A 72,089-nucleotide genomic window follows, 5' to 3' on the forward strand; every position below is an offset into this window, starting at 1 on the left:
TGAAAAGCTCTGTATGCTTCTAAGAAAAGTTGACATCTGTCTGAGATATCGTGTAAGACCGTGTCTGGGACACAGGCATCGTATCTGATTTCGTGTAAGACCTTGTCTAGGACAGAGGCATCGATATTGAATTATATGTAAGACCACATCAGGTACGTCGGCATTGTACTTGATTATGAGCATCTGTATCGTTTCTGAATCGTCTGATGGTAGCATACGAAATATGAGTATATGAAATGTATAACCTATGCAGGTACGTTTGTATCGTACTAAATTTTCGAATATGAAAAAGTCTGTCTCCATGAAATATGTATAGGATTGGAAATGAAGCATGACATATATGCAAACAAAGGTGCATGGTTAAGTTGAATTATTCTATGAAATGGTTATGAATCTTAATGGTTAAATTGTACTTATATGCTTTAGTAGTTAGACCAATTGTATTTGGCTTGCTAAGCTTTTTGTAACATACTCTGTATGATTACTGTCTATTTTACAGTTATTGTAGCTACTGTAGGCTCGGGGATAGTCGAGGATCATCACCACACTATCGAACTCATTTTGGTACTTTTAAAAGTGTACATATTTTAAAGTATGGCATGTATAGTCTAGAAGGTCTATGTATTAAGTTTTGATGTATATATATTATGCCATGAGAGTTGGCTAGCAAATGAAATGTTGTATATAGTTTTAGTATTTTGTTGATGGTGCCAAATGATGTATGGTTGTATTGTTTTATGAGCTAATATGTTTTTGTTATAATGAATCATGTTTTGAGCATGAAATTGGTTGAAAATTGTTGTATGAATGTTGTTTAATATGGCTTGTAAGGATGACCTCTAAAAGGGGTAGCAAATTGGCTTAAATCAAGCCTGCTTGGTGCCACACGGTCAGGGGACACGGGCGTGTCATATGGCCGTGGGCTAAAGTCAGTAGCTAGCTAAGTATCACACGGCCATAGCACAGGGTGTGCCTAATGGCCGTGGGTGAAAGTCAGTATGGTTACTTTGATTTGGCACAGCTGGTTCACATTGGTGTGTCTGATGCCCATGTGAGGCACACGGCCTGGACGCACTAGTGTGTGACCTCAATAGAATTGGAAAAATTTTCTATGTTCTAAATTTTATGAATGTGTTCGGTTTAGCTCTAACCGTTCTTAAACGTATGTTTTAGGTCTCGTAGGACATATTTAGAGATGGTTGATTATGAAATGATGTTAAATAATACCTGTGATTCTGAATTGGTCCAAAATGTTCTGTCTGTCTGGTAATGCCTTGTAACCCTAATCTGATGTCGGTTACGGGTTAGGGGTGTTACAAAAACTATCATTATTTCTTTAATTGTAACTAATGTAGTATTTCAACTTCGCTTTTCCATTGATTAGTGTTCAAGTTAAAAGCACATTCCAAGATTTCATGCCTTGGTGTCATAGATCATCCGTTCCTTTGACCCAAATAGTACGATGTCATACGACACTATGATTATTTTTAATCATGATCAACCTTTCATATGTTCTTTTTTGTCAACTATTTTAGTTTCCATTGATGCCTTGTCATAAAGGTCTCTCGCTTGGTTTGACCTTACAAAACTGTTCACATCCAATTGTTTAGCTTAAAGAAAAACACTCATTCTCGTCACATGTTTGGCACATATACTCGCAAAAGGTCTCAAACAACATCTCCATCAATGATTTTGTGTACTAATCATCATGATCCAAGATGCAAGCTCCTAGGATCAAGGCTTGGTGGAACCCAACACCAAGTCCACATTCACTTGACGCTTCTCATGTATCGGAACCCAACAACACTACTCGATTTTTGGTCATTTACAAACTAAGGGTCATTTCTAGCTCATCACATTACTCATAAGAGTCACTCCGACACCAAAGGTTGTTTGCCCCACTCAAGGCTAATCTCAAGCATGATAGACACCCAACATCATGCACTCAATGCAAGACTCATCCTAGGTAATTGTCCCAACTATGAGGCACGAGACTGAATCGTTATCTCTACATTCCCACAAGACTAGTAGTTGGTCCACCTACTAGTTAACTCGATTCACTATCGCGTCTTGATGCCACTCCTACAAAACATTGTCTCATGATCCCAAAGGTAGTCCAATGAACTTTAGGTGGAGAACCTCATGAGCCTTAGAGAAAATATAAGGTCTAACCCCAACTTTCCATCCATAGCGTGATACGAAGCCCATTGGCCCCGAACCATTATTGAGTTTCCTCCCGAATAGACATCGAACATCCACTTGCCCAATGACCACACACCATAATAATGAAGAGTAAAATGAGTATTATATTTCTAATAGGCCCATAACATAAATATGTTAAGGTTATAATTACACGAACAATCTTGATGAGATCTACTTATGTGAGTGAAACGTAACTGCTTTTAGAAACTCAATGAATTGGCTTTAACAACACTAATAAAAAGAAGTTATCAACATAGCCATAATAGTATCTTGATACTTTACATCAACTAGTATTTAAATTATTATGTGAAATGTGTTCAAATAATAAGATAAAATAGTTGGCTCAAACTATAGTCTACCGTGCAATTTTGATTATTCAATAAGTGAAACTCAATAGCAAGACAATTTCATTTATATAATTTATTCAAATTATCAAAATCTAAAATATTTTAAAAAATAGAGAAAATTTGTTTCAATATTTCCAAAATAGGCTAAAATAACTAAATATGTTGTTTTCTTATTTGGCCTTTTAGGTCGTTTTTTTAATTTAGGGAAATAGGCATTTTTGGAGAAAGAAAGGGAAAACACGTCTAGCTAGGTGCACTTTCCCTTTCTCTCTCTCAGGGTTAAGTTTTTTAATTTTGTTAAGTTTAAGGTTTAAGGGTAAAACCATAAAAGTTCATAAGTAGATTTAAAGGGTCATGGATGTGATGGCAAGATAGGACCATTACCTTAGAAACCCATCCTAGAGAAGTCATGTTTTGGGATGACAATGCTTGATACGATCACGGGGCAAAGTCTAGATTGAGGTCCCAATCGGTGGCTGTGATGCAGTCATGGATTTAAGTATAATAGGGGGTCAGTTGACGGTCGTTATGTGGTCACGAGTTCAAGTTTTTTGGATACCTACAAATGATGTCTTATATATACCATATATAAGATTGAAGCCATAATCATAAGGAAAACAAAGGGATCTTCGATGTAATCAACGTAATTTTTTCCTCTATTTCTAGGCAGTCGGTATCTTTAACCTTTCATTTTTATCTGAAGGCTGACACTGAGCTGAATACAAGAGGGTTCTCAAGTGACGAGTAAATGATCCCGCACAGTAGAAGTTAAACTAGAATCGACGTGGCAGCAATTGTAGTTATTAATTAGTTGTTTAATAACAGAAATCATTGTCACCCTGAAAGGATCATTGCCTTTACTGCACCATAACAGCCACTCCTCGCCTAAGAGTCTTCTTGCGTCCACGGCAGTGCCAGCCTTCGAATAAAAAGGAATGTTAAAGGCGTCTACTGCCTAGAAATGTAGAAAAAATTGCATCAATTATAGCGAGAAGCCCACAATTTTTACACATGATTATGCACTCAAACTTTTGTATTGTTTTTATAAGGCAACATTTCTAGGTATCTGAAAAGTTTGAGCTCGCGGCCGCGTAACGGTCGCCAATTGGCTTCCCCATTATACGTCAATCCATGACCACATAATGGTTGTTGATTGAGACCTCTATGTAGACTTCCATCTATAACCGTACAAAGCAAAATCCCTCAGAACTCGACCTCCCTAAGATAGGCTTTGAAGGTAATGTTTCTATCTCAGCATGATATATTAAATGTGTACGTCTCTCATAGTGATATTGTATCATCAATGACTCAATAGTATCTCAAACAATCCCAATTTTATTAGCAACCAAAATTTTTAACACTGAGAAATGTTGTATAGCAGAGGGATGGAGAGGCTGAGGGAGAAGATCTTTGAGGGATGATGAAGTATAGAGTTTGAGACCCCTTTTATATGCACGAGGTAGGGTGGGATTGCAAAGTAGAAAATTCCCGTGGTTGAAAATGTGCCACAAGACAAGTGTCTTCGACGAATATATTCAAGTTGTGACTGAAATCTGTTGAAAAATTCATGAGGTTAGGTACATTTACTTTTTAGACAAGAAAAATGTTTGAGAAGTCTAGTCAAGCTAGATGAGCTTCCCTGTTGACATGGCAAGAAAGCGCACCTAGCTGGACGAGCTTTCTCTAACATTTTCTTAACTAAAAAATAAAAGTACCTAAACCTGAATTTTTCAACAGATTTAAAGAACGTTATGCAAAGAATACCTTGAGAAGTACGTTTCTAATGAAATTATATGACTTCTGAAACATTTTTTTGAGTAATACTTTGCATTTCATTATCATTGTTCGACAAAAGTATGTATTCAGAAAAAAATTTATCAGCACGCATTCATTCTCTCCTTGTTCTATTTTCCTATTAAAGTAACACAATTTTCATAACTTAGGCACGCATCAAAATCATATCAAACATTAAATAGTTGAGTTGCAAGAGTCATGTGTATTTCTTTGGACAATCATCAACTAATTTTTTTGCTTCTGCTCATCCAATTCGTAATCTATAATGAAATGAGTAAACAAGTGAAATTTGTTATTTACTACGACGATCAAATCTGTAATAAAGAATTCACGATGGTATTTGCAGGAGCTCAGTTTGTGGAATTGGAATTCAATCGTTCCATCTAATTGCATGAGCTACGGACTAGAATTAGGAGGAAAGTCAGGAGTTCAACCTGAGAAAGAATTTTAAGGTTGCAATGTAGATATCTTGCTTTCGTTCACCCCTATAGGTATGAGCTATTTGATGTGAAAGGTGAGCTCGAGGCGGTCATATAATCTTACCTCTCAAGTGAAAATACTATAATGGAGTTATATGTCGAGTTTGCGAATGATGATGGGCCTGGCTAATCTTCGACCACTATTGAAGCTAATGTTGGAACCGCAGTTGAAGCTTGTTACAAAAGCTCCTGCTACGATGTCCTTGAAACATCTATGGGTAGACATTCATTGATTTTCGGAATGAATTTAAACTTCAATGGCCCTTACCATTTGGGGTATGAGCAAAACCTGAACTTCAACATTCGGGCTTGACATTCAATCAATGTATTTGATTTCAACTTTGATGGATCATTGTTCTGGGGTGGAAGTAACTATATCAGGGGCATCGACATACATCGGACACCAATCTGGTGCAGATTTTAGCGGGCACATGGGTTATAAAAGAACTGATGACTTACTCCTTTTGGTTGGGCCAGCGAGGGTACGTACCAGGTTTTGTAACCAATTTGGAAACGCACCCAGTGTACTTTTGTGATCATATGTCCCTAGGAAAAGAGTATTCCATCCATTATTTTAGATCTTCAGCCAATGTAGAGAAGCTTTATGGCGTCTTTTGTGCAAATTGACGACACTTGGCTATATGGGAGGTATCAACATCAGTTGTTGATTGTTGTTACCCGTGACGGTAATTGGAGGATTTTTTTGGTTGTGTTTGCAATAACTCTCAGAGAAAAGACAAATGATTGAGATTTCTTCCTAAGTAGATTGTGCTGATGCGTTTGCCCGTAGTCTAACATATGTGTCATATCAAACATGGGAACAAAAATTTTTTCCGCTATTGTGCGGCAAGGTAGCCTTTGGGATCACACCCATCATAGGTACTTCATACAACATGTTGGATCTAACTACCACTCAAAATGACCTTCGAAAAGTGAGCTAGATCAAGTCATTGACATAGGTATGTAGTTGTCACTATTTGCATAGTCATGTTATACCATATTTCGTTCATTCTTTGCATTCATAGGTTTTCCTTTCTCGAAGGGTACGAGCTAGTCCAACATCGATTCCATAAAATGTTGGACAACTCATACGCCACCAACAACTACGGTGTGGTGTACCTAGCCAACATACCATTTGAAAAGTGGACACAATCATACGACAGGGGTCTACGGTACGGGCACATGATGTCAAACTTAGCTGAGTGCATCAATTCCATATTAAAGGGGATGTGTCATTTGTTGATAACCTTAGTTGTCAAATAAACGTACTTTCACCTGGCTACCTTATTTCAAAAACGGACGGCGAAGTATGTTGGATATATAGTGAGTGACCGTATTTTGTGCGAGGATGTCATAAAAGAAATTAGACGAAATACAGAGAGAGTGAACAATATGTACGTAGTGTGCCACTCGCGTCGAACCTCATTATTAGGTTATGGAGCACACTAGGCTCGACCAGGACATGTCAGGGGCATCATATCGTGTTGATCTAACATGAGGGACTTGCGATTGTAGGAGGTTCCAAGCACTTCAATTCCTATGCGCATATATAATTGTCGTATGTGGGAACCTATGAATTGAGTACACGTCTTACATCAACGATGTGTACAGACAAGAAACGCACGCACAATGTATAGAGTCTTGAATTTCCACTTGTCCTAGATGAAAGTATGTAGCCGCCAGTGTCCATGTAACATCCCGATTTAGGGCCTAGTTGGAACAGTAGTTTCGGGACCACAAATCTGACACAGTAAAATTTTTTTATTATATTTTTATGGTCTACAATTTCACGGGATGATTTTGTGAAAATTTCGTTCAAAAATTTTGACGTTTGGGCACTCAATTTGGTCAAAAGGACTAAATTGTAAAAAGTGCAAAAGTTTAATTCTACATGTTAGAAGTGTCTAATTATTATGAAATTTTAAATTGAAGGCTCATAAATGGTAATTATACCATTGGATAATTTTTTGGACAAAAATATACATGAAATGAGTGAAATAGAATATTTTTAAGTTAGGGGCATTTTGGTAATCTATAATTAAAATGAATTAAAAACAAAATTAAAAGCCAATTTTTGTCCATCTTCTACCCCATGGATGAAAATTGCATCGAGAAGAAATAGCTAGGGTTTTTCAAGCTTCCAAGCTCGATTGTAAGTCCATTCTAGCCCCGTTTTTAATGATTTTTACGTTTTTTAAATCTTAGTAACAAGATCTACTCATTTCTACCCATATTTTGAGCTAGGATTTGTGTTTAAAAATTTACTCATGGATGACATGCATGTGTTTTGATGTCTAATGGTAGAAAATGAATGCTCGGTGTGTAATAAACGACTTTTACTAAGTGATTTTCGGTGAAATTGTCAAAAAGGACTGTTTTACAAAAGTTACAAAATTTGTCATAAAAGTGTGATTTAGTGGAAATTAGAGGCTGTTATAGTTATGAAAACGATTCGGCTAAGCTTAAAATGCAAGGAAATTGGATAAAAATCATCTTACGAGCCTTGGGAAAAAAGTGCAAATATGTGAAAGTTTAGGGGTCAAAATGTAAATTTCTAAAAATATGATTTTAGGACCCATATGAATAATGTGACTAATTAGTAAGCTAAATGTGATATTATAGATCAAATAAAATGAGATTCGGGTATAGATTGGAAATGAATGAGATTATGGACTAAATCGAAATATATAGCTGTGCTCGCATTCGAGGTAAGTTTGTGTGTCAATAATATTGCAATGCTATGTTTGAATTGAAAATTCTATATTATTATTGCACGAATGGCCTGATTTAATATATTGAAAAGTGATGAAAGAATGGTATATAAAAATTATAAGAACAATGATATATGACTGGTAGCACATGAAATGTTGGATGGTTCAATTATTGATGGCTTGCTATATAATAGCTGAATATATTGAGAATTTGATATAACGTGATGTTTTATTAGGTTGGATAACTTGTAAAAGAATGAAAAGGAAGGTAAGTTTGTATGTAAATAATATATCAATTCTTTTCTATGTTATTATATTTTGTTATTATATGAGATGTATCTGCCTATAGAATGATCATTTGATGTAAATTATGAATCGAAATTGACTAAGAATGAATTAGTAAAATGTTGAAAAATGAAGAATTTCCAGATTAGGCCTTCGGAACAGAAAAGATACAAATGATCCGTTGTGAGAATACATGTGTAGTACTAAGTGCAGGCTACTACGTGTACCAGATTGTTAGGTCACATGTGTAGTACTAAGTGCAGGCTACTATGTGTACCTGATAGCTTCGATCACATGTGTAGTACTAAGTGCAGGCTACTACGTGCACCAGATTGTTAGGTCGCATGTGTAGTACTAAGTGCAGGCTACTATGCGTACCAGAGAGCTTCAGTTATAAGGGTGGTAATATGTACAGGCCACCTTCCAATAAGTTCAACAAGAAATTTACTAAGTGAAAATACATATGAACATGACTATGTGATGAATAAGTGAAGGTTCGTGTGTGTAAACTTATGAGCAATGTGCTCGATATGTGATCTAAATTTGGCAAGATTGATATGGAGTAAGTGATACAATGAAAGTTACTACAAAGAAAACATGAAAGAGTGAAATTTAGTAATAAAACAGTTTTGGACAGCAGCAGTTGTGTGACTTTGAAAAATCACCAAAAATGATGAAAATTGAATTATAAGTTGAATAAGACATAAAATAATAGCTTATTGAATCTATTTTCATATAAAGGAAACATTGTAAGCAAAAGAATTTCATATTATGAGATATTTGAATTCTTGTGAGACAGAGTCAGAATGAGTTCGGAATCCCCTATTCCAAATTGGGAAAATCACTAGAAATTGTACAAAAATAATCATGGGTTATAAATTATATGCTTGAAATCCTTAATGAGTATATTTTCAAAGGAAATAGACAGGAGCATCATCCAAGTCCCGTACTATGAGATAATTAATTTGTAGTGAAGAGAAGTTGGAACTGTCAGACAGAAAAAAAAGGGGTAACTTTAAAGAATAAACTGTACTTATTGGCCAAACTAAAACTTCTGAAAATTTTATGATAAAAAGATATGTGAGTCTAGTTTCTAGGAAAATTTGTGGTTCTCAATTTGGAGTCCCATAGCTCCAGATATAAATAATTTAGTGATAGAGACTCGAGAAAACAACTTAACTAGACTTTGAATAAATAGAGAGGAATTGAAAAATAGCATGTTAATACATTGCTTATTATTTTTCATGCGAGCTTACTAAGCGTAAAGATTACTCCCTCCTTTCCATTTCTTTTAGTGTTCTTAGGTCGGCTCGGTGTTGGAGATCGTCAGATGCAGCATCACACTATCAAGCCAACACATTTGGAGTATTGATACGTATGTTAGAAATATCAAGTGAGTGGCATGTATAGGGACCTAGTTCTATGACATGTGTTATTATGATTTGGCTAAATGTATGAGCCTATATCAATCTATTGTATATGACCATAAGAGGTGGCTCATATTGATTATCGTTTGCAAGTCTAGCTAATCATGTTACGTTTTAATGCATATGATATGATGATATGAATATGTTTGTTTGCCATGCATGGTTGGTAATATGTCATGTGTGTTGAATGCATGTTTTATAACCAATCGAGGTGGTCATGACCATGAATTAAACGTGTAATATGGTAATAAGATGATAATGCCTTGAACATGGATGTTTGATGTATAAGTTAGTAACCATAGTTTAATGGTATAAGTGACTTGTAACACCCCTATCCCGTAACCGTCGCCGGAATAAGTAAGGGGCATTACCGGACTTGTAACTCATGACAGAACGGTAAAACTTTTTTTTTAGATCATTCATTTGGATAAACACTAAACACAGCCAGGGATAAAATGTAAACTTCTATAAGTAAACATTCAAAAGATGCCATTTTCATATGGCTTATATACAATAGTCAAAATATCATTCTACCATATTATCTATCCTATACATGCCATAAGCTAAGTCTAATTACATAGTTGCCGTAATGGTAAATAGTGTGACGAAGTGTTGATGATCCCCGAACTGGTAGTCAGAATCCACAACCTATAAACCAAAACATGATCGAACAGAGTAAGCTTTTGTAAGCTTAGTAAGTTTTAAGCAAAACAAAGTGTTCTCATTCACTATTATTGGTCATTCATTTCAACTGTTCAATGAAGTTAATCTAGAGCTTCATCTCGAACTATAATATCAATAAACGCATCACTTGGCTGTCACATATATACTTTTGAATAATAATGACCTAGATGGTCAAATATTTCCAAAGCACATTCTTCATCAATTTTCAACTTTCAATAATCCTTTCCACTTGTTCATAATCACATCCATATTTTTAAGTATTTCAACATGACAAGTACTAAATTACCGTAGGCACATAAAGAACCAAACATATTCCTTATCACATATACGTAAGCTTACAAAACATAATCCTTACCTTGTACTGGCACATCTAGCTGAACCCAACCCATACTCAAATCATAAGGCTTTGGGGCAGAATATGCACAATACATAAGAATATTTCATCACATACTTCATTATACAAGCATACCATTACCAATTATATCATTCTCCTGTTTGGAGTTATAATATTAATCACATTTACCTACCTCTTTGATACTGATAATTCACCTCGAAATCACTCCACCGATGAGTAAGTAATACGTACCTGAACATCTTAAATACATAATACTTATTTGATGGTAACTCATTACAGATACTCAATATCAAAGTCTTACTTGAATCCTAGCATTTAGCCGTCGGGTCTTTAAAGCTCGGATATAGTACGAGCACGAAGCCTACGGACATTAATCAGGATAATATTCTCGCATAAAGCCTGTGGGGTTTTAACCCGGATATAGTACTGACACAAATGCCCTTCGGGACTTATCACATTTATACACTTTCACATCCATCACATTGGCCATTCGGCCTTATCACATATATACACCTTCACATCCATCACATCGGCCATTAGGTCTTATCTCATATATACACTTTCACATTCATCACATTGGCCATTCGGCCTTATCACATATATACACTTTCACATTCATCACGTTGGCCACTCGGCCTTATCACATATATACACTTTCACATTCATCACATTGGCCATTCGGCCTTATCACATATATACACTTTCACATTCATCACATTGGCCATTAGGCCTTATCACATATACACACTTTCACATTCATCACGTTGGCCACCCGGCCTTATCACATATATACACTTTCACATTCATCACATTGGCCATTCGGCCTTATCACATATATACACTTTCACATTATCACATTGGCCACTCGGCCTTATCACATATATACACTTTCACATTCATCACATCGGCCATTAGGCCTTATCACATATACACACTTTCACATTCATCACGTTGGCCATTTGGCCTTATCACATATATACACTTTCACATTCATCACATTGGCCATTCGGCCTTATCACATATACATATCTTGTACATCAATTTCATCATAACAAAATTGACTAGGTATACTAGTCATTTACGGCTTACAGCTTCACTTTAATACGGATTTGGTACTTTGATTACCAATATTTAATCGATAGCTTATAAGCAACTCAAATAGTTTTATTAAGGTTTACAACATAATCACAAATTCAGCACAAGCTGTTTTTCCTGAGCAATAGTCATTAAATTATTCGTAAATGGAGCTACAAAACTCCAAATGAAGTGCCGTTAATTTTATCTGAAAATAGACTCATACATATTTTATCAAAAAAAATTTCAGAATTTTTGGTTAGGCCAATCAATGCCAGATTTTTCTTAAAGTTTCCCCTATTTCACCGTTTGACTATGCTGACCACTCTTCACTACGAATCAAATTTCTCATTGTAAAAAATTCAAAATATGTTCTAGTTTATTTCATTTGAAACTAGACTCACTAAGGCATCTATAATATAAATTTTGTCTTTTAAAAATTTTTGTACAATTTATAATGATTTTCTAAAAACAGAACAGAGGATTACAGTGTCATTCTACACTGTCTCACACAACTTTAAATATCTCATTATCGGAAATTCCTTTGCTTACACAGTTTCTTTTATAAGAAACTAGACTCATTAAGCTTTAATTTCATGTTTCATTCAGCCTCTAATTGAAGTCCATAAATTTATGGTGATTTTCTAAAGTCATGTTACTGCTACTGTCCTAAGCAAACTATTTCAATTTACACTTAAATTCCCAAGCTCAAACACTTAAGAACTTACCATTTGAGCTTAGAACATATCATGGCCACATCATATCTTATTAAATCAACTCATCATGTCCTATTATGATTGAATTTACTCAACGTTTAATCACTTAAAACTTACCTCGGAAGTGGTCGACGACTAGATATCCACGGCTATTCGTTTACTTTCTCTTTATCCAAAATTGCCCCTGTATGCTCTTGAGCTTAATTAACAAAATTTAAACTATTTTAATCACCTTGTTATATCATTAAAAACAACAAGGTAAATCTTCTCAATGAAACTCATACATAAGGCAACACCTCGATACATCTGCACACATTTGGTATTTCATAAAAACCATCCCAAATACATTTACCTAGGTATCACCATGTCGCCTTATATACATATACTAGTTATGTGGTCAATTTTTCCGATGACCTATGCATATAACTAATTACACCTTTAATAATATTCACAAAGCCGATTATCCACATGACTACCTTAGCATATTATTAGTTAGCTTCTTATCCAAATTTGCCATAAAGAAAATTAACTCATATCCCCTCAAGTGCATAAGCAATTGCATCCAAAGGACACTTTAAATGCATGTTATGAAAGTAACCGAATGCACATATATTTATACCAAGACATCATATACTTCAAAACCAACTATCAAGGCATAAAGCCGAACCTTCAAAATCAATTATCAATACACGTTCAAACATGCCCTCCTACAAATATACAAGTTCTCCCTTGGTTAAACTAAATCATGCTTTAAGGTTTAATGTTCATCTTTAACACAATTACAACACTTCAAACTAAATTTTCAGCTTCATATATCCCACACCAGATTTTTTTTTTCCATGCTCAATTTCCATGGCCGAATGAAATTATGCCCTAATTCATGAACTTAAACAACATTGGCCAACTTTCCAAGCTCATTTGAGCCATCAAGCACATTTAGTTTGTTCATACTCAACTAGAATCAATTATCCTCCCAAAATCATCAAACATACAAAATATACCCCATTAAGCTCATGACCGATTGCTACATGCTTCATGAACACAAAAATTTTCACATGGGTCTTGTTGCAAGCTTCAAAACCAACCAAAATTCACAACTTTTCAAAGAAAATAACATGAACCTTACCTTATTTGAAGCCTTCTTTTGCCAAATGCCCTAAGCTCAAAGGTTTCTATTTTCTTTCTCAACTCACGGCAAGAAGAAGAAGAAAAATGGCCTTGTTATTTTCACCTCAAGCATGTTTTATTCATTTATTTCATTAACTTTTATTATTTCTATTTTATGAAACCATTTTCTTTAATATAAACAAATATATTATTAACATTATTTACTAACATACAAAGCACAAAATGCCAAAATGTGTCATTCATGCCCATCATTGTCGTCCACTACCAAGAAAAAGGAATGTTTGACATGCAAGTCCCTCATGCTTCAAACCATGCAATTTTTAGCCACTTCCAATTAACCTATGACATTTTCAAGATTTCTCACATAAGCCCCTTTTTATTTATTTCACATCCATATGACAAAATTTAAAGCATGAAATTTTCACACATACTTATTCATAAATATTAAGCATAGAATATAACAATCAATTATTTTTGTGACTCAGTTTTTGTGGTCCCGAAACCACTTTCCGACTAGGGTCAAATTAGGGGTGTCACATGACTAATGAGATGACAAGGTCAAATGAATGTGTAATAATGTGGCTAGACTAGTTTATCATGAGTAGGTGAAATATATGTATAATGACGAGCTAATGTTGAATGTGTCTTATAAAGGTGTTTAATCACTAAAATGATGCCATGAGTTGTGAGTTTGATGTGTACAAGGTTGTAAGGGTTTATGGAAACCATGAAGGCTTGGAAAATAGCCTAAGTACTAGTCACACGAGTAGAGACACGGCCATGTGTCTCAATCGTGTGGAGGACACGGCCTAGCACAGGAGCATGTGGCTTGGCCGTGTAGTTCAATTTGTTTTGCTGATGTGATAAACAGAGAGTTACATGGCCTGAGGACACGGGCATGTTGGAGACACACGGGCGTGTCCCTGTGTCTACACGGACGTGTGACCCTGTTTCAGGAAATTTTTTCTAAGTTTCCTCAAAATTTTTTAAAGTTCTTGATTTAATCCCAGATCGCCTTTAATGCATGTTTAGAGCCTCGGTAGCTCGTGTAAGGGACATTACGCATGTGATTGAATGTTTTAATTTAAATGAAATTTTATGGCCCGATTTTGCATGTTTGTGAATGTTTAAGTCTGATAACGCTTCAAACCCTGTCCTAATGTCGGATACGGGTAAGGGGTGTTACTGTCCAGGGTGCCATACGAGTTGGCACCAAACATGAACCTATATCGCATCCCAAAAGGTCACATGAATACGCACCAATATGGATATTTGGGAGAGGGATAGTTAAAAAACGTTATGCGGGTACCATAGAAACTCAGGGCATACGAAGGTAACATGTTCTGCGCTGAGGGGGTTGGGGCCTCAACGTCGCTAACATTCTTTTTTTTCGAGGATATAAAATTGATTACAATGCTTCCATTATTTTGGTGTCGCAAATTTGTTCTTTCTTTTTAACTTACGTATAACTTACGTTAAAATGTAACAAAGACAAATATGAGTTACAACCAAAATTTATCATTTCTTTATTGATGTTATCTAGATTTATATTGAAATAGATAAATAAAAAATACATCATCGGCTTCGTCAAGTTGAATGTGTATTGCAGGGCGGTGGCATACAGGTGTGAGCAGGATTTCTGTGTAGAACTAGTACTACCAGCTCATCCATTTGATCGTCACCGTCATCTTCATCTTCTTCGTCTTCACCTCCACTCTTGTGCTCATTTTCGTCTCCACCATTGTATTTGTCTTCATCTCCATCTCCATCTTCTTCCTTAGTGCTCAAGTGCAGTGCTGTCCTAGCCTCCATTATGTATCCTCCACTCCATGATAATATGGTTGCATCGATGACTGACCTCGATAAACTAATGATGCGGTAGGTGTTTGTGACACTATCAATGTATAAGTGTATGGTGTCACAAAACTTGGATACATCGATATTGACCTGGGCATCAACACTGGCATCGATGACTAGACTAGTGCTGACATTGGTGACGGTACATGTATCGGCATCTAGCTCAACATTTGTGTCGGCATCAATGTCAGCATGAGAGTGTAGAATGTGAGGGACATTGGTGCCTCAAAATATGTACCTGCGGGAGGGGTAGAAAAAGGGATATGTTGTGGTGTGTAGTGTGGTAATTGTAGAAAAAACACAAGGTTAGTAAAATGAACATGAATAAGTGGAGTGAATTGATCGGGATATGGCGTAGACATAGGCGACGCTTGTTCAGTCGGAATCGATGACAAACCTATCGTGCGATTACGTCCAGACCTAAGCTACTATGGCAGTCTTCGTTGCCTCTTTTGATGAAGTTACCTACTCTTCGCTACCACCGATAATAGATACATCTTGTTGGCGACTCTAAACCACATCATGTACTCCAAAAAATTGTCGTATCCAATGAGAAAAATTGTTCGCAAATGGGTAAGAATTTCACCCTACGATCTCAAACATCAATGTACTTCTTGTGAATGTCTCACTAATTCTCGTCATTCTTCCCCCGCAAGTCCAATTGTGTAGTGCTTCCGTGTCCTACATACTCTGATTGGCCAAATATTTCAATAGGACGCATTCTATGATATGGGGTTTGATGAATGACATCCATTCAAACTGCAATGCACAATTGTAAATTCCATTATGCACGAAATTTTATTTTACAAATCATTGCATAATCATTGTAGGTTAGAAAGAATAACTAACTAACCTCGGCTTCCGAGCATTGATTTGAGAACAACTTGATATCTTTGAGCTGTTCGGGTAGTCCCAGGTAACTCGGCCCATGATTCCACTTGTACAAGCAATATGTTAGTTCGAACATATAATACCTTATCACCAATGGGAACATAAGTGGGTTGTTCACTTAGGGACGTAAAAATGGTAGTCGTCACCAAACCAACCATTGTAGCATGAGTAGGCATGAGTAGGCAACCACTAATTGACATCTTATTTGATTCTGTCGCCCAACACAACTCTCGATACAACATGGCCAACATAGTTAATCCCCAACTCAGTCGCTTGTATTCTCTAAAGTTGGCTAGGTGTAGTAGCCACCTTATGTGTACCAATTTTGAGATTTATCGGACTTTAAAATACTCCCGATTAACCTTAGGATGAATGCTCGGGTGTATTGTTCTTTGACAACGTCGGTCACGTTTGGAGGAAGCTCTTTGAAATTGGTTTCCAATCACTTCATCTCTATCCGACCACCTTGAAACTTGTTCAGGACCTCCCCTAAAAATACCTCGCAAAGGTCCTCTTTACCGAAACAACCGTTGACTTCATGACGGTTGGCCCATCACTGGGTAAATCGAGTTATAAAGCTACGTCCTCGAGTGTGATTGTACACTCATCGCATGAAAGATAAAAAGTGTGTGTTTAGAGCCTTCATCTTTCCACCAACACGCTAATGAGTGTAGGATCGAGTTTGCAGCCCCCGAGCATACGAGACGTATGCAAGAATCTCGCGTCTTGCAAGTAACCACAAATTTCAATGTTTGGGCCCTTTGACAAGTTGTCCCCTCGAAAACACGATCAACTGTCTATTTATATAGAAAAAAATTAATTTAAAATATTTTAAAAAATAAAAAAACTTTAAATTTAACTTAATTAAAAATATCTTACCATTATCGCTTGAGCGGTGAAAATGTGCTTGTCAAAATGAATCAAAGAGGTGGTCATTCGTAAAAATTTAATCGAAACAAATAAAATACGAAATCATTAAAAATAATAATATTTTTAAACAAGCATATAAAAAAGTTTAGAACAAAACTTGAGAAAGTTGAGAGATTAAAAATAGATGGATTTGAGTGAAAAATAAATAAAATTGCATGGTATTTATAGAAAAAAAAGAGATTGAACATTGGGGCTGTTTAAATTTTTTTACCGTTACCCGCCAACATTCAAAAAGTCATTGAAATTAACCATTGGAGGAAAGTGCGCCTAGTTAGACACATTTTTCCTTTCCCTACAAAAATGATTTATTGCTCTAAATTAAAAAAAAACTGACATATTTAATTAATTTACCCTCCAAAATATATCATCCATTGATGTTAAGGTTTAGTAATGAAGGGATTTGACCCACACTCCCGTATTCAAAGGAATGACTTTTACTATGAAATGGATTGTAATTTCATAACGTATAGTTAATAAAATTACATTACATAACATCCCGCCGAAACATAGCGATGAAGAAGATAAATAAAGATACAATGAAAAAAAAAACAATCATTATTTGTGACCAAAAAAAACTATCATTATTTCTTTAACTGTAGCTAATGGGGTATTTCAACTTTGCTTTGCCAATGATCAGTGTTCAAGTTAAAAAGCACATTCCAAGATTTCATTCTATGGCGTCTGCATCTTTTTGAAAATTTTCTAAGCTGCTTTGCCATTTGGTACAGGTCCAATCGGGTTGAGCTCATCCCAGGCTTCAATCCATGTGACCATGGCATCAGCCAGCTTGTCAAAGTAGGGATCAACTTTGCTAAGCTTTTCCTTCACCTGTTTTGCCAGTTCAATATAGCACTTTGGAACAGTGGTGCAATCTTTTGGAAGGACAGCTTGTTGGAAGAATGGGATGATCTCTTCCTGCCAATAAATACCCTTGTACTCTTTCCTTAGGTTTACAAATGGGTTGCTTGCTTTGCTGTGAAAGATGTAAGGTAGACCTGTTTTGACTCCCAATCCCAAATGGTCACATATCACCTAAACAATCATCGAACCAGTGAGGCCATTGAGATTTCTTTCGGATTCTGAAATACATTGTAAGGAGAAGAAAGTAAATTGTGATACAAAAACGTACCTTGGTGCACCAGCCAGCCCACATGTCGTCGTAACGTCCAATTGGCTGCCCATCGCCCATGAGTCCAAAGTACATGGCAGGGCCAATCAGCTCACGGTTGAAAGCCAAATTCATACCACACATGGGGAACAAGGTGCCCTTTGGAATTGTAAGAACCGCATCCACATACCTGATTTATAATGAGCATTATCAATCAATTAATCACTAATGACTAGAAGATAATCTTCGGAACATTTTGACAAAAACAGATCATACATACCTAGTGTTCTTCTCAAGAGGCTTCACCAGTTGGGTTGGAGCATCATAATCCGGGATGTTTAGCCAAAGTCCATGAGAAGCAGCAGTTGGAACGCCCTCGCGAAGACTAAATGGGTATCCACGGACAAAATCTGCACCCTCTCGGAAAGGGTCATACAAGGTGTTGAAGAAGAAGGGAGTGGATGGTGATAGCAGATTCTTGATGTGCTGCTCAAGTGCATTGATCGCTTTGCCAGATGGGTCCTTAGCAACCTGATCATAAACAAAAAAGGATCCATGGTTTGGTCAGGGTTGTCAATATTCTTATATTCTGAAAGAGACAAACGAGCCCCCAATCATACATTGAACCCATATTGTTAAAACTAATAGATGAAGTACAAAAGCGATTCCTCACATAATCATCACTCAGAATATAAATCAACTATACAGATCTGAACCTGTAGATTTAGCAGGAATATACAATAACACAAACAGATACAATCATCCAAGATTTTTGAATCTCATATCTGTAGATTCCAGTCCAACCAATTACTTATCAATTGAAAGGTATATCTCCATGATTAGGCAGGTACAAAGCTGCTAGAGGTGCATAGCATGTGAAAGTAATTTGAATTCTATAACCAACTGCAAAAAATAAATAAATAAAGTAAAAAGAAGCTAATAAAAGAAAAACTGACTCTCCACACTGCAATATAAACAACATAATAATAGGAAAACAAATGCATAAATCATCTCAGACTCTGAAGATCTGGCAAGCATATCAGACAATGCAGAACTCAAATCCAGATTCGGGAAGGAATTGTAATATATAAATTGATTGCGCTATAAATTACTGTAGTATTTGAAATTGAATTTCAACTATGTAGATTGCATGATCTGAAAGGCTTTCAAAGTAAATCTGAAGCAAGCAGAATTCGATTTCTCATTTGCTACGAATATGTCAACATAAATTGAGGGGGAAAGAGGAGATTAAACCAAACTACCAAAGTGTCCAAGTCTCCCATCAAAACAATCAAAGGATTCAACTTTTGACCATAATAACAAAAACCAAGGTACTAAAACATCACAGGAATTCAATTTAAATCAAGAAAAAAAATAAAAGCACGCAAATTTCCAAACAATACAATGTAAAGATCCAAAATTTGACTAAAATAAGGAAACCCCAGATTCTGAAACACCACAATAAAATTGAAAAAACAAAAAGAAACTTACAAAGCAGTCGTCGTCAATGGTGAAGATATACTTCTTCTTGGATACCATGTAACCAAAGCAACGACAAGCAGAGTCCTTGAAGGAAATGCAAGAAGCCTTAGGACCGAGGATCCTGTTAATATCGTTCCTGTTGTAAAGCTCATAGTCAAAGCCCTCAGGGACCTTGATGGTCTTTGAAGGATCACCATCTTGAACAATGATGAGATGGTAAGGCTGAAAGAATGGCCTCCACATCTCAAGAAAGTCCAAGTTCCTTATGGTTGGTATAACAATGTCGAGCTCATCTTTCAGCAGAGCCACTGCTGGTGCTGCTGCTTGTGTTGCTGTTGCAGGCTCTGCCATTTTCACCGCAAAAAGGAGAAACGATAAAAGGAAAAGTGAAAAAAGCAGAGGTTTTTTCTTTCGCAGTTATTTTGAGGATTGATTGAGAGGAAGAGAGCTTGTTTGCGAATATATGGAGAGGGAGACTGAAGAGTCACGTGAGAAACGAGTGAGGCGGCACGATTGGAGGGAGATACAAAGGAGAGAGACGAGGGATCGTGTTTTGATTTTATTTTTTTTATATAGACAGTATTGGGTTAGAATGGGTTATACGATTTGTGCATAAATTATCGCTCGGAATTGATGGACGGTAAAAGAATTTTAAATAAATAAATATGACACATGTCACAACTTAATTGGGTATCTGTTTTTAAATAATGAAAGTTTATAGTTTGAAAAAAATATATTTAAATAGTTAAACAAATAATTTCTTTTAAGAGTTTATCATTCAATTAAACCTTAATTTATTAGTATCATTTTCATATTATTTTTTTTACATAATATTGTATTATGTTTTATTTTTAATATTTTTTGGGTTATAATGATATTTAGAGTCAAAGGTGGATTTGGATGGACGGTGGGGTATGATATAGTGTGTTTAGCTTATTTTTTGTCTCATACTATAATATCTAATTTCACCATTATAGCTATTTTTTACCCTAACTGTAACTAAATCTACAGTCTATCTAAACTTACCCTAAATTTGTAGAGTTCTATATTTTGGTTCAATTCAGATAATCACTTGGGTTCAATGAAAAAGAAAGGTAAATCACATTTAAGGTCATTAACTATAAGTAAGTTTATATTTTAGTTACTCATCTAAAATTTTTATTTAAGTCATTGAATTGTTAATTTTTTTTAAAAAAGGGTCTTATTAGGGAGCTGCAAGCGATGATTTAATGATCAATGCGGTGGATTAGTAACCACCGAGAGTCGAAGGACAAAACTTAGATCTAAGTCAATTTGCCAATTAATATTGAAGATTGGAGAAAAAAGTAATTTTCAGTTTCAGTTTGTAAATTCCTAACATTTAAAGATATTTTATGAAAGAAAAACTAAAATATAAAAGAAAAGGAGAATATGAGCTTTCGGTTAACACAACAATACGACTAGAAAATACCATACAAAATTTAGAATTCGTTTCTTCGAATTTCATAAACTCTAGCGTATTAACTTAAACCGAACATATGAAATTTTTTTTAATCCCACTTGTGTATCCTAATTTTAACATCATAATAGTAAACAGCAATAATTATTTAATTTACTGAAATTGTGTTTAAAATTTAGAATTAAATCTCACCTTGATAAAAATTTTAATAATAAAAAAGGAAAAAAAAAGAGAATGGGTTTAGCTATTTTTTTTTAATTTGATTTAATTATTGAACGATTCACCCATAATAAACTTAATTATTAGATGGAATAAAGAAAGAAATAAATTCCGTTTCAATCAAGTCCTAGATCAAAATTTTCATACATTAGAAAGAAGTGAGTTTTTGTGGAAATGAAAAACTGAAACCGTAAATCAATTTAAATTTAATCAAAAACTTCAAACCATCTAAAATTAACTCGATTTTAAAATCATATAAAAAGACTGAAATATATAAAATCATAACTCATATAGTATGGGTCAGTATTAAAAAGGAGATGGGAAAGTGAGTTTTCATCGTTTTTCTTTTACGCCAACTTAAGCTTTCACATGGATGGCATGATGTCTACTTTCTTTTCCTTTTTATGTTTCCAATTTCTTTTCTATTATTATTATTATTGAGTTATGGATTTGGAATTTTTCAATTGTTAATATTATAAGAAAAATAATAAAGTATATTATTTTTGCCAAAAATTTAAATCTTAACAATAATATTATTAAGAAGGGATAATCATAAATCTCGAATGTGAATTGTAAAATAAATTTGTACATTATAATATTATTTTTTATTAAATAATATCTTTTATTTTAAAATATCACACCCAATAATCTAATAGTTATTAATAATTAAAATTTAAATTTAGAAAAATGAGTAGATTTTGGAAAACAAAAGTAACGTTTTTGCTTTTTACTAATCAAACGTTTTTCATTTTAATTTCACGTGACATTGTTTACAAACCTCAAATGAATAATACTTAGAAAATAAAAACAATATATGCATGTCAACCTACCATACAGATGTAAATTGTTTAATAATTAAAATAACTTATATGAATTTTTGATACTGCAAACTGGGTACACAAACTTTTACTCTATTACCAATTTAGATATCAATTCTTAACTCCTCTAAAAACACATAATATTTTTAATTGAATAAAAATATTTAAAATTAATATTAAATTAAAGATAAAAATATCGTTTCCCTCTTTCCATCTTCATCTTCTTTATAAATACTTTTTTTTACAAAATTTTGAAATAAACTCTTCTTCAAATTTCTTCCATTAAAACAAACCCCTATTTTTAGAATTAAAATAAGACATAATATTAAATTTAACCCTTAAATTTTATATTTTTTTGTCAATTTAGTCATTATTCTTTCTTTTTTTCTTTTTTTTTTGAGTTAAATTTGACATCAACCTTTAAAAAAGAGTCAAATTAATTTTTTAACAAAAATACTAACTAAAACATCAAATTTTTAAACATTTCAACCCACATGATAATCCACATATACTCCATGCTAATTTTTTTGAGTTTTGTAAACTTTTTTTAATTTTTAATTTTTCAATTATTTGTTAATGTGGTATATAAGAAAAATAGTGTCATGTCAGTATAAAGTATACGTGGACTACCACACAAGTTGTCATGTTAACATTGTTAAAAAAAATTAATATTTTAGTCAACGTTTCCGTTTAAAAAAATGATTTTGACTCTTTTTGAAAGATTAATAGCCAAATTTAAATAAAAAAAAGAATAAGGCTAATTATTATCTAACTCTCATCTTCTTTGCCGTTAAAACAAACCTTCTTTTTCAATATTAAGGACAGAAAATAAGAAAAGAAAAAAAAAGAAACAATAATAAAAAAAAAGAGATGAAGAAGAAAAGGGTGGGAGAAGGGAAGAAAAGAGATAAATTTTTTATTTTAATTTAATTCAAATTGTATTTAATGTTAATTTTAAATATTTATATTTAATTAAAAATGCGACATGTCATAATTTGATTAGGTCTTTTTTTTTTAAACTAGAATTAACAGTTGGTACCTAAAGTGGTAATGGAATAAAATTTTAAGTATCTACTTTTAGACACCTAAGTTTGTTTGGTGCTTACAATTTGGACTTGAGCTTCGAAATACATAAAAAATTGATTATGTAACGACCCGATTTTTAGTGGTACCAAAAAAAAAGTTTTAGTGGTACAGAAAAAATGGTTTTAGAACCTCATTTCCATAAACCAAATCAATATTTACGGAGATAATATAAAAATATATTGAGTATTGGTCAAGTAATTTTGTTGAATTAATAGTTAATTAAGGCTCAGGGACTAAATTGTAAAGTTTAATCACTATTGAATTTTGATTGATCAAAGGATTGAGAACTTGAACAGCCATTAACCAAAGGTCCAAAATAGTAATTAAACCAATCCTAAATAAGAGTTGGTGGATAATGAAGCCTTATTCCACAATGAATAAATAATAGTTTATTTAAGTTAATAAAACTAAGTTTAAGATAATTCAACTAGATTAATTATGATTAATTAAAGTATAAAAGAGTGAGTTAGTGGAAAATTCCACCATTTTTCTTCATCAACTCTCCAAGCTTTGAAAACATTCAACCATTGGTTTAGATCAAGATTTGCATCAAAGTGGAACTAATAGGAGAAAAATTAAATTACGAATTAGACTCTGAAGAATCCACTCGTTTTATGTTTTGAATAGGTAAGTTCATATGGAACTTATTACTTAATTTCGGGTGATATGTGTGTGTTTTATTTTGTTTCATCATAATTATGTTTGAACATGACATTGAATGTTGATTAAATTGACATATATGGCTAGATAATGAATAGGACTTGAATGGTATTGCAATGAACCAAGAATTGTTGATCTATATGAATTAGTATAATGTAACAACCCGATTTTGGGCCTAGTCGGAACAATAGTTTCGGAACCACTCACCCGAGGTCGAAGAAAATATTTTTGATATTATTTTATGTGTTATAACATATGATTATATGAGTGCATGAAAATTTTGGTGAATTTATTTTAGCGATTGCATGCTTAATTGTGAAAAAGGACTAAATCGCATAAAGTGCAAAAGTCCCATTTTGATAAAATTTGCCATGAATCATAATGTGGAGGTCTTTAAAGGAAAATTAGGCAAATTTTAGAAGGGTGGCAGGCCATAGGGGACAAGTTGGTCAAAAAGTCAAGAGTCTAGGTGGTTTTGTGACTTAATTGAATAAAATAAAACAAAATGACTTCATCTTTTCATTCTCTTCTTCTACCACCGAAATTTTCAGCCATTAGAGGGGTTTTTGAGCTTCAAATTTTCAGCAACTTTAAACCTTTGCAAGTAAGTGATCTTGATTACTTTTCTTAAATATTTTTGTACTTTTGAGACCCTTGTAGCATGAGCTTTCTAATATAGGGACTATTTTGCAAAATGGTTGAAAATTTAGGGTTTTCCATGAGAGCATTTAGGTTTTTTGCTGAATTTTTATGGAATAAAATGAGTTTTGAATAGGTAATAAACAAATTTTGTGAGAAAGTTTTCATGGAAACCCTAACTAAGGACCATTTTGCATAAGTTGTAAAATATGTGATAAATGTATGAAATAATGAAAATTTCGGACTACTTCTAGTATAAAAAGTATTCGTCTAGGCTTGATTAGTGAGAAAATGTGATTAAAATTGAATTTCGAGTCTAGGGGTAAAATGGTCATTTTGTGAAAGCCTAGGGGCAAAATGGTCATTTTGCCTAATTATAAATTTTTTAGTATCTAGATTTATATGCTGATGAAATGAATGAATTTTATCAATATAGATCAAGAGAACGTGATTCGGGTCTTGATCGGGGTAAGAACAAAGTTTACGAGGATTAAGCTCGTTTCCATCATTTTGTACCGAGGTAAGTACAAATGTAAATAAAGTGTCATGTAGCTTACTTTTAAATGTTTTATTTTTTACCATGTATCATAAATTTTATTCTATGTCATAAAAGTATAAATAATGCGAGGTAAGAGTAACCTACGTTATGAACAAGTGCAACAACGTCAGGTTAGATACAAGATCCCGTTGAACCTCGAAAATAGTATAGGATATAAAAAGGTAAGTCATGAAATTGAGTGGTCTGAACTCATGAGTTGAGTCTGAGTTCATGAGATAAGCGAAATATGTAATGTGGGTCCGGGTACTGACTTTGTATGTATACCCGTGAGTAGCTTAATGAGTGGGCATTACGTAATAGAGCTATAGGGTTCGGGTACTGACTTGGTAAAAAGGCCCGTGAGTAGCTTCAATATACAAGTATTACAAAGTTCGAGGTAGCTTTGGCTACTTGTATGGTACTTAAGAGTAAACTATCCGAATATTTATTGGTATTTCTGAATGTTCAATGGGTAACTTGATGAATGGATTGACGATACTTCCAGTGGGGTATGTCGATAGAGAGAATGAATTGGAGTTATTTTACAGGTAATTGTAGGTATGTATACTAAACTCCCGAATAAAGACCTTAGTATGTGATGAGATGTAGTAAGTATGGAGTAAGATAGTGAGATTAAAATGACATATCATTTAAGTATGATAAACCACAATTTGATGAATGTATTTCTAATTACACTTATTTACATATATGTACTTACTAAGCTCCCATGCTTACCCTATTTCCTTTCCATTTTCTTATAGTGCCACCAAAGTAGTTCGAGAATCGTCGCCCACATCGGAGAAGCTAGCCATACTATCCTTGAAGCACTTGGTATAGCTTGTTTTATCATTTTGATTATAGCATGTATAGGAACTTTTGATTTTATTTTTGTGTCATATTGTTTTAGGGCCAAACGTGTTAGCTTGTTTTAGCATTTGACTTTTTTTTGTATAGGGCCATGAAATTGGCTAATATTGCAAGCCATTATATAAATGCAAGATAGTCTTTTACGAATGTGAAATTTTTGGCTTGGTTGAATTTATGAAATGTATATAGGTCTTAGCTATGGTTGTTGGTTGATAAATCATATTAAGTTAGATTTTGATATGTTGATTGGTATTAAATTGTGTTTTAGGGTGGCATAAGGCTTCGTAAATAGCCTTATATTGTCCACACGGGTAGACACACGGGCATTTGTCTAGGCCATGGGCGTGTTGTCCGGCCTAGTGTGCCCTGCACGTAAAAGTTTCAAGTTAGTATGCATGGTAGTAAACACACGGGCAGAGACATGGCCGTGTGTCTCAACCGTATGGAGGACACGGCCTATGGCCACCGGCGTGTGCCTTGGCCGTGTGCCCCTTATTGGATGTTGACGTTAGAAATAGAATGTCAATGTTTTTGGACACGGGCTAAGACATGGCATGTCATGGCCGTGTGAGGGACATGGCCATAGACATAGGCGTGTGTAAGGCCGTGTGAAAACCCCTATAACTTCAAATTTAGAATTTAATTCACACGGGCATAGGACACTGGCGTGTCCCTTGATGCTTAGGTTGTGTGTGTCACACGAGCCATTAACACGGCCATATCTTAATGACCACACGGGCGTGTGCTCTATTTCAAGGGTTATTTTTCTAAAGTTGGTTAAGGACCCGAGCCGGTCCCAAATGGTTTCCAATGGACGTTTGAGGCCTCGTAGGCAAATGTTATGGAGTTTATATAAAGTTTTAAAATTTATCAAGTCTTAATGATTCGAAAAAGTTGGAATGAACATGTTTAAGTGTGGTAACGCCTCGTATCCTGTCTCAGTGTAGGACTCGGGTGTGGGGCATTACATATAGGATATGAATATGAATGATTACAGAATGAGAAGTTGCAAACAAACCGATTACAGGGATGATAATATGTGTAATTGATACTAGTGTGAACTTAGTAAAGGGTTCGGATACGATTGGCATGCCAATAGGGTCATATGCGTACTTGTACAATATATATGTCTCTACGGAGAACCTAGTATAGAATTGTTCAATTAGAGAATTTGATTAAATAATTTTCTTGAAAAATTAATTTGAAAATTTTAAGTGACTTTTGAGAAAATTAAAGTTGATCAAGTAAAATTAAATTAATCAAATTAATTAAAATTAATATGATATTTTTTAAAATTAATTTTCAAGTCAGACAATTGATCCAATTGATAATTGAACTTGAAAATTGGGCTTGAGATCATAAATTGGGCCCGAGAGCCCAAAATCGAGACCAAGTCCCAAAAATTGGTCAAACCGGGCTTGGTATGTGAAACGAGGCCAACGGTCCAATCGGTGGCTGGACTAGACTAGTCAGGTCATTACTGGTCAGGACTGAACCTGTTCAAGGTGCCGGTGGCTGCGACGATGTCATTCCAGTGGCCGAAAAAATAGTCGGCGATAGTGGATTTTCGATGGTTGAGCAATGGAATAATTACACTCCTACTAGGACTTTACTAGAGAATTTGATTTCAGATTAACTATTCCAAAAATAATATTATTTTAATAGATTTAATATTAAATTTAATTTAATACTTATCTTAATAGTATTTTATTAATTTAATAATAAAGTGATTATCTTAATATTAAATTTAATTTAATGTTTATCTTGTAGATAAAAATTCTATTAAGCTAATAAGATTTAATATTAAATTTAATGTAATATTTACCAAGATAAATATTATATTAAATTTAATATTAAAGTGATTAAGTTTAACTATAATTGAATTCTCCAAACTCTCCCTATTTAAAGAGAGTCTTTGGTCATTATTTTTCACATACGTGAATTCAAGATAAAGTTTTAGAGTGAAAATTCTCTGAAGAAATTATTTCAAAAAATTTCTAGAGATATTTTTCTTATTTTCAACTTGGTCCAAAAGTTTAGAGAAATTGTGAAATTACCCCACTGGTAAATTTTGTGAAAAATTTTCTAATTCGAAGCAAGCCCACACTCGACAGACATGAGCTTAAGGATAGTGGAGAAGACTACTCGGTTGAAGCATTCGGTCGAAGCGTTCGGTCGAAGCGTTCGGTCGAAGCGTTCAGTTGAAGCGTTCATCCTAGACGAATCGAAAACGTACAATTTTTATTAAGTGCTTATTACTTTAGATATCACAATCAAGTTCTTGTTTTGAAAAAAAATAATTTTAAACTATGGTTTTTCTCTAAATTTATTTTTCGTTGCGTTTTTTTCAAACCCAATTTTCCAACATATTAACCCTATGTACATGCCAAAAAATTGGGTTTTAAATGATAGAAAGACTATCGAATCATAAACAAGATAGTGTGAGCTCCATACGATCCGCTTGGCACGTTCCACAAGTTGGAGCTTTATAGAGAAAAGGGAAACAACAGGGTAAGCTATTGAATGCTTAGTAAGTTCACAGGTATTTAAACAAGAACTTACTTGAAATTACATCTTAATTCAGTAAAATACTAACTTTGTGGGTTTGCCTAAACATGACAATCACATATATATTTAAATTATATATTTAAATGATAAATAATAAAATAAACAAACCAAATCCTATTTATTATATTAATTTTATAATTTGAATTTTCAAAATAGGATTTTAGAAATAGAGATAAGGATAGGATTCTTTTTAGAAATAAGGAATAAAGAAATCATGGATAAATCCAAGAGGCTCTTTCTTAAATCCAAGTGATCTTGTTGTAGGCATTTGCCTCTGATCCAATTGGGGGATCGAATTGATTATAGAAACATGAGTTTAATTAGTCGATTTATTAGTAAACAAGGAAAAATATTATCTAGACGAGTAAATAGATTGACCTTAAAACAACAACGATTAATTACTATTGCTATAAAACATGCTCATATTTTATCTTCGTTACCCTCTCTTAATAATGAGAAATAGTTTGAAAGAAGCGAGTCTACCACTAGAACTACTGCTCTTAGAACCAAAAATAAATAGGCTTACCCCTTCAAAAGAATCGGATCCGGTTGGGGAAGAAAAAAATATTTTTTATTGAACGTCTTCGCTCATCTTGTTTTGATGACCTTATCAGAATCAGAATTTTTTATCATATTAATTTTTACTCTACCTTCCCCGAGTTCATTCTCGAGGGAACCCCATTTCATTTAAAATATTTCGTTGGATTCTTTCCGATCTTCAATAACATATATCATATCTTATAATAAATCAAGCATATAACATTCTCAATGACTTATATCCAATTTTTATTTAATTCAATATCAATTTCATAACATTTTCTATCTATTATCAACAATACATCCAATTTCAGTATAAAGTCATTCACTATTTTGTTTCGTTATTCAAATTTATTAGTTCGTCACATTTCCATATCGGCCCTTCGGGCTCGTATAATCGGTTTGTATGATCTATCACATGATATCAATATTCATATATCTCAATGTGTATATAAATTATCAAATCATAATATCAATTCTATTCAAATACCATTTATCCAATTTATATTTTATATCCCAATTAACTTGACTTGGACTTGGACAGATACATGGATCCAACCAATCACATTAGTTTGACACTCAATGTCTCATTGGACAATGTCGAAATAAATAGTTGATGGTCACTAAACTAACTATAAATACGAAAAAGGTAAGCGCACCTATCGAACAATAGTAGAGTTATGGTGAGTAGAGAATATCGTATCCACAAGGACTAAAAGTACTAGTAATTACTGTTTTTCTATTATTTAGTGACAATTTGGGGTGATGTGTTTTAATCTAAATTTACTAAACTAATTCTACTAAGAACACAACAGAGAATGAATCAAAGAAATAATTGAATATTAACTAAGGAGATAGACAATACCCAAGAAAGAATCTATTTAGACTTCACCTATTATTATGAATCTGAATTAAATGATTTATTCACTTGTATCTTGATCCATAGAAATCCCTAAATTATGTTAATATCTCTTTCGAAAGTAAGAACAATTGACTCTAGGTTGATTAATTGAAATATCTTTCTAATTAAAACCCCTATCGTTGCATTAACTCGATCTATGGATTCCCCTATTAGATTTGACTTTAATCCGGTAGATTTATGTCATCCTATTTCTATGAAAACATGCAACTCCACTCAATTATGCTAGATCTACTCTTAAACAGGGACTTTTCCTCCACTGAAATAAGCACATTAAACAAAAATTAATATCCCAGAAATATTAAAATAAGAAATTAAATAAAATGATTCATCATAGGTTTCATCCTCCTTAGGTATCTAGGGAATTAGTTCATAATCTTGAATGAAAACATCTCAAAGTCAGAATAACCACAAGACATAAAGAAACTCAATAAAACTTCAAAAGAAATTAAAAGGAGATATTCGATCTTGATGGAGATCCACTTCTGAGTTGATTCCGATGGTGTTCTTCGAGTGTTTTATTCGATCTTCTCTAATTGCTCCCTTATGTCTTCTTCTAATGGATATTTATAAACTTTAGAATGCTTAGAAAGCCTAAAAATTGGGTTTTTTCCGCTTATTTGGGAAGCAGGGTGCGAAATCGACACGGGCTGGCACATGGAAGAGTCCAGCCCATGTGGCTCACACGGGCGTGCGCCCAGCACTCATCAACTCGTAGTTGAAATAATCCGTACTCGACCTATCCTATTGCATGCCAACTATATTCGACTATGCTCGAACAATTAATAAGGTAACCTTTTATTCAATCGTCATATTGTTCAATTCGCATTTAAACAATTCAATTCATATCTCAAATCATCAGTTTATCACATGGCATATCCTATTTCAAACCAATTCAAGGTCAATTCCATAATTCTATCGAATTAAAATATTTTAAATTCTATTTAGTTTAATCCTCTATCTTGATAATCAGTCAAATTCATACCATTATGATTTGATATGTAATGGCCTAAATTCAAGGTTATCGGAATAGTGGTTTCGTAACCACAAATCCGATTTAAAGATAAATTTATTTCAATATTTTTGCATGAAAATTGATATGATAGGAAAATCGTATAAAAATATTGATAGAAAAATTTTACCGATTTAGTGGTTAGTTAGAAAAACAAATTATTGAAGAAATTAGGTAAAATAAGGTATCAGGACCTCTATCTCGTAAAATCGAGTCAAAAATAATTTTATAAATATCTATGAAATGTTAGTAACGTGGTATTAAAATTTAGTAATGTGGTATTAAAATTTCGTTAGGAAATTTTAATGTTTGGATAGTTAATTAAATAAAAAGGACTAAATTGTAAAATATGTAAAAGTGGATGGGATGATTAAATAGCTTAAGTGTCTAATGAGAGAGGATTTAAAAGGCAATTAGACCCAAAATTTATTTGGGCTGGACGGCAAGGGCATGAAATCAACAGGAAAATTGATAAATTAAGGGCAAAATTGGAATATTGCAAAATTAACTAAATAAACTAGGACTAAATAGGAAATATCTAGATTTCTCTTCATTTCTCTTCAATTCCAGCAGCTAAAAACGCCATAGGAGGGTTCTATAAGCTGGTATTCCCTAATTTTTGCACCAAGTGAGTTAATCCTTGCCTTTTTCTTGTAATTTTTGTGTTTCTAAGACTTTTACAACTACGTCCTACTATTAAATTCATTAGTTTTTGATTTCATGGATGAAATTGAAAGTCACCATGGTTTATTGCTGTAAGTTTATGATGAAATAGAATTAAATTAAAGCTTTAATTTGTTTATGAGATGATTTTATTAGGTAATTTCAATAGAAATTGATTTTTAGGACCTAATTGTGAAAATGTTTTGAATTAAAGTATATTGCTGAAATTTTGATTTCTAAAGGTTGTAAACTAGTTTAAGGTGATAGAATAAAGTGTTAATTGAGAAAAATCAGCTCAATTGAGAGGCTAATTGAGTAGGGACAAAATTGTTATTTATTAAAAGCTTAGGGGAAAATAGTAATAAACAGCTTGCACTAAAACAATATTGGATAGCAGCAGTAGACTAATTTTGAAAAATTACCATAAATTGTAGGAATCAAATTAGAAGATGAACAAAATATGAAATTAAAGCTTATTGAGTCTAGTTTCTCATAGAAGAAATGATGTAAGCAATGGATCTGTAAATCATGAGATATAATGAATTTTGTGAGACAAGGTCAGAATGAATTCGAGTTCCCCTGTTCTGAATTTGAAAAATCATAAAAAATTGAATAAAAATAATTATGGGCTTAAATTTATATGCATAGAATATTTAATGAGTATATTTTCAAGAAAAATAAACAGAAACATCATCCAAATTCTGTATGAAGAGATAATTAATTTTTAATGAAGAAGGGTTAGAACTATCAGACAGCAGAACAGGGGTGACTTTAAAGAATAAACTGTACTTATTAGATAAACCAAAAATTCTGAAAATTTTATGGTAAGAAGATATATGAGTCTAGTTTCAGGTAAAATTAACGGATCTTAATTTGGAGTTCTGTAGCTCGAGTTATAAATAATTTAATGACTATGATTCAAATAGACAGCTTTGAATAAACTATAAATAATAATGAAATTATAGAAATTGTTGCATATGAACATGAAATGTATTAAATTGATAATTAATTTTTTTTATTTAGATCCAGAAGATTCAAATATGAAGCTAGATCGAGGAAAGGAAAAAGTTCAGGATTAGTAGATTTTTGTACACGAACAAGTATCAAGATAAGTTCATGTAACTTGAATTATATTCTTAAATACTTGAAATGCATGTTTTTGACATGAATATGATTTGAATGTTCATTATATGGAAATTTATGAAACATTGATATATTTGATAAAAGATGAAGAAATCCCGGTTGAATGAAAGGAAAATTTGATGGATCTCTGAAAAGGAATTGACGGTAAAAAGGATCAAGCCCGGACGGATGATCCTATCCTGATATAGCCCTCCCAAAGAATATATGAAAAATAGATTTAGCCAGGACGGGTAATCCGAATCAGGGTCTGAATTTAGCCTGGACTGGTAATTCAAATCTAAGCTAATTAGAGTAATTGTCGTTGCAGGGGATTTAGCCTGGACTGGTAATCCCGACAATACTCTATGAGTTTATATTGCAAGGGATTTAGCCTTGGACTGGTAATCCCGCTGCAAGGTTGAGGTTCGCGGGAGTGTGCTCTCTGAAATAGAAATGTGCGCACATGAATATGAATTGACAGACCCAGAATTGTACACCAAAAGTGTACCTCTAAAAATCCATCAAAATTTCGATAAATTCAACGGGATAAATATGAAAAAATAACAAGGAAATGGAAATTATGAGATTGATGAGCTCATCAATCATAGTCTATATTATTGGTACATGAAAATTATTGTACTAACCTGAATGTTGAGTTTGTGCATGTTAGAGTAATAATGCATTGAATGGATATAGGAATGTTTATTGTATTGTATTGAAAATATTAGGTAAGTATAATTCTTATTACATGAGCTTACTAAGCACAAAGTGCTTATCCTGTTTCATTTTCCCCTGTTTTGTAATGTTAAGAGCTCGGAGGTCAGCTTTGGTCGGAGACACATCACACTATCAACATCAGGATTTCGGTATATAAGGATACTTTATTTTGGAAATCAATGGCATGTATAAGCTAATAAAGTAAATGTTAACGTGAAATGAATGTAAAGTTAGCAATTGTATGGTTAACAAACCTGGTTTTGGGTATGTGATGACGTTATCTTATAAATATGCATGAATTTATCTTGAAAATATGTTGAATTGGTTTGGTTGATGTGGATTGGTCTCGATTTAATATTGTAGGGAATGTTAGATATTTATAAAGGGGTTATATTGAATATAAAAAAAATAAAAAAAATCGTAAACTCTGGTAATACCTCGTACCCTATTCTGGCAATGAATACGGGTAGGGGGTATTACATGATAAGTCATCATCAACTATTAATTCGTTAGCATTTCACATCGCAGTTGATCATATTCAATTTATCAATTAATTTATGATTTTCTTCACGATTTAGTCCACCTCTCACATTTTGTACTAAATTGCAAAGAATTCAAATTACTATTAAACATACACAAATTCATAATTTAAATATATATAGTAACTTATATACAATCATACCATATGAAATTACCTGGTCCAAATAGCAACAAACAACTCTCTAAGGACAGATCAACAAATTTTACCATTTCCCCGATTATCTTCGATTTGGTCTAATTTCTGATCTATTCAATAATTCAATTCAATTTATCAATTTCTATCATCTTATTTCATCCTATTATAAGCGCATATTAGCTCAATTTCATTACTCGAATGTCACTAAAATTTTTTATTTTATTCAATTTAATCCCTAAGATCGAAATTGTAATATCTTTCAAATTTGAGCCTCGATTTTGAAATCGATCTCAATTTAATCCTTCTACAGCCCTTTATTTTCTATAATTATAGAAATTTTATACTAATTTCAAAGTATTTACACTTTAGTCTCTATGTTCAAAACTAACAATTTTCACTTTACAAATTACTCATTTTTCATATCTAAGCTTAAAATCTAATCATTTAACACCAAGAAGTTCAAGAAATCAACACTGGAAACTTTTAAAAATTTTAATAATTTTACAATTTGGTACACGAGTTAGCTAAATCAAGCTCCTGAGACCTCAAAAACATAGAAATTACAAGAAAAGTACTAAATTAAACTTACCTAATTAATGCAAAAAGATAAAAAAACTCAACCCTAAATTTTTCTTCTTTAGCTTGTGAGGTTGAAGATGATAGGAGGTGATGTTTTATTTTCTTCTATTATTTTTAACTTTTATAATAAGTTTAACTTATTTAATTATGATTAACTATAGTTAAACATTGATTAATTAATCTTTAAGTATAATTAGCCAAATTAGTGCGTGCTAGCTTATATCCACTGCCGTTTATCATAATTACAAGTTCCAATTGCTTAATTGGTCCTTTAATTAATTAAAAATTCATAGCGATTAATTTTTACCTCTTTAACAATTTAGTCCTTGTACCTTAATTACTCACTAATTCGATAAAATTACTTATTCAAAATTCAATTCACCTCTATAATAAATCTGTAAATAAGCTCAGTTTATGGAAACGAGGTTTCGACACCTCATTTTCAAACACAACTAACTTTAGGGTTTAAACACTTGTACTTTAACTAACTATCTAATTAACAAATTCATCGATCTTAAATTTAATGTAATATTATAATTGACTTGTAAATGTTAATTCATAACATTTATGGACTCAATCATCAGAAAACGGGGTTCTAAAACCACCGTTTCCAACATCACTGACTTTCAAGTAGTTACAATCCTATTTTATCAGTTTACGGAAACAAGGCCCTGATATCTCATTTTCAACACCATTAAATTTAGAGTCAAAACACTTGTACTTTAAATAAATATCCAATTAACAAAATCATCAGACCTATAATTGACTCGTAAATATTAATTAATAACATTTACAAACTCAATAATCAGAGAATAGTGTAACACCCCAAACCCGGCCCAAACGTTATGACCGGATCCGACATGCCACATCGAAGCGTTCAAAACATTTTATATTGTTGATCTAGAAAAACTTACTTAGTGTTTTAAAAGATAATTTCATTATAGGTTAAAGTGAATGGAAGCTGTGCACCAGGTAGGAAACCGAAAAAGAGGTGGTGAATCCATCGGACTACTTAAGTACCAAGCTCCCTTCGGATCCAATCCTAGACATGCATACCGCCATTGCCACACCTTAACGTCATAGATATTTCTAGGAAACCGATTTGATTAAGTCATTTTTAGGAAAAGTGATTAATTTTGGAAAATATCTTCATTGCGGAAGCTTTGTTTGTTTTCGTGTTATTTTGAAATCAATTACTGTTTTTGAAAACGCGCCCTAAAGCTATCCAATTTCAACAGTTAAATATAAATATTACCTATCTTAATAAAACATATAAAAACCATCAAAAATAAATAAGCGGCCTTATTACATTTAAAAGCCCAAAACCTCAAACGTAATTAAAAGGATGTCCAGTTCACCAGAAGAAAATCAAACTTTCAGAACGAGTGGCCACTCCGAATTCCCTCACAGCTCCAAGCCCACTATGGTTGGGGATTACCTGCATGGATGAAAATAAAAGGGGTGAGTTTGGGGAAACTCAGTGTGTAAATTAACCCAACCATAGCCTATGTCAGCTCAAACCACAGAAATAGAATAAGTTGGCCTTAGCCCAGAATAGAATTCAGAATAAAGCCCATAGGCCCATAATAGAACAGAACAAATATTACATGTTTATGCAGAAACCCAACCCAGATTCATCCATAACACCCCCGTACCAGCCTTACACCATGTGGGGAGACTACTCGACCCACCCAACCGCTACACACCACAGAAATCGCTGCGAGGCTGCCAGATATTGTGACGAAGTCACCAGATACAGATATTGTCGCAGAGCCACCAGAACAGATATATGTGGCAGAGCCACTAGATTAGATAATTGTGGCATAGCCACCAGGACGCTTCCTCCATAATATAACCCATGTCCCCATGCAACAGATATATAATCATGGCATACATCATACAGAATCAGATCGTCATGCTTTTCAGTCAAAATTAACCCTAGGGGTATAACGGTAATTTTGCACCTAAGGGTATAATAGTAATTTTCCATACATAGGGGTATTATAGTAATTTAGCTACTTTTAGGGTTTTCATGCATATCCTAACTATTTACGTACTATCAGAACACTTACCGCGCATACTTACCGAATTGGGCCCGTTGGCCCATGAACCCGATCTTTGGCCCATTAAGCCCAAATTATCAAAATGTACGAAATCGCGCGTACTGCAGTTTATTACTTTAGATTACCAAAATTACAAACCCAACTATCTTACGAGCATTCGCACACTCGCAAATTCCCAAAATACTGACTTTTCGGCATTTCGACTTTTCGGCTTTTGCCAATCTAGTCTATGAGAGGGTGTCAGTTACACACCTGTTTGCGACAATATGCTGACGAGATCCACACACGAACTGCCTACAATTGGATTACTAACACGTTAATCTAACTATTCAAATACAAACTACGTATTAACCCCTTACAATATTCGGCCAACCACACCTACAGATCATAGTAAGCTTATAAGAAAACAATAAGCAACTCATTAACAAATTTTTGTCAATGTTTACCACATAATCATAATTTCACTGCAAGTTGTCTTCCTGAGCAATAGTCACTAAATTATTTATAACTGGAGCTACGAAACTCCAAATCAAGTGCCGTTAATTTTGCCTGAAAATAGACTCATATATCTTCTATCCATAAAATTTTCAGAATTTTTGGTATGTCCAATCAATACCAGATTTTTCTTAAAGTTTCCCATGTTTCACTGTTTGACTAATCTGACCACTCTTCATTACGAATCAAATTTTTCATTGTAAAGAATTCAAAATATGTTCTCGTTTATTCCATTTGAAACTAGACTCATTAAGATTTAATGACATAATTTATGCAGCTTCTAACTCATCTCCCACAATTTATGGTGATTTTCCAAAGTCACGTTACTGCTACTGTCCCAAACAGATTTATTACCAAATCACTCTTTCACACCTAACTTGCATGCTTGTTATTTAAACATGTATATCACCAATTAATCATCACATATCTATGATTTTACTTAAGTATAATCTCCATTTCATCATTTTAAAGCACAACATGTTAGCCGATTTTTCCCCTTAGCATCTAAGGCACATGCATGCTCATTTGTTTGGCTCAACTTCATCTATCTTCCATTTTTCATCAAAAGAACATGAAACAACAACCATTTCCTTCATTTTAATTCATGACTAAATGCTCACAACACAACTAAAAACCAAAATATGCTTCAAGAGTTAAGGTAGAATCAAGAAGAACTCATGAACATCAAGATAGAAGCAAACTACCATTAACTTACCTTCAATTTTCTTCCCCAAGTGACCGAACATTCAAGAGCTTTCTCCTCTCCTTTCTCTTCTCTAACTTTAGGCTATGATGAACAAAGATGGACAAAACTTTGTTCTTTTCACCCCTTTTTTTTTAATAAAATTTCATATTTCATCCATTTAATTCTTTAATACAAAAGACATGAAATGCCCATCATGGAACATTTACCTAAACCATTATCATAGAACATTTACCTAACCCATTATCATGGAATATTTACCTAATCCATTATCATGGAACATTTACCTAACCCATTATCAATTTGTACCATGAATTATGGATATCAAGTGCTCATATTGTCTACAACAACATGATGGCTGGCCACTTCATGTAAAATGGGAGGTTTTTCATGCAAATCCTCCTATTTTGCACTCCTATTTATTTGGCCACTTCAATTTAGCCTATAGCATTTTCAAACATTTTCACATAGGTTCTATTTCATAATTTCACCCTATTTTTCTTATGGAACAAAAATTAACTAAAATTGCCGGGTTCTATCTTAAGTTTGGGCCTTCTAGAGGCCCACTAACATAATTAAACCTATGCCAACATTCACAGAATTCTCGAAAATTGGGGCGTTACAAATAGGGTTCCGAAACCACCATTTCTGACACCTCTGACTTTTGGGTCGTTACAATCATATTTTATCGCATGGTAATCATTACATCTTCCTTCATGAAAAGTCAATTACTATTAAATAGTAATCTAGTCATCTATCACAAAGATGAACGACCCGTAACCATATTTACTTTTAATCAACCATGTAATTCCAATGAGAGGATATCATTTACCCATGTCTCGAGCTATGAATTCCACTGTTGTGAATGACACTACATACTGCAAAAGTCGTACACCCAACGCACCAATGCACCAACTTTCAGTTACCTTAGTGGCATCATCCTTGATGCCTATCACATGGAAGTATTGTTCCATCCCCCAAAGAAAATTGTCCACATTTCTTACGGGTCTCGTCCCATCGAACTCCTTTGGCTTAGGGACATCCACTTTACGCTACTTAGGAACTGTAGCCAACATCTTTTTTCTACGAAAGCTCTACACAGAGTAAGCTCTCCTTCGAGCTCCTCAATTTTTGCCATCATGGCCTTAGTTTCCTCCTTCAAAGACACAACCATCTTTTAGAGAGCATCATTTCTCTTAGTCAGCTTCTCTGTCTGATCATCCATAGTAGCATCGATGGTCTCTCTCATTGTACCTCGATTGGAAGTAATAGTTTCTATCATAAAGCCCTTAAGCTGCTCTCTCATTGAGTCTAACTCATTAGTGCATCCCTCAACTACCTCGAGTGTTTCTTTCATACCACTCATGGATTCCTCAAGATTGGTCACCTGACCTTTTAGAATCGATATCATATCCCTCGATCTGCTATTTTCTTAGACCTTTCATGGGTCTCCATTGGGATATTCTACTCGCCTCCTCACTTTGTCATATCATTTGGCGCCTTCAAACACTAGCTCTGATACCAACTGTCACAGGGCTAGATCTTCAGTTTGGTAAATAGTATGGCTTTAGGCGATTTGTTGGGTTCAAATCCTACCTAACTCAGCCTACTCTTGAATAATAAAAATTCTTGCAAAAATTCTCTAAGGCACTAAGGCAAAGTGGAAGCAAACTCGAAAGACAATAGAAGCTAAGAACGAACAAAAAGCCACAGAAAGATAGTGCACACCAAGTGCTTGAGTAAATGCTCTCAATAGTATTCAATTATTATGAAGGATTACAACTGAGTGAATACAAATGAGGGGAAAGACCTCTATTTATTGTTGAGCTCCTCTAAAACAAATGGTATGAATTGAGATACATCAATAGTCGAGATAAAAGCCTATCTACAATTAAGAGTACTAAGAGATTCGGACTCTATACAATCTTATCCCTTTAGGATTTACACAATTTACCCTGGTAACTCTAATTTTACTAGAGTGCTTTACTGGGTCACCAAGGCTTCAAGTAGATGGACATCTTCATAGGTTCCACGAGTCAGGCCAGTTCATGTGGATCAAATGAGCCACATTTAGTAAGTTGACCTCTATGGGGCGTTCTGTGCACAATGTTCACGGACTTTGATCCGTGGCCTGTGACACTAGAAGGGTATAATAAAATAATAATAATAAATTTAATATTTAAAAAAATCACATGTCAATTTTTTAATATTGCTTGTGGGATAAAAAATATATTGCTAGTATATTATATACTAATTTTTTAAATAAAAAATATAAAGTTATATCTTTTCATTTTGAAGCCTTTAAAATGTTTAATTAGCAAAAAGAAATTATGATGATGATTGAGATTTTAAAATTCTCATAATTTAGTTAGAATATACTTCCAACTATGCATAAAAAAACTATTGATGCTCTTATATTTTTCCAGAATAAAATATAGGAAAAATCGATTTTGAAGGTTTGAAATGTGAATTACCCTTGCGGATTTATGAGCCCTTATGTTTCATATATGGTGTTGGTTTGGAAAGGATTGCTATATGTAGTTAACTTATATCATCTACAATTATATACAATTAACTTACATCATCCGAAGCAAAGTGAGGGCTACTTACTAGGAATAATTGAAATAATAATAATTTATTTTAATCACTGGCATTACTTTTTTTATTGAATTAAAATAATAATTTTAAAAATAAATAAAGAAAAAGATATTTGTTCATCCAATTAGAATAATGAGTAGTACGTAAAATGATCTTAAGGCAATAAAATAAAGATTTATAGCTCTTTTGCTAATGGGTGAATTCCTTTATAAAGCCACCCATATTTTCCTTAATTATTCAACATTCCTGGATCACAATTTAAGCACTAATTGCCTCCAACCTTTTAAAAATTAAGAAATTTCTTTTATTCAAAATAACTATTAAAAAAATAAAATTATTATTATATCTCAAAATTCCATCTTATAAATAAATATGATTATAAAAATATGTTTTTATTACATCGTAAAGAGAAAAAAAAAAGAAAAAAATGTTACTTCTTTAAAAGTCAATTCTATCGCGAACGCTTTTACTTCAAAATCAAATCTGAAGTTTTCCACCGACAAACAGGGACTTCAATTCATTTCTTTTTAATCTCTGGGAGCGTAGGCTATAAAAGAAAACAATTGTTTGGATTTGCAAAATTTATTTGTCTTAATTTTATCAGTTAATTGTGGCATTTTTGTGGAATCTCAAGATTTTGTTTTTAAAGCATTTAAGCTTTTGGGGAGCAAAATGATTTGTTATTTTAGAATAACGTCTCTTCAACACTTTCTTAAAAACTCAAACATAAAACATTCCCAAAGTATTTATTTTGGTTGAAATTAATTAAATAACTTTTGAACCTAAAAGTTAGCTCTCAAAATATGTAAAATGATACAAAATATGGAAATCATAATTATATGTCATTATTTACTATCATAATAGGTTAGCTCAAATTAAAAGTGATCTAATTTGGTTAAAATTTTATTCGGCTTTAATGATTAAATAAAATATGGGTCAAATATGTGTAAATACTCTAGTAATTAAGTTCCAATTAAATTTTAATTAATGATGGACTAATTAAAATTTAATTAGAACTAATATACCAAGGTTATAAATATTAGGGTTATGGTCCTCAATTTATACACAATATATCTTTTTTAATATCTCATCATTAGAAAAGAGAGAGCAAATATTCTCTGAATTTCTTGTGTACTAATTTGAAAAATCAAATCCCCAAGATCCGGTAAAACTTCAAGGAATTCATGGATTTAGGTACGCTTCTGTCTCTAGTTTTGTTCTTGATTTATTCTTTATGATTTGACATGATAGATTCTGATTTATTAAGTTTTATTTCGGATTTATTTTACAAATTCTAACATGTGGCATTCGAGTTTTGTCATATTGAATTATTGAAAATGTATTGATTCTTTATTAATTTTGGATTGATTCGTTTTTTTTAAATTTTATGGATTTGATTTTTTAATTATATATTATGTTGAATCTTTGAGATTCTTGATAAATTTTTGGGTTTTGATCCTTTAAATTAGGTTTTAAGGTTTTATAAATATAATCTAGTTTAATATTTGCATATGCTATTCAAAAGATGAATGTTTATTTATTTATTTATAATCAATTGATAAAAATTGATTTATGAGATTTCTTTCTTTTTCTTTTCACACAATTATTTTATAAATTTTGGTTAAAATCATTATTAAATTAAAGTTACAACTTACAACTTTTTGCAATTGAAGAATTCCAATTAGGTTGTATAATTGGTTTTGAAAGTTAATTCACTTGGTACTCGAATAAATGAATATTGGTAAGATTTTTTTTTCCGCACTATTTGTTTTAAAATTTCTGTTTGTGGTTGAATATATATGGAATTATCATCTTTTGTTTTTATTCATGATGACTTATATTCACCATTGAATTTAATTCATATATGCGAATGATTACTTTTGGTTTCTGTTATAATTATTTTATATAAGTTTTAGCCCTTATGGAATCTAACTAAAATTAAAATATTTGAGATTTTTTTTAAAATATAGTGGCTATGAATTTTCATAAGTAGTTGCGCATATAAAGACTTTTATATAATTTGGGATTCTTTTTAAACTTAGTGGTTATGGGTTTTTTTTAAGTATGTGTGCGTATAAAGAAGTTTTATGATAATGTCTTTAGCCATGAATATAAATTTGAGTTTACATGAAATATGTAAGGCAAGCTAGTATTATTTTTATATTATTATAATTGTGTGTATATATTATGTGTGTATATATATTATATGCATATCAATGATTTTGAGGATTAATGCATGATTATAGTTTGTGTGAATAGGTGTTTATAACCATTATTCAATAAGATATCTTTTATAGTTTAATTGGTGAAATTAAGTTTTGATGGATACCGTTGGAGTTGTTAAATTTTTTTTTTGTTATGGTTATATATTTAATTTTATAGGTGTTTTGGTACAAATTCATGTCAACTATATACATATTTAAATATTTTGGTTTTAAGTTTGGCTTTATAATCTTAGGTTTTGGCATCTTATGGTTCCAAATATTTGGTTAAATTATAATGATATCGTTTGTTGTATGAATTGTGGTATAGGCCAACTATTATAATTTTGTTTTTTTGAGATTTATTGGCATGAAAATATTTTTTAAGTATTCATGTGAATATCTGTTTAATCATAAATACAAATTTGGACTTACATGGTAAATTCAGGGTAAGTTTTTCTATTTAATTATGAATACATGTATATGTGTGAATTGTTTTGGTATTTTTATCCAAGCCAAAATTATGAATACATGTGCTTGTTAATTATTTGGCTTTGAACTACTACATCAGAGGTGGATACAAGGGGGGCTGGCAGTGGCCCTGGCCCCCCCCCCCAAAATCGAAAATTTCTATTTAGGCCCTTGATTTTTTTTAAATTTTAAATTGGTAAAGGTAAAATTGTACTCTGGCCCCCTAAAATTATAAAAATTCCATTTAATTCTTTAAAATTATAAAGATATAGATTATAAAAAATTAAAATTTTATTCGGCCTCCCCTAAAAATTTGTTCTGGCTTCGCCCCTGCACTACATTATTTATGTTTGGTTTTGATATATATGGTTTTGGAACCAAAAAAAAAAAAGGAAAAAGAAATAGTCAAAAATTAAGGTTCTCAGTTTTTTATTGCATTATTAAGATAATCTTATTTTAGATTATTTCGGAGTCTATAATATATATTTTAAAATAACTTAATTGAAGCAATAAGTCACCAAGTGATTTTTTGTATAAATTATTTCGTTTTAAAATATAAAAGGTTGTGTGCATGTAACTTAAGTTATGTTAATATTGATCGACCCAAATAAAGGTTCATAATATAACATGTGCAACTATGGTAACAAACATGTGACAATTATTCGATTTCACATGTAAGCAATAAATTGGTCCAAAGGAAGATTTATGGTTTGACATATTCTTATTGTCAATATTTGACTGTTATACCAATATATCATTTACAAGTTAATATTTTGTCTAAAGATTAAATATTAATGGAGTGTCTGATATCTTGAGATGAGGTTTACCTTTATTCAAATTATTTTGGTTTAATTTTGAAGTCTTATATGATGTTGTTTATGATTTATGATTTATTCAACTATTATTATATTTTCCAACATCATTGTCTATTGTTCTGGGATAACTATATATACATATATATACTAGTATCTTTTAATTTGATTGAGAGATGAAATTAAAAGAAATATTTCGAAACAAATAAATTCAAGTTTTGGCTTTGAGTTTTAATTAATGATGTCTAATATTTTAAATAGATTAGTTGAAACAAAATGCCGCCAAAGTGACCTCTTTTGTGTAGATTAATTTATTTGAAATATCAAGATGATTATATGTTTTTATGATTCATGCATTTATTAACTGACCCAAAGGTAAGTTAATATTTGGCAGAATTTCAACGACATCTGTGGTGATAAATGTGTGAAAATTATAAAGTATTTTATGTGAGCAATAAGTTAGTCCAAAGATTAAATAATTGTTTGACATAATTTATTGTCAATGTTTGATTGCTACAACAAAAGGACCACTTACTGTTAATATTATTGTTTAAAGACTTGATATTAATGTTGTGTTTGGTATCTTGAGATGGGATTAGCCATTATCTTGAATTTATTGTTTACTTATGAATATTGATGTAAGCTTATTTTTATGTATTTTTTCTATATTCAGCTAATTCATCTTCTACTGCCATAATATCTGCTAATATAAATTCTATACCCATGCTTAATGGGACTAATTTCAATGAATGGAAAAGACACTTACTTATAATGTTTGGTTGTATGAACATATACATTGCACTAAGGGAACAACAACCTGCACCTCTCATTGCGGAAAATACCCCTTATGTTAAAAAGGATTTTGAGAGGTGGGATCGTTCAAATTGCATGGTTTTAATGATCATGAAGCACAACATTTTAGAAGCCTTTAGGGGTATAGAATCTGAAAAGTCTCTGGCTAAGGTTTCTTTGACGAAATTGAGAAATGTTTTGCTAAAAACGATAAAGTTGAAATGACATCATTTTTAACTTCTTTGATGTCTATAAAGTATAATGGTCAAGAAAATATTGAGCGATCTAAGGGCCATGAGTTTTATGATCCTACAATTAGGAATATTTTTGAGATGAGAATTGCAATATTCTTTTAGGATGTTGAGTTTAGAGGGAGAAATAAGGTTAGAAACATTGCTTTTAAGGAGGAGTTAAATTCTAACTTAATTCCTACTATCACTTTTGACGATATTTAGGTTCTCATACCTATCATTGATTAAGAAGTGAATCTAGAACCTCAATAAGACAATGTTGAACAATTCCCTATTTAAGATAAGGTAATTGTTTTAGAAGAATAAACTCAACAACCTCAAGAATGAATATCATTAAAAAGGTCCATTAGAGAAAGGGGTATAATGGCTTTAGTGGAATATTTTGACCTTAAGCTATATCAGATGAATATTAAGTTAATGGTTTCTCAATGGTAACATTGATCATACATTTATATGGTGCAATTAGAAAACTTTGTGTCTGATGATGCAAAGGTAATGTTTTGCAAATTAAAGAACTTCATCTATGGGCTTAGTAGACTCCTCGTCAATAATATTACAAAATTTACCAAATGATTATCTCATTCGATTTAGAGATGAATTTTATTGATAATCATATATACCATAAGTTTAGTGGGAGTAAGGTTCTATATTTGGTTTTATATGTTAATGACATACTGCTTGTCAATAATAAGTATAGCCTCAATCAATGCCTGAAGAATGATTTTGAGATTACAAAAAATGCATTAGTTTTTTTTTACATTTTAGCAGTAGAAAGTCTAATGTATGTTCAGGTTTGTATACATTGGAATATTGTGTACACTATTGGGATGTTAGGAAGATATTTTAAGCAACCCTGATTTGGACCATTGGATAGCATCCAAGAGGTTTATAAGGTATTTACAGAGAACAAAACATCACATGCTCACATATCGGAGGTTTAATCAGTTAGAGATCATCAGGTATATAGACTCTGATTTTGATGGAAAATAGATACAAGATTTTGTCACTAAGGTGCAAATTGTGAAAACAAATGGGTGTAATGTCACACTTAAGGTTTTATAAGAGTACACTACTCATATGGGTGTAATGTCATTTAAAGGATATTTGGTTTTAGTGGGAGTTTGTATTTTTAAATGCTTTTATGTTATAGACACATTTTCAGTTATTTTAGTTTAAAGATATTAAGTTTATTTTCTGCAGAAATAAAGTTTATTTGGTTTATTCATACTCTGATTTTGGTAAGGTTTGATCTCACTAAGGAGGACCAGTTGGAAATAGACATGTTTAGATCATATTGTATGTAATTTTCATGCTATACATCCATACTTGATCTATGTCATTTGGTTGTGTTAATATACGTGATCATAATAGATTTAGTTATGATATATGTAACAAAAGTCACCTTGGTTCTATGTTAACATAATTAATAGACGAGATTGTTTGGAATATCTTTTGAATATGATAGTAAAATTTTGAGCTCATAAGGTTATATAATGACATGTAATTTTAAAGTAATTAGTATATATATGTGGTCCAAGTGAGAGATTGTTGGAAAATATGGACATCACATATATAATAAGGGTAATTACATATTATTATTTACTATCATAATAGGTTAGCCCAAATTAAAAGTGATCTAATTTGGTTAAAATTTTATTGGGTTTTAATTATTAAATAACGTATGGGTCAAATATGTGTAGGTACTCTAGTAATTGAGTTCTAATCAAATTCTAATTAATGATGGGCTAATTAGAATTTCATTAGAACAAATATACCAAGGTTATAAATATTAAGGTTATGGTCCCCAAATTATACACAAGATATCTTTTCTAATATCCCATCATTAGGAAATAGAGAGCAAATATTCTTTGAATTTCTTGTATACTAATTTGGAAGATCAAATCCCCAATATCCAGTAAAACTTCGAGGAATTCATGGATTCAAGTAAGCTTCCACCTCTAGTTTTGTTCTTGATTTATTCTTGATGATTTGACATGATAGATCCTGGTTTATTAAGTTTTATTTCAAATTTATTTTACAAATTCTAACATAAAATTTCGGTGACTGAAGTGCTGGTGATTCCAGATCTGATGGGGATCAGAATACTAAAAAAGTGAGATTCAAGGAAGGAATTGATGGGGAGATTGCTGCTATGGCTGTAGACTCTGATCCGATCTCGAATCTGTCTTAGAAGGACCAACTTTTGGAGGGAGGAGCAGTCATTTCTGGTATGGCTTGTAATGACCATAGCGAGGGAAGTGAAAGTGATTTTGAATTGTTGAAAGGTGATGTGAGTACGACCATGGACAACGGGATCCCAACAATTGTCTTTTCGGATCGTATTAAAAAAATTCTCTTCAAAGGGATGGAAATGATGGTCGTACTGAAGCTCTTAAGATGGAACATTGGCTATAACACTCTTTATAATCGAATAAGTAGCTTATGGAAACTTACAAAATTGTTCCATCTCATGGACATAGAAATAATTAATTTTTGGTTAGGTTTTAGAACAATAAAGATTATAATCGAGTTTTAACTTAGGGACCGTGGATCATTTATGATCAGTACCTTACTATTTAACCTTGGACTAAATATTTTAGTCCATCGCAGCCATATCCCAACATGGTAATGGCTTGGATCCAGTTGTCGAGACTCACGGGATTCATGTACAAACGAAAGATCATAGAGGCCATCAAGAGGCTAGTCGAAAAAGTTGTAAAATTGGATTTTCAGACTGATAGCAGAACCAGAGGCCAGTTTGCTCACCTAGCTGTGTTTATTAATCTTGACAAGCCTTTGGTTTATCAGGTTATAGTCGACGGCGTCATCTAACGAGTGGAATATAAGGCGCTTTCGACAATATGTTTTTCTTGCGGTAAGTATAGGCATGTCAATGATTTGTACCTGTCAGTGGTGGTAGATCTGACCCAGGAAAGTAATCAGAAACGGTGGTTGCAAACTCAAGCGAGGCCATTGCCGGAATAGAAGGAAGGATAAGATCGGAGATGGATCGTGGAAGTTGGTGAAAAAGAAATCGTGGCGTAGTCAAAGGGATTTACGGGTTAACGATACGGCGAAAACTAGAAAGGAATCGTTAGGATCCAGATTCACGGCATTAAATGCGGTGAGGGAGATGGGAAATGGTAATGGTGAGTGTGATGAAGGAATCTCGAGGAGAAAGGATAATGAGAAGGCGAATGGGGCTTTAGGTGGTAATGAGGCTAGGGTTAAGGAAAGTCCTAAAGAGGGTTTGGGCTCAAGTAATGGTGCAAGTTATGGGGGAAATGTTATGGGGCCTGTTAAGCTTACTAATTTAGGTAGTACATGGGTTGTTAATTTGGCCAGCAAATCTAGTGGTTTAATGGAAAAAATAATGGGAAATAGACCTATCCTGATAGTTGGACTTGGCCAGGATATTAAGGGGTCTGCTAATAAAGATATATCCAAATCTAACTTAAATATTTTCATTGGACATGCAGGTTTGGCACAGGACAATTCGACTGGTGATGGCTTGGATCCCGAAATAAATGGTCAAGGTGATATAGATTTAGGGTTCGGGCGAACATTAATTCTGGAAATTTTGAGAAAATTAGGGCACACTGTGACTCCACATTTGAAGAATTAGGGGGAATTGAAGTCCCAATAACTGATGGTGTCCTTGATCCCAGAAAATATTTCGCGGTGATTTTTAAGAAAAAATTACACTCAAACTAGTAGGATATTTCGATCAACCGATCATTAGAGACCTTGAGTATGGGTACCTCAGGCCCTAAAGATAGGAAGAATGGTGGTAGAGACATCATCGGTCATAATGGTCGAAAGCCTTCTAATGATTTATGGGGTCAGGAGAATCGCTTTAAATCCTTTAGGAATCTGCGGTCTCCTTTAGCAGAATCCATGAAGTTTGTGGTAGAGCTTTTTTCTTCTCAGATGTTTAGTAAAGTAGTGAATGATACCTAGGAAGTCGCAGCCTCAACTGTAGATGGGGTTAATGATTATTGATAGTAATGGTATGGTTCCTAATTTTTTGTATTAATTCATAAATTTTACAATTTTTTCTTAGAATTGCTAGGGTTGTGCTAGTGTTAAATTTCCTCGAGTTTTTTTGGAATACAACATGGAATATAAACATGATATTATTAGTCTTCTTAAGCCAAGAGTGAGTGGTACTAAAATAGATAGCATTATCGTAAAGCTAGGGTTCTAGTGTTCACATTGAGTGGAGGCAATAGGATATTCCGAGGGTATTTGGATTAGACAGAAAGATTCAGTTCATGTTAAGGTGGTTCGTAGTCATTCTCAGTTTATTCTGACTTAGGTTTGGCTTATATCTTTCCCAACACCGATTTCCATCTCCTTTGTGTATGGAAGCCTTAATTGGTAGAGATCTAAGGACCTTGGGAAAGATTTGATATCTCTGATTCCGCTGGGGCAAATTCCATGGATTGTTATTAGCGATTTCAACACAATCCTATATTATATTGAGAAATTAGGTGGTCTTTCTAACGGAAGAAGATGCCCTCATTTTGGTGATTTTGTCGATATAGCCAAGGTACATGATTTAAGATTCAAATGACCTCCCTTTACTTGGCATAGATGTACTCTTTTTGAAAGGTTAGATCGTGCATTGGTAATGAAGCTTGAGTCTACAAATTTCCAAATAGCTTGATCACTTACCTTCCAAAGATTAAGTCAGGTATAGACCTCTTTTCCTACCCCTAAACCTGGAGGTTATTCTACCTAAAGGTCAGCGTTTTCAATTTTTGGCTGAGTGGGCAGAATATCTAGATTTTGAGTATTTTGTAGGTGATAATTGGAAATTTAGAGGGGATATGTCTGATACTTTAGCCAAGTTCACTCATAGTCTAAAGGAGTGGAATAAATCAGTTTATGGACACATCACCACTCGAAAGAGATATATGATAAATAAACCTATCAATATTCAGAGGAAAATGGACCTCTCTAGTTCAATTCATTTAGCTTCTGTAGATTTGAACCTTAGACAAGAGTTGGAGAATGTACGACATCACGAGGAACTTCTTTGGAAATAAAAGGTGAGATACGATTGGTTAAATCTAAGGGATCATAATACTAAGTTTTTCTTTACTCGTACATTGCGAAGAAAGAAAAAATAATTACATCATTGCTATTCACAATTCTGATGGTATGATTCTAAATCCATTGAATCTAAGGCGAATGAATTTTTGCAAAATTTGTATGGGGAGGTTCTTAGGTCTATGGGAAGCTTTCCTCCAAGCGGTTTTCCTCAGCTTGATATTATTTATATTTATTTTTTGGGGAAGTCGGTCACGAATGACAAAATTAAGGAAACTCTCTTTGACATGACACTTCTCAAAGCACCGGGTAGTGATGGGTTTCATACCCTCTTCTTCCAAAAGTAATGGAGCAAAGTTGGGGGAGCGATCTGTGATTAGGTTAAAATGGTCTTTAATGAAAGTATTATCGATTCAAAAATGAATAATACATTGATAGTTCTTATACCCAATGTGTCAAATCCAGAAGGCTTCGCCCAGTTTCTTCAAATAAGCCTTTGCTCTGTCATTTACAAGTTGGTGATGAAGGTAATCGCTAATCATTTTAAGTACATCTTTCTTAAAAGCCAGTTTTATTGCAGGTAGAAACATCACCAATTATATTATTATCCCGCAAGAGGTAATCCATTCCATGCTATGTTAGAACAAAAGGAAGTGGATGACGATTAAAATAGATCTAGAGAAAGCTTACGACAGAGTGAGATGAGACTTCATCAACACTTCTTTCCAAGTGGTAAGTATCTCAGACTACCTTAGAAAAGTTATAATATTTTCAATTTCTAATTTTACCATGCAAATTATGTTGAATGGAGTCCCTTTGTCTAAGTTTAGGCCTGCTAGAGGAATTCGACAAGGGTACCCGCTACCTCCATACCTTTTTGTGCTGTGCATGGAATGGTATGACCATTCTATTCTATTAGTTATTTCTATTAGAAAATGAAGTCTCATACATATTTCTAATTCGAGGTCAAGTATCTCACATTTGTTCTTTGCTGATGATTTAGTCATCTTCAACAAAGCATATTTGAAACATGGCAAGGTACTTAAAGAAATATTGGAAATTTTTTGTGCATTTTCTGGACACAAAATTAAAGCTAGAAAGTCCAATATCCTTTTTTCTAAAATGGTGCAAGAGCCAATGACTGATATGATTAGTACTTTGTATTGATTCCAAAAAGTACAAAATCTTGGGCATTAACTAGGAGTTGCCCTTTTTCCATCAGAAGGTGATGAATAGTACTATGTCCTTTGTAGTTGAAAAAGTGCTTGGGAAGTTAAAAAGTTGGGGGATGCCAGACAACTCTCAATCGCTGGCCTTGTTACTTTAGCGCAGTCCGTACTTTTATCGATTCCTAGCTAGTTCATGCAATCCATGATGATACCTAGGAAAATTTATGAAGAGATTGAAATTTTGGTTAAAAAGTTTATTTGGGGATCTTTAGACAGTAAAAAGAAGATGTTTCTTGTGGGGTGTCTCTATCTGTCAACCAAAATGGTACAGTGGTCTTGAAATGAGAAAATTACATGATCAAAATATCTCGTTTTTATTGAAATTGGGTTTTAATATTATGTCTGACGAGGAGGCATTATGGGTTTATGTAATTAGGTCAAAGTACCAAATGAATGAAAATTTGTCAAATTGTATTGGCCGAGATAGTTCTTTTCTTTAGATATCTCTCTTAAAAATTTGGTTGTTACTACGAGAGAACTTAATCTGGTCTATAGGTAATGGTAATAAGATTCATTGCTGGAGAGATAATTAGATCCAAAGTGTAGGGCCACTACTTGGACATATCCCTGCTAATGTCAATTTTGATTCTGATTGTTTTCTCAATGAGATTATCATAGAGGAAGGTCTGTGGAACCTTGATTTGTTCTGGGTTTGGTTATCAGATGATGTGATACAACGTATTATGGACATTCCATCCTTACATCCATCTGAAGGGCCTGATAAAATCTCACAGAGCCACACATCGTCCAGGGCTTTCTCAATCATGAGCGCATACAAGATTTTGAAGGAAGATACTTGGAACCTGAGGTATGAGAAATGGAAAAGTACATGGAAGAATCTGGGTCCACAAAGAGTTCATTTCTTTATCTGGATTGTTTTAAAGTAACAACTACTCAGTAATGTGGAAAGGGTTAAACGAGGCTTAACGGTTGATCCCTATTGTCCTATTTGTGGATATCATTCGAAAGAGATTTTGCATATTCTTAGGGATTGTACAGCAGCTAAGGACGTCTGAAACCATGTCATCCCAGGTAACTACCTAACAATTTTTTTCTCTAATAGTTTACAAGATTCGATCCTTTAAAATACGCACGATAATACTACGATTCATGAAGGGGAAGCCAACTGGGCATGCCTTTTTAGACTACTTATTTAGCGCATCTAGAAGAATCGTAACTTATTCATTTTTCAAGGAAAATCTTGGAGCCCAAGCGAAATAGTCAAAGTTTCTTACAACTGGGTCAAACAATTCTTTTTGGCCTCTGGAGATGAATAGATTGGTTGCTACAAACCTTTATTTGGAGAACAGATAATTGGGAATTGGGTCCTCATTAATATTGATGGTGCGGTGCAATTGGATTCAGGAAATGTAGTTGCGAAGGGAGTTGTATGTGATGAGAATGGAGATTGGATCTTTGGATATAATCGGTATCTAGGAAAGTGTTTGATATTGTATGCCGAACTTTGTGGCATTTTGAAGGGTCTCAAGCTTATCCAACGTAGAAGTCATGACAACATAATAATCCAATCAGACAACTTGGAGGTTGTAAAAGCCATTCAAGGAAGTGTTTATACCACATTGAACTCAGCCTTGATTAGACGAATTCAAAGTATTTTGTCACAAAAAAAGTAGTGGTTCTTGCGTTACATCCCTAAAGAACAAAATTAAGTTGCGGTTGTTTAGCCAAACAAGCTTTGCTCAAAAAGAAGATTTGTAGGTTTCTGACCTCCCCGCTACGATGGTTCAAACTTCTCTCAAAATGGACAAGTCAAAGGGTGTTTTATCTCTTCATAATATTTCTCTGTATTCAGTTAGGTCATGTTTTTTTGTCCCCCCCCAAAAAAAAACTTAACATAAACCTTTTCTTTTCTCTTTCCCAATTATACAATTCTTCTTGCTTAGGTGAATTTCACTAAGTTTTTCAACTTTCTAGTTAGTCAATTGAAAGAATAATAATTACAAAATTTGAAAATTCTTATTAGCAATAAATTTTAAAATCAACATCACTTCATCCATTGAATTTGATACTTTGATGTCATCAAATTAATTAGTTTAAAATCCTACATAATTTAATAAAAAAATATGTATACACATCTTAAATAAATTTAAGACAATTATTTGGTACACTTACAATAAAAATAAAATTAATTTCATAAGTTGAGTTGAGATTTTACCATGTATTTTTAAGTTGTATTTAAAACATTTTTAAAAAAGTGAGATATGTGACAAAATCTTAATCTTACATGTGGAAGAAAAACTTTTCAACACATGTATATCAGATAATTATTCATAAATTTAATGGTTTATTATTATTGAAAATCACTTGCAATATATGTTATTTGAAAAATATTTTCAATATAAAATATTTTTGAAATATGTACGATTCAATTAAACCAAGCAAGAAAGTAAAAGTGTGCCCTTACAATTAGAGGTGAGCAAAATCCGATTCAATTCAAAAAACTTGATAAAAAAAATTCAAATTTTGAATTAAATAGTTCGAATTATTTGATTTAATCAAGTTATTTGGTTAGCTTGAATAAAAAATTAAGTTTTTCGGTTTTAAATCGAATATGAATTGCACAATTCAAGTTATTCGAAAATCCGAATAAGAAAAGACAAAACTACATTGTTTTGATAAATGTTTACTTTTTTAAAAGCTAAAATTCAAAATAATTAAGTTAAAAGGTAAAACTACGTCGTTTTGATAAATATTTACCCATTAAGTTAAAAGGCAAAATCATTATATTGTTCATGTAGTTCAACAATCTTATACTTCGTCTACTAGTTAAATAATCAGTCCATCTAAACGCAACATTAAGTATAAATAATAGGATTTGTTAACTTGACTCAAAATTTTTTGACTCTATTCGATTTGATTCGAAAAAAATTCAAATTGAGTTTGGTTGCTAAAATAGGATTTGTCAACTAGACTAACTCAAAATTTTTTGACTCAATTCAACTCAACTCGATCGAATACTCACCCTTACTTACAATACATATAAGTCTCAATGAAATTATTTGTTGGCATTTCCAAGGGCTTGGGAACCCTTGTACAATTCGTGAGCTTAAGAGGCTAATACGATTTGTTGAACATTTTTGACTGTTTGTTATGTATATACAATTGCGGTCAAATTGAAAACTAGTTTTCTTCATAAATGACTTTTGACTCCCTCTTCATGGTTGAATTAGATTGGAAGGCGACTTTTGTTTAGAATTGATATGGTGTTCATTAAAATTTCTTTAGAGACTTTTTAGACATTTTAAACTTGTGATCGTAAGCACCTCAACAAAAAGGTTCTTGGAATAAAAGGGGTTGGTTGGAGAACTAGGATAGAAAAGTACTCTGAGAGATGACACCGTGATTGGTATGTTTGTCAAGATTATTTCTCTTAAATAAGAAAATCATCGAGGAAGTATTAGCCAAATAACTAGTTATATGGGAATACAGTATGAGAGAGAAATCGTGAACTCAGATAACCACATAGAGACATTCGGCTGAGTACTGAAAGCCAGAGTGGTCCACAGCAGAAGGGCGTGCTACGCTTAAGGATAGGGTATTGCGACTAAAGCATATTACAAAGAAGTAACCTGACTATTATTTAAACTAAGCAGGATTTAGTCCACCAGGGTGCGGCGTGACCATGGTAGTTATACCAACGGATGGGAAATAAGTAAGTCATACGAGATTATGATAAGGAAAGAGTTTGCTATGGATTAAATAGATTTAGAATAATGCACAAGGGCTTTTAGGAGGGTAAGCCAAAAGACTGCATTAGTAGGGCATAATGGCGAGAAGAAGAAATACATATTGGAGATGAATAGGAGAAATAATTTAAGTAAAAGAAAGGACAGAGCCTACAGAGATGGCGAGACATTAAAAGGAACTGTCAAGGCTAATTGAAGACTGATAGAATGGCTGAAAGGAAATCACTCAACAATCTATTTGCCTGTGGATAGGATCGAAAATAAGATAATGTCCACTATGATGACTTGAGAGAAATGTTCCCAACGAATAGAGAGTTTGTTGTATTATTATTATTATTATTATTGTTTATCTAAAACCCCAGTAAGGTGGGGTATGTTTTGTGTACTAAAAGAACTCACCAAGTTTGTTTGAACTTACATGAGTTTGATTTATGGTTGTAGGAATTGCAGATTAAGGAACTTGAGGAGGGACCAAGTCAGACCCTGTTGAATTAATGAACCCTGTAGTAAAGTGTCATGCACATAAGAAATGGCACCTTTAGGAACTTCGCCAAGGGAGTGATTATGATGTAATTATTTAAATTCCTTAGAGTCAGGAGTTCAGATGAAGAGCTTTATAATGTCACCATTGTAAATTTTATTAGTATGTAAAATAATACGTATTTAACTTAGCAAGATTTTAATATGAACGATAACTCGGTTCTGTTGTGATGCCCATACTTAGATTCGGTGAATGGATTAGGTGGGGTGTTAATCTAAAATACATGATAATTTATATATATAATTCGAAATTTTGAAAATTCCAAAAGGGGCCACCACCCCTCCTAGATCCATCCCTAATTGCATGTTGAATGGTTTGGAGGTGACCTTTTTTTATAATACTAGTTTGTTAAGTAAAAGGGAGTTCTTATAGAATTTAATTTCTTAATTCTAGTATTCTACAAGAATTAAACTATTTTATTTCTCAATTAGAGATAAAGCAATTCTTAAAGAATATTATTTCTTTATAAAAGAGTTTTAAAATACTTTAATTGCTTGATTTATTTTTGGGTTAAAGTGTAAATTTGCCATCATACTATAGATGGATATTGAAATTTACCACCATACTTTTCTTTCATTGATATTTTTCGTTATATTTTGAAAATATGAGTATATTTATCATTTAACTATTATGAATTAAATTTTACCAGTAAGCTTCGAATTTTATTAAATTTTGTAATCAACTTTTGATTTTTTTAATTAAAATTTTCATTCAATATTATTTTTGATGATTTGAAAACATAATTTAATAAGAAAAATTCTTTCAATTATTTTATTTTTATATTTAAAAATAATTTAACTTATAAATATTGAAAATTAATAAATTAAATTAAAATTTCTATTTTATGAAATAAAAATTGATAAATAAAAGTACATATATCATAAAAGAAAAATAAGTTTATTTTTTATAAAATTGGCTTTTTTAAAATTTAATATTATGTTAATTAAATTATTTTTAATTTAAATGTAAAAATATTATTAAATTTTATCTTCAAATTCTTTTAAAATAAAATTGAATAGAAAAATTCAATTAAAAATTGAACTTTGGTGGCAAAATTTAATCAAATAAAAGAAAAGGAACAAAATTCAAAATAGAGATAGAGTATAGTAGTAAAATTATGTTTAGTTCATATAGATAATGGCAAACAAATTTTAATTTTTACAAAGTATAATAACAAAAGATGAATTCCGATTGTTTCAAAATTACAGTCTCCACATTTTTATAATTCATTTTCGTAAATCCCAATGACTCAAATTTCTTATTGTATATTCATGGATTCTATTCTTACTCAATGAGTTGTGGTTCTTAAGTAATTACTTAATTAATTAACTCGTTAAATAAAATGGAATATTTGTGTGTAGGAATCAATTAATCACTTTACTCACTAGAATCCAGAGACTAAATTTAGCTTAAATATTGAAAAAAGCGACTTAAAATATAATGATGGCTAGGACTTGGGTTTTTTTTTTATTACATAATTCAACTAGCCTTTATTTCATCTGTATTTATAGATGATGAATTTTTTGTCTTGGTAATCAATTTGAGCTCTTTTAATAGATTATAGTAGATTAAGTTTAATTGAAGAGTAAAATCTTTTCTTTTCCTTTTTTAAATTCTATCCTTGAAATACTTTTATATTAAAGTTAATTTGGTTATATTATTACACGACAACAATATCGTACACTTGCTGTTAAGTTAAAAGTAGTAATCATTTATAGGGAGGAGATGGACAAGGGTGAGGGATCGAGTGGAGAACGTCGGCCTAAGAAGCTGCGGCGTCGTGATGATGATCTTCCGGACGTGGGCGATAAAACATCGACTAAAGGACTTTCGTTCAAACCAATCCTAACAGACTCTGATGAGACGTAGACTAAACACTAAACTTTTAGGACATTCACTGTATGGATAATATCTCGACTTGCCACTTTTTTTTTTTTTTTGCGTATTCTTAGCTTGGTCTCCTAGAAATATAAAAATATATAAACTTTTTTAAAATTTTTTGAACTCTAATTCATGGAGCTTTGTAGTAATTTTTGTCAAAATTCATACTTTAATTACAAAATAATTAATTTACACTCAAATTATTAACATATTAAATTTTAATTATTTTTATAATAAATTTACATAAATTTAATTTATTTTCAACAGTTTTGTACAAATAGTGAAAATCGGCTCAACGATCACCTCTAGAGGCTTGAACCGTTAGAGTAATTTTTTTTACATCAAGTGAATCAAGAGTATGACTAATTAATTTTTCAACTATGGATGGTCCAAAAATATTTATTAAAAATATTTTATAATTAATTTTGATCCAACAACAATTGAGATAAAAATTAATTATAAGCCTGAAAAAGAAAAATGGGCCCAATGTGTTAAGAAAGAGGATTGATCCAACAAGGATTTGGAGGCCCAAACCGTCCCATATAGTTAACTCAATCAACTTATTTAGCTAGTTTTTATAATTGCAAAACAGCCCTTTAATTTCGTTCAAACCCTCCTCTTTTCATGCCTTCTATTTTTTTGCTCAAGCTAAAAATAGGAAGTTTGAATCAATCAAACTTGCTCAAAGCATGGCTGGCCAAGGAAGAGGGAGTGACTGATTTTTTTTTTGGTTATTTTTAGCACCCATCTCCACCTATAAATACCCCTTTTCCCTTCTTCAAAAATCATCCCTCACATCCTCAATTCTCACATTTTTTTTCTCTATTCCATTCCCTTTCTTGTTTTCCCATTTTCTTTGTCCTCTTTCTCTTGCCAATTTCCCCTCTTGAAAAAGAGCTTGCACGTCCCTTGGAATAGCAGCATTCAAGTGTTCTTAAAGGCCTTAGGTTGATAGGACGAGCAAAGAATAAGAGGAGCGCACTAGTCTAGCTTTAGAGAAACACCGAGTTTGTTTCCTAGTTCCTTTCTCTTTATTTTTTCTTGTTTATATTGTGATCATGGTTATAAATATTTGTTGTGTTGTTCTTGATCTAATTAAAATGACTTAAATTTAAATCGTATTAGATTGATTGCATTCTATTCGCTTAAATTATTAAAATCATGTTTGTGTTGTTAGAGGCTTTGGTAAACTATTCAATTAAATAAAACCATGCTTATGTTATATTTGCATTATAATTATAAGGTACTGAATGAATTAATTATTAATCGGATTGAAATTATAATTAATTTTCACAGTATTTAATTGATAAATGTTTAATTTTCTAAGGTAGTTGAGGGTTAAATTAGAGACGATATTAAACGATACTTTAGCCTTGCATGACTTATAAGATTATTGTGATTAAATTGTTTTAATATAGGAATATGTTGTTACCTCATTTAATCTTATATTTGCTTATGAAAATTGATTAATTGTTTGAATCGACATAGGAATATGTTCAAGAGATTAATTGATTTAGTAAGTATGTATGTGCATTAGTTAACAAAATACCAAATTGCCGTGAAATTATTCATAACAACGCAAACATAGTTTTAGTAATTTTAAGTTAAATAATGAAATTGATCTAACACATTTATGTCATATTGATTAAATTTATCTTTTAGAAATCGTGCATTGGAATATTTTTACTTTTTTATTTTTCTTAGTTAAATTATTTAATTAACTTTTAGTCTTTCAAAACACCTTTTCAAATCAACATTTTTTTCTTCACCAAATTGTTTAATTCTACATTTCATAAATATTTTCTTGCACAGTCCCTGTGGGTACGATAACTCGATAATACTTTTCATTTTATTACTTGTTGCGATTGTGTACACTTGCACATTTCCGTCATTCCATCTCCCCTAGAGTACTCATCTTTTACAAAACCTGAAACATAAACAAACATTTGTAAGTTCATACGAACTAAATGAGCTTTAATATATCTATCTTAGTTGTATTTCTCCTTTTGAAGATTTGATTCCATCACTGTTTGGGGTGGACAAGTTCATACTTTCGGACTTGGACTTATACACCAACTACCATACTTAGCGTTCTATCTCTCTTTTAACTACCTGGCTGGCTTAAAATCCTTTTAGACAATATATTAAAATCTTTTTTTCTCTTAAAACAACAAAAATGCTTTTCAAAACAATATCCCTTTAGAGCCTACTTCATACAGATCATCTCTTCACACAAACACTTATTTTAGAATGGTTCTTCACTGATACTGTTCGCTAGCGGATACTTAAACATTTGACGGATTCCCATAATGAATTGAATACCATCAGTTTAACAATCAAATCATATTCTAGTTCAAACTCAATACATGCTTCTACTGATAATAAACTATCCAGATCATTTAGAATAATTACACACGTCTTTGTTACAAAACACAAAGTTACCCAAGATGACAAGCAATTCAGATTCCATAAGACTCCAGAGTAAGATATGATACTCTTCAGATATGGTGGATACCAGATACTAAGGTAGGTTTCAACACTATATAACACAGAGAAACTCAAATTGACAAATGCTCATATCTTTCATACTACGAATATGCCCATAATCTAGACTAACAAATTACCATGGTGGATACCTTCTTTCAACATACATATACACACTTCTTTTCAAGAAGCTTCCCTTAAGGCTTTGTTGATTACATCACGGAATTAGTTCAACCAAATTAACTTCAGATGTATCATAACCTCATCATAGACTTATTTATCAAAGAATTCTCAAAACTTATTCAGAACTTACCACAATGGCAGATAACCACATTCTACCACACAAATTTCATCGAATATGCCAATAAAATGATACAGAATTTGCCACAAAGTTTTAGCATATCACACCACACAGGAAAACATATAGAATCACGTGTTTACTGTCCCGACGAACTTTCACAAAATGTGTCATGGGTTTCTCCCTCATGGACTTATACATAACTTCATGTCATGATTTGCCAATTCGATCTACACATTATCGAAGGCATTACCATGAATATTCATACAATCATATATTGCCATGGGTATCAGCCACATGGACTTACACATTCTCATGTCATGATCTGTCAACCCAACCTTCATCTTACTGGAGGCTACACTATGATTGTTTTCATATCATACATTGCCATGGGTCTTAACCATATGGTCTTACAGTTATTTTCGTATCATGATTTGCCAGTCTAGTTAGCAACATACCTGCCCTACTAGAGGCATCACAAGGGACATTTTACCCATAATTTACTTATCTAGATTTGTTCAGCATAGTTGATCAATTTGTATATTCCTATATTTGACTTTACATGCATACTTACCATATTCGTACAGTAGTTCATACATAATATCATCACACACACATAGCATCTTTACTATGCTTCAACAACTTACCATTATCTGAAGTGTTATTATTATATATAAGTTCTTACCTAAACAATTAACATGAATGAGTCAGAATAGAGACTCACCCAACCTGTAGCTCAAAGCTCCAAACTCAGACATCCATTTTGACCCAACAACAAAAATTGCTTAAAGAACATAAACTCAACATTAAAACTCATTTACATACAATCTACTAATATCCTAATCATAAATAACCCCCATGCAAGGCCTTATATTTATAACTTACTGTTCATATAACTCTTAATAACCTTATTCCTTCAAAAACTTAACATCTAGAGTTATAATACTTACTAGGAGGTAGAACAACCACTGATTAAAACAAGATATTTAGTTTCTAGCTTAAAGAGGAAAAAACAACATTTAAATTTAAGAAAAAAACTAGATAGTAATATTGAAGGAAGAAGAAAACTTCTTGACATACCCTTATCACATATATATACTCTCAAGTCCTTTTAGTGGAACTTGACATGTGTAATTTGTGTCCATAATTTTCATTCTTGATGGCCTACAAATTTTTAGAGAAACATAAATAAGAATCTTGTGTAATGGATATTTTACCAATAAATCTAGTTGGCTCTTAACCAGATCACTATAGAAAACTCACTTAGCACAATGTTTTGATAACTGGGCGAACCATATTGTTGGCGGTAACTTTCACTCAGCTTATACTTCGCTTATCCTGATCTTTTCTTAAACATCAGAATATCCTGAGACAAAATCCTTAATCACTTCTACGAGGTATACATTAAGCCTAACTCTAATCCACTTGAGGACTGAAACTTGGTGGATTACACTATGTCAAGTAGATAACCTCACAATTCTATACCTTATTCTCGAATCTATCAGAGTTGGGTATGACAGTAATCATCAAGTTGCTGGGCAGAAGGATTGGTTTTAGCATATTGAATAGCAAATTGTATGCGGTCTAGAAACTATCTAGGATGTTTCAATTGATGGACTTAGAAAATGACAATTATATAGCCAAATTCTAGGCCAAGGTGAATTATGAGAAAGATCTTGTTGAAGGGTCATGGGTGATCTGTGGCCAGTACTTAATGGTCTAGCCTTAGACGTCATTGTTTAATACACAAGACAATTACCCAATCCAGGTGGTAGTTTGCATCTGGCTGTCATGTTTTCCTAGAACATGGTATAATAAATGTTTATTAGAAGGGGTTGGGAGTACTATTAGAAAAGTGGTGACGGTTAACGACAATGCTGAGAATGACTATAGAGCATGTATGACTATTAGTATTGACCTACGATTGCCACTAATTTCTAAGTTGAGAGTGGAAGGTAAAGTTCAGAGAGTTGAATATGAAAACATGTAAAACATTTGCTATGAGTGTGACTATTTTTGACATATGAAGGAAGGAGAAAAAAATGAAAGATGACACAAGAACTAAAACAACCGTCGCTAGCAGAATTGGATAGAAAATAAAAATTAGAGGTATTAGGGACTGGAATGTTAGTATCCCATAATCCTAAGAGGCAATAGCAGAAGAATCCTATGGAAAATAAGGGACAACTATCATTTGTTTCGAGATCTCATTTTGAAGTTATTGCAAATTTCATTTTTGAAGCAGATGCTGAATTGGTGCAACAGGATAATGAAAGAAATAATGGTCCGTTGATGTTAATGGAATTGGTGAATGTGGGTAAGTCAGTCAAGCTTGTTAATGATACTAAAAAGGGATCAAGTGAAGCTAAGCCCAACAAAGGCCAGATCAATATAGGGTCCACTAAAAGGGTGAAATTAGGTAAAATTAGTAATTGGGTTCAAAAGGTATTATCATAAGGGAACCAAGTAAAAGAGGTATTTAGGGCACAAAAAAGGGTTTACCGACTGAAATAAAGTTTAGAAGAAATAGGGATCTACGATTATGGATCGTACAAATCATTCAGTAGTGGTCCTTAAAGAGAGGAATGAGGTGCAAGATGAAGCAGAAGAGTCAAGCTTAAATCGCGGGCTAGGAAAGAAATTTCTTATAGGAGGGGCCTTCTACGTCAAAACCGCTAGATGAAGCTGATACAATGTTGAAATAGGCAGAGAAAGTCATGGTGTCAGTTAGAGAGGTAATTAATAATATGGTTTCAACCATTGACATGGTAATGGGAAACCAAGAATTCTAAGAAGACGTGAGCTTGGAGTATTGGTCTAGAAGAGATGGTATGGAAGTTATGCAGTTTTAGAATTGAGGTATGCTTGGTTTTATATTTTCTTTTACTTTTTTTATATGAATAAATCGATGTTGAATTAGAATTATCAAGGATGTACAAACCCTCATTTTGATCCTTATTTGAGGGAGTATGTAAAGGATACAAATAAACTTAGTTGCTCTATTGGAAACTCGTGTGAGTGGACACTAAGTAGGTGTTATGATTAAGAAGTAAAGTTTCGAGTACTCTCATATAATTGAGGTTAAAGGATATTTTGAGGGTATTTGGTTACTTTTGAATGACCTTTATGAGGTAGAGGTTGTGGTGAATCATGCACAATTGATGCATGTAAAGGTTATTTCTAGGGGTTTGGTGAAATCTGTAACACCCCTATAACCCGTATCCGTCGCCGGAGTGGGTTATGAAGAGTTACCAATCGAAAACACTACATTTGTACATTCACATTTACATAAGTTCATTAACAATTATATGCATAGCCAAACAAAATCAAAGATCGAAATTCAGACTTATACCGACATTCAAAAGTTACCATATTCACATGGCTTATATACAACATCTCAAAATATCATTCATTTAAGTCTATTCTATACATGCCATATGAATTCCAAAACATAATAGTACCAAAACGATAGATAGTGTGACGAGTTGCTGACGATCCCCTATTATGTGGCTGGAGTCAATGATCTAAAAAAAACAGAGAAATATAACAAACGGAGTAAGCTTCCATAAGCTTAGTAAGTTTTAAGCAATGCAAACAATTAAATTAATTATAAATCAATCAATCAAATTCTCAAGTGACATTTCTTAGGTATATTGCCATTTGGCCGAATATATATACAAACATTTAAAGTATATTTAGCATATTAACTTCACTTGAATCTGAATTCATATAACATAAGTAAATCAAATATTTTCACATAACTTCACAGTTTGGCCGAATGTATCAGGATCATATACATATAGTCTTAATACTTATTCACATATATATCATATTAAATACTTGGGATTCAATCCCAATCAAGCTCATATAAGTACAAGATACATACCTAGCCAACTTAAATTATTATACGATTTCAATTGTCATTTTATCACGAAGTCTCAAAATCTTAGATTTATATCAAATCACAGGCAATTAGCTTGCTAAGTTTAAAACCTGAATTCATCATCGGCACGAAGCCTACTAGACTTTAAGTTTGAACTCATTCACCGGCATTACGCCTGCTAGGCTCGAAGCCCAATATTAACTCACTGGCATTATAGCCTGCTAGGTTCGAAGCCCGATATTAACTCACTAGCATTATAGCCTGCTAATCAACAAGTTCCATATAACATAATCATATCAATTAGGTACTAGCATCATTTGAACATATATAATTATACATCTCAAACACTTTTCTTTCATCTCATTTTCACACTTAGCATTTGATAGCTTATGCATAACATTTCGCTCACCTTTATTTCAAACTTATCATTCGATTATAAAAGCACATTGCATATTTACCAACATGTTATACTTGCCATTAGGCCATATAAGCATGATACAATACACCATCATTTCATCTTTAACATTCGGCTAAATCCATACCTTACAAGGAATACCTAATTCAAATAATATATCAGATTATAATCGATTGTTATTTACATTTGATTACTTAAAACTTACCTCGGATGTTGTCAAACGATTACAACGGCTATTCGATTACTTTCTCCTTTCCCCTATCCAACTTTGGTCCTCTAAGCTCTTGAGATAAATCAAACAAATTTACTTCATGATACATTCGGCCTTGGCATAATTTCATTAAAAATCCCTATTAGCCACTTCACAAATCAATTATATCATCTACTTAATATTCCATAACTTATCATGCTAGCCGAATATTATTTATTCAAGTTCTCATTTGGCCATAGCACACACAACATGTTAGCCGATTTTCCCACTTAACATCTAATGCACATATATGCTCATTTGTCTAGCTCAACTTCACCTATCTACCATTACTCATAAAAAGAACATGAAACAACAACCATTTCCTTCAATTCAATTCATGAACGAAAGCTCACAACACAACAATTTTCAAAATTTAAACATGGGTTAACTAAGCAATGCTTTGACCATGCTAATTTCGCAAGAATATCAAGAAAATACATGGAACATACCTTTGAATCATGCTAAGTAAATGACTGAATGTGCTTGAGCTTTTTTTGTTCCTCTCTTTTTCTCTTAATTTCGGCTATGAAGAACAAAGATGAACAAGCTTTGTCATTTTCATCATTTTGTTATTTTATTTATCTTTATTTTATAATATAAAGCCATTAAATATTATAATGCTAATTTAAAATGCATATATTGTTTATCATCATCATTATGGCCGGCCACTACAAATTAACCTATCACATTTTCAAAATTTCTCACATACAAATGACAAAATCAAAGCATGAAATTTTCACACATGCGCTTTCACATATAATAAGCATAGAATATAACATTTAATTATTTTTGTGACTCGATTTTGTAGTCCCGAAACTACTTTCCGACTAGGGTCAAATTAGGGTTGTCACAACTCTCCCCCCTTTAGGAATTTTCGTCCCTAAAAATCTTACCAGTGAATAAATTAAGGTATCATTCTTTCATGGAGTCTTCAAGCTCCCAAGTAGCTTCTTCAACCCCATGTTTGACCCACAACACTTTCACTAACGAAATTGTCTTATTCCACAATTCTTTCACCTAGTGAGCCAAAATACGAATCGATTCCTCTTCATAACTCAAATCAGACCAAATTTCTATCTCTGATGGACTAACCACATGAGAAGGATCGGATCTGTACCGACGGAGGATCGAAACATGAAAAACGTCGTGAATCTTTTCAAGTTCAGGTGGCAAAAGTAGTCTATAAGCAACCGGCCCAATCCGTTCTGTAATTTCGTATGGTCCGATAAATATCGGGCTCAATTTGCCTTTACGGCCAAATCTGAGTACCTTTTTCCATGGTGAAACTTTAAGAAACACTTTGTCTCCGACTTGATACTCTATATCTTTCCGTTTCAAGTCTGCATACGATGTCTGACGATCTGATGCTGCTTTCAGACTTTCACGGATCAATTTTACTTTCTGTTCGACCTCTTTAATCAAATCAACTCCGTAAATCTTATTCTTACTGAGTTCTGTCCAAAACAAAGGTGTACGACATTTACGACCGTACAAAGTCTCGTAAGGTGCCATTTTGATGCTCGATTGAAAACTATTGTTATATGCGAATTCAACCAAAGGCAAGTATCGTTCGCACGAGGCACTAAACTCAAGGATGCAACATCTCAACATATCTTCGAGTATCTGAATAATTCGCTCGGATTGACCATCGGTCTGGGGATGAAAAGCGGTGCTAAAATGCAACTTAGTACCCAATGCTTCTTGTAATTTCTTTCAAAACCGTGATATGAATCTCGGATCTCTATCCGACACAATAGAAGTAGGTACCCCGTGTAACCTTACAATATGAGAAACATACAGTTCGGGAATAAAATGAGCAGACTTTTTCAATCTATCAACAACAACCCAGATCGCATCTTTTTTGCTCGGAGACAATGGCAACCCAGATACAAAATCCATCGTGACTCGATCCCACTTCCACTCGGGTATCATGATCGGCTGAAGTAATCCTGAAGGCACTTGATGTTCCGCTTTCACTTGTTGACATATCAAACACTTCGAAACAAAGTAAAAAATGTCTCGTTTCATACCGTGCCACCAATACTAACATTCAGATCATTATACATTTTCGTACTACCCGGGTGAACTAACATTCGGCTGCTATGATCCTCATTCAAAATCATCGAAATAAGTTTTGAATTTCTCGGAACACAATCGATTTCTGAACCTCAAACAATCATTGCTATCAATCAAAAACTCTGAATTCTCTTTCGAAACACATAATGCTCGTTTTACAATTAAATCATCATCACCTTTTTGAGCTTCACGGATTTGTTGCATCAATAACTGTTTTTCTTTTAACTCTATTACTAACGCATCATCAGCGGACACAGACAGGCGCACATTTATTGCTCGTAAAACAAACAGTGATTTATGGTTTAAAGCATTAGCAACCACGTTAGCCTTTCCCGGATGGTAATCAATGACAAGCTCATAATCTTTCAATAATTCTAGCCAACGTCTTTGTCTCAAATTCAAATCTCTTTGATTCATCAAGTATTTGAGGCTTTTGTGATTAGAATACTCATGGCATTTTTCCCCGAACAAGTAGTGGCGCCAAAATTTCAAAGCGAAAACAATAACAGCTAACTCGATATCATGAGTTGGATAGTTTTTCTTATGTGGCTTCAATTGTCTCGAAGCGTATGCTACAACTCTACCCTCTTGCATCAACACACAGCCCAAACCATTTAGAAACGCATCACTGTAGATCATAAATTCTTTATCGGATTCTGGCTGAACTAACATTGGAGCTTCGATCAAAAGAGTTTTCAATTAATCAAAACTTTTCTGGCTCTTTTCTGACCACTCAAATTTGATGTCTTTCTGAAGCAACTTTGTCATCGGTGTTGCTATCATCGAGAAACCTTTCACAAACCGTCTATAGTACCCGGCAAGTCCCAAAAAACTTCAAACTTTTGAAACATTTCTCAGAGGCTTCTAATCGAGTATAGCTAAAATTTTACTTGAATCAACTCGGATACCCGATGCGGATACAACATGCCCCAAAAAGCTGACTTCTCTCAACCAGAATTCACATTTACCGAACTTCGCATATAATTGCTTGTCTCGCAAAATCTGCAATACTAACTTCAAGTGCTCGGCATGTTCAATTTCATCGCGTGAATAGATCAAAATGTCATCTATAAACACGACTACAAACCGATCCAAATACTGTCTGAAAATTCGATTCATTAGATCCATAAAAACTGCAGGGGCATTAGTAAGCCCAAACGGCATCACTAAGAACTCGTAGTGTCCGTACCTCATTCTGAAAGCAGTTTTAGGCACATCAGAGTCTCTAACTCGCAACTGATAATAACCCGATCTCAAGTCTATCTTCGAAAATACTGAGGCTCCTTTCAGTTGATCAAACAAATCATCGATTCGTGGCAACGAATATTTATTATTTATCATTACTTTATTAAGTTGACGATAATCAATACACATTCTCATAGTTCCGTCTTTTTTTTTCACAAATAATACTGGCGCACCCCAAGGAGAAAAACTTGGTCGAGTAAAACCTCTATCTGTCAACTCTTGCAACTGAGATTTCAATTCTTTTAGTTCGGTTGGTGCCATACGATATGGAGCTATCGAAATCAGTGTAGTCCTTGGTACAAGTTCAATACCAAACTCTACCTCCTAAACAGGGGGTAATCCAGGTAATTCCTCGGGGAACACATCCGGATATTCACAAACCAAGGGCACAGTCTCAAGTTTCTTTTCTGATTCTTTACTATCCAATACGTACGCAAGATATGCTTCACACCCCTTTTTCACATATTTCTGAGCCAACATTGAGGATATCACTGCCAGTAATCCATTCAAATCGGTTGACTCAACTCGAATTATCTCATTATTTGAACATCTCAAATCAATTATCTTTCGCTTGCAATTCACTACTGCATCATGCACAGTTAACCAATCCATACCGAGAATGATATCAAACTCGTCAAATGGTAATAACATTAAATCATCTGGAAAGTAAGAATCTCGGATCATCAGGGGACATTTCTTACATACTTTGTCAACTAGCACATAACGGCCCAAAAGATTCGACACCCGAATTACAAACTCAGTAGACTCAACAGGTAGAGTCTTACTAGATTTCAAAGTTTCACATACATATGAATGAGTAGAACCGGGGTCGATCAAAGCAATCACATCAGTATCAAAAAGAGTAAAAGTATCGGTAATAACATCTAGCGAAGAAGCATCCTCGCGCGCTCGTATAGCATAGGCTCTGGCAGGAGCACGGGCCTCAGAACGTACAACAGTATCTTTGGTCCCTCTTTGATTTCCACTAGCATTACCCACAAGTCTAGGTGGTCTACCTCGTGTTGTAGTGTTACTAGGTCTCTCACTCGGATCAGTGTTCTGTTCAGCTAATTTCGGATAGTCTCTGATAAAGTGATCAGCTGATCCACACTTGAAATAAGAGCGGTCATGAAATCTACAGCTTCCTAAATGCCATTTACCATAATGTTTGCACTCAGATCTGTCCTGACGATCATTACCAACATTGGCAACAGAGGTGGCTCGCGTACTCACAGGGGGTCGATCACGGTCCCGTCTGGAAAAACCCGAAGTATTCTTAGATCGGCCTGAGTCATCTCTAAATTTCTTCGATGGCTGATGAAAGGATTTTTCCGAAGATCTTTTACAGAACTCTCTAGCTCCATCATCAACTTTTTTTTCTCTTTACCAAGCTCTTCGGCTTTACAAGCTCGCTTGACAAGCACTACAAACTCTTTGATTTCCAAAATACCCACCAACAGTTTGATGTCTTCATTCAACCCGTCCTCGAAGCGTTTACACATGATAGCCTCAGACGAAACACATTCCTGAGCATATCTACTAAGTCTGACAAACTTTCACTCGTAATCGGTAACTGTCATAGAGCCCTGTTTAAGCTCGAGAAATTCCTTCCGTTTCTGATCGATGAATCTTTGACTGATACATTTCTTGTGGAACTCAGTTTGAAAGAATTCCCAAGTAACCCGTTCTTTCAGCACAACTGAAATCAAGGTATTCCACCAATAGTAGGCAGAATCACGTAACAGAAATATAACACATTTTAAGCACTCATCGGGTGTGCACAATAATTCATCAAACACGCGAATGGTAATATCGAGCCAAAACTCAGCCTGCTCGGCATCATCACTGTCAGTAGCCTTGAACTCAGTAGCCCCGTGCTTTCGAATTCTATCAACCGGGGGCTTGCTCAACCTCAACGGGTCAACTACAAGAGGTACCACAGGTGCAGGGGTTGTATTAGTCGGGGGTGGGGGATGTGAAATAGCCAGATTAGCTCGAACATATTGGGTAAACCAATCGTTCATCATAGCATAGAAGGCTTCCTTAGCTTCATCATTCTGATTACTAGCATTTGGTTGAGAATCCAACGGTGCTGTCCCGTGCACGGGAGCAGGCGCTACGCTCTCGACATCACCAGCTACCGCTCCATCGGGATCAAAATTCATTACTATACAAAAAACATATTTCAACTATTAGAAATTATCACATTATCGTATTAACACTTCACGGCATGTATAGGTAGACTCACACGGACTATGTTAGTCCTAGATTGACTAAACCGTAGCTCTGATACCAATAAAATGTAACACCCCTATAACCCGTATCCGTCGCCAGAGTGGGTTATAAAGAGTTACCAATCCAAAACACTACATTTGTACATTCATATTTACATAAGTTCATTAGCAATTATATGCATAGCCAAACAAAATCAAAGATCGAAATTCAGACTTATACCGACATTCAAAAGTTACCATATTCACATGGCTTATATACAACAACATCTCAAAATATCATTCACTTAAGTCTATTCTATACATGTCATACGAATTCCAAAACATAATAGTACTAAAACGATAGATAGTGTGACGAGTTGCTGATGATCCCCGAGCAAACGGCTGGAGTCAACGATCTAAAAAAAATAGAGAAACATAACAAACGGAGTAAGCTTCCATAAGCTTAGTAAGTTTTAAGCAATGCAAACAATTAAATTCAAGTATAAATCGATCAATCAAATTCTCAAGTGACATTTTTTAGGTATATTGCCATTTGGCCGAATATATATACAAACATTTAAAGTATATTTAGCATATTAACTTCACTTGAATCTGAATTCATATAACATAAGTAAATCAAATATTTTCACATAACTTCACATTTTGGCCGAATGTATCAAGATCATATACATATAGTCTTAATACTTATTCACATATATATATATATATCATATTACATACTTGGGATTTAATCCCAATCAAGCTCATATAAGTACAAGATACATACCTGGCCAACTTAAGGTATTATACGATTTCAATTGTCGTTTTATCACGAAGTCTCAAAATCTTAGATTTATATCAAATCATCGGCAATTAGCCTGCTAGGTTTAAAACCCGAATTCATTAGCGGCACGAAGCCTGCTAGACTTTAAGTCTGAACTCATTCACCGGCATTAAGCCTGCTAGGCTCGAAGCCCAATATTAACTCACCGGCATTATAGCCTACTAGGCTCGAAGGCCCGAATAGTACCGTACGATAATCAAATCAACAAGTTCCATATAACATAATCATATCAATTAGGTAATAGCATCATTTGAACATATATAATTATACATCTCAAACACTTTTCTTTCATCTCATTTTCACACTTAGCATTCGATAGCTTATGCATAGTATTTCGCTCACCTTCATTTCAAACTTATCATTCGATTATAAAAGCACATTGCATATTTACCAACATGTTATACTTGCCATTAGGCCATATAAGCATGATACAATACACCATCATTTCATCTTTAACATTCAGCTAAATCCATACCTTACAAGGAATACCTAATTCACATAATATATCAGATTATAGTCGATTGTTATTTACATTTGATTACTTAAAAATTACCTCGGATGTTGTCGAACAATTACAACGGCTATTCGATTACTTTCTCATTTCCCCTATCCAACTTTGGTCCTCTAAGCTCTTGAGCTAAATCAAACAAATTTACTTCATGATACATTCGGTCTCGGCATAATTTCATTAAAAATCCCTATTAGCCACTTCACAAATCAATTATATCATCTACTTAATATTTCATAACTTATCATGCTAGCCGAATATTATTTATTCAAGTTCTCATTCGGCCATAGCACACACAACATGTTAGCTGATTTTCCCACTTAACATCAAATGCACATTTATGCTCATTTGTCTAGCTCAACTTCACCTATCTACCATTACTCATAAAAAGAACATAAAACAACAACCATTTCCTTCAATTCAATTCATGACCGAATGCTCATAACACAACAATTTTCAAAATTTAAACATGGGTTAACTAAGCAATGCTTTGACCATGCTAATTTCGCAAGAATATCAAGAAAATACATGGAACATACCTTTGAA

General features: G+C 33.1%; 1 protein-coding gene across 1 annotated transcript; it reads right to left on the reverse strand.

Annotated features, from left to right (window-relative positions):
• Positions 1-17,312: 17,312 nt before the first annotated feature.
• Positions 17,313-20,059, reverse strand: LOC107952845 (UDP-arabinopyranose mutase 1). The gene is made up of 4 exons (XM_016888040.2): positions 19,480-20,059; positions 18,269-18,519; positions 18,010-18,178; positions 17,313-17,912 (listed from the first exon to the last, which is right to left on the reverse strand). Exons 1-4 carry the CDS (start codon positions 19,819-19,821, stop codon positions 17,583-17,585), a joined length of 1,092 nt encoding a protein of 363 aa, XP_016743529.1. The 5' UTR covers positions 19,822-20,059; the 3' UTR covers positions 17,313-17,582.
• Positions 20,060-72,089: the final 52,030 nt, after the last annotated feature.

The sequence above is a fragment of the Gossypium hirsutum genome, chromosome A07, assembly GCF_007990345.1.
Source record: "Gossypium hirsutum isolate 1008001.06 chromosome A07, Gossypium_hirsutum_v2.1, whole genome shotgun sequence".
NCBI lineage: Eukaryota > Viridiplantae > Streptophyta > Magnoliopsida > Malvales > Malvaceae > Gossypium > Gossypium hirsutum.

What these genes read in the sequence shown, in the direction of transcription:
- LOC107952845 (XM_016888040.2), bottom strand. Translation starts at nt 19,821, where the DNA reads ATGGCAGAGCCTGCAACAGCAACACAAGCAGCAGCACCAGCAGTGGCT. An exon ending in CCATTGACGACGACTGCTTT is followed by an intron (nt 18,520 to 19,479) that starts GTAAGTTTCTTT and finishes GTTTATGATCAG; the next exon opens with GTTGCTAAGGACCCATCTGG. An exon ending in GGGCTGGCTGGTGCACCAAG is followed by an intron (nt 17,913 to 18,009) that starts GTACGTTTTTGT and finishes ATGATTGTTTAG; the next exon opens with GTGATATGTGACCATTTGGG.